The 72,089-nt window shown below is 41.6% G+C and overlaps 1 long non-coding RNA gene across 1 annotated transcript; it reads left to right on the plus strand.

Annotated features, from left to right (window-relative positions):
• Positions 1-6,568: 6,568 nt before the first annotated feature.
• On the plus strand, positions 6,569-50,422 carry LOC140457789 (uncharacterized). Its single transcript, XR_011953360.1, has 3 exons — positions 6,569-6,633; positions 31,704-31,844; positions 50,093-50,422. It is a non-coding gene; the product is annotated as an uncharacterized lncRNA (long non-coding RNA).
• The last annotated feature ends 21,667 nt before the right edge of the window (positions 50,423-72,089 follow it).

Raw genomic sequence — 72,089 nt, forward strand, 5'->3', positions numbered from 1 at the left:
AGTGGCAAAATACTGTGACACAGGGTGATTTAGGAATCACAACAAGTTAGCATTCAGGTTCAGCAGGTAATAGGGAAGGAAATGGAATGTTGGTCCTTATTTCAATGAGTATAAAGAATAGGGAGAGCTTGCTAAAACTATACAAGGAACTAATCAGACCATAGGTGGAATACTGTGAACAGTTTCGGTCCACTTACCTAAGGAAAGGTATTCTGACATTGGAGGCAGTCCAGAGAATATTCACTGGGATTATCACTGGCATGGAGGGATTGCCTTGTGAGATGGGGTTGAGTAGAAACATAGAAAATAGCAGCCTCAACAGCTTTCTAGTGCAAAAAGTTCCATAGGTTCACTACTCTCTGGATGAAGAAATATCTCCTCATCTCAGTCCTAAATGGTCTAGCCATTCCCTTGGACTGTGATACTTGGCCCTGGCCTACCAGTCATCAGGATCATCCTTCCTGTGTTTATCCTGTCCAGACCTGTTAGAATTCTCTAGATTGGGCACAAACTCATTGGAGTTTAGAAGGTGAGTGAAATACATTGAAGTGTAGCTGTGAAGACGTTACATTTCCTTATGGGAGAATCTCGGGCTCTCAAAGGGCGTAATCTCAAACTAAGGAGTGAATCATTTAAAACAGAGATGAGTAGGATTTCTTTCTCTCAGAAGGGAATGAATTTGCAGAATTCTTGACAGCAGAGGACTATCGAGTTGGTTAATTGTGTTTATTCCAGGCTGATATTGACAGATTTCTAATCATTATAGGAAGCGAGGGTTATGGAGATAAGACAATAAAATTGAACTGTTAATATCAGATTAACCTTGTTCTTATTGAATGGTGGAGTGACTTTGATGGGCTGAATGGCCTAAGATCTTACAGTCTGCTGCAGCTTCCTCCATGCAAGTTTACTGAAGCCACAGGAAAAGTGCTGAAAATCTGACATGGAACAAGATTTGCACTGCGGAGATTTTCTGCCATTCCTCCATGTATTGGATAATAAAGTTTACTATTTAAAAATATAACAACTCACCAACTACTACTTTCATTGAAAAGTTTTACAAGTTTCTTATGATATAAAAGTAATCACGGTGTTTAATTTGCCAGATCCTTGGATAACTTTCTAGGAAAGATAACCTTCAATATTCTGGAGCCAGTTAACTCATGCCACATGTCAAATCTGAAGACCCATTTTGAACTCAAAATGTTACCTTTTTTTTCTCCCCACAGATGCTGCCAGTCCTGTTGAGCTTCACCAGCAGTTTCTTATTTTAGATCTTCAACAACTCCAACATATTGCTTTGATTCAATGACCCTGACCTGCTTCACCAGGAGCTTTACCTACTTTATATTAATTAAAACCTGTTTCACAGTGTTTACAGTTCACTTGGTTCTCAGTAATCTGAATCTTCTTCAAAGTCCTCTCATTCTACTTCACAATGATTTCAACCTGCCTCACATGTGTTTTGGTCTGATTCAGTGATCCTGATTTTCTGCACATTCTGTCACGAAACAGAAATTGCTGGAGAAACTCAGCAGGTCCAGTGGCATCAGTGGAGAGAAAGCAGAGTCAATATTTTGAGTCCAGTGGCCCTTCATCAGAACACTCCCCTCACCTCATCCCATTCTGTCCCCTGACATTCCACTGTGGGTACTGGGCCTGTAAAACCAACAAAAATAACTGCAGGGCATTGCTGAATACCCCAATATCATCATCCTGCAAGTTACCATTGACCATAAACTGAACTGGATCAGCCAAAAAAATGCTGTGCCTGCAGAACAGGTTAGAGACCAGAAAATTCAAGTGAAGCATAACTCATCTTTTTTATTGCTCAAAGTCTGTTTACCATTTACAAGGAATGAGGAGTCTAATAAGATGCTCTACACTTGCCTGCAGAAGTGAAGCTCAAATGATGCTCTAGAAGCATTTGAAATTCAACAGTTCAAGAAGGCAGCTCTCCAATCACCTTCAGAAAACAGCTAGGGATGGGTAACAAATGCTGGCCAGGCAGCAACATTCCTGTGCTCTGAGTGAATAAAAGCATAAGAAGCTTGACACCATCTAGAGCAAAGCAGCTGGCTCATTTGGCACCCAATTAATGCTCTCTACCACTGATGCACAGTTGCAGCAGTGTGTACAAACAAGATGCACTGCAGTAACTCACCAAAGCTCCTTAGACAGGACCTTCCAAACCCACCATGAGGGTGGCAGGTACGTGGGAATCCTGTTACTACAAGTTGCCCTCCAAGTCACTCATTGTCTTGACTTGGAACCATATCATCATTCCTTCATTGGCATGTGTTTAAAATCCTGAAACTTCCTCACTCACAGGAATGTTGGTGTACTGACAAAGGACTGCAGCAGTTCAAGAAGATAATTCACCCTGACTTTCACAAAGGCAATTGGGAATGGGCAATAAATACTAGCCTAGCTAACAATTCTCACATCCCATGAATGAATTTAAAAAGAATCCCAACTTTGCTTTTTCTTAGCCAGAGAAATAATAGCCCCTGACATAATAATCTTAACTCCATTTTTAACGTCAACCAGCCCTTTCACTCACAAAGTAGGTCCTCCAATTCAATTTCTCTACTGCACTTTCATGTTGCATTACTTTCCACTGGACATAGAACCAAACACTCTTCACCTGCTTCAGATGCTGATCTCTGACAAATTGCAAGTTGACTACTATTTCACTGTGCATAAACCTTTATATTAAAAAAACAGGAAATAAATTCAGGCAATTAGGAAAGGACCAAATAGTAAAAGAATACAAACATGGTGAAAGGGGAATGGTCATCCTCTCAGAAAGAAAAGAATTAAACAATGTGAGGAAACAAAATCAGGGATACAACGGCAACTGCAGGAAATATGAACATTTGAAAAATTAATGTAGTTGCTGAAACGTGTTAAAGCAGCAACGTTATCAATTTAGAAGTTTGCATGTATATTCAGCAGAATGAAATTGCATCAGGAATATAAATATTGGCATAACTGCTGCAGGGCATTAGGAGTTATGAACATGAATGAAAGCCTCATGTCAGGCAACAATCAACAAAATCCTTCTTATGTGTAACACCACAGTCACAGCAGGTGATAAGTGTGTCAATCACTCCTATCTGATGCGCAGACAAGAAGTTAAAGACAAGGAATAAACAATTTGTCAACTCATGATGCTTGTATCCCATAATCTTTGTCTACACACATTTTTTTGTGTATCAAGATAAACTTTCTTATCGCTATCTTCCAATGTTTGAAATTTGACACTTTGTATAAAGATGCTGGATTCACTGAGGCAGGGAACTGAAGGCTCTTGAAAACATTTGAGATCATCTGAATAGTATGCAAGAAAAACTATGACCCTAAAGGTTTTGGCTGATTCATTGCAAGTTTTGAAACATGTTTAGAACTGTTAAAACTCTGCACTTTCACTGAGATTCAAATTTAAGGTAATTGCATGGAAGGGTTTAACTGGAGTGTAGAAGATTTTACACATTTTACAGCTATATCAGCAACCACGGTGTTGTTAGAACCCAAACTTACAATAAGTTTGACCTTATTAAAACACGAATATAGGAGAAATAAATTACCCTGAACATACTTTTAATTTCAGCTCCTGTTTTCGTTTCGGGAGAAAATGTAGCTGTCGGGCATGTAGGTTTAAAACACAAGCCCAAACACACCTTGTCATAACTTGCAAACTGTATCATATCTGTGGTTTTATTCATGTACAGATACATAAGTAAGAAAATGAAGAATTACATTTTTTTATGAAAACTCGCCCCAAGACAATTACCAAATGCCTATTCTCACAAATTACACAATCAAACTGCTGCAAAACAATTTAAAGCACTGAAAAGATTGCACACACTAGTTGATCCCCCATGGAGTTTCTCATGGACATAAAATCAGAGAAGGTTCCATTACAAGGATACTATCCTCCCTGCCTGATTTTTCACATGACTGTACCTCATTGAAGCAATACGCCCAGGCACAGCAACAGGGAAGTCAGTTACTCTCTCCCTGTTAATTGATGAATTTTGTCTTCACTTGCCCACCACTCCCCCCATCCCTCCCCCCATTCCTTTATCTTCTATTCTTTCTCTCTATGTGGCTCTTATATACTTTTCCTTGTTCTGACAAAGGCCTGCTTCTGAAAAGTTAACCCATCTGTTCTCAACACATTTGCTGTCTGACTAGCTTTTGGAGTGCTGCTTCCAAATAAACAGAGTACTTCCAAATAAACCTGCTGGACTATAAGCTGGTGTTGTGTGATTTTTAACTTGGTCCACCCCAGTCCAACACCAGCAGCTCCTCATCATGGCTACCTTCTAAGCTGATGATATGGAGGAGCTGGTGCTATAAATTCTGTGTCTTATGATTTTATTCTCCACAACTACCTGATGAAGGAGCAGCGCTCCAAAGGCTAGCACTTCCAAATAAACCTGTTGGACTATAACCTGGGGTTGTGTGACTCTTAACTTCCTAAATTGATGGAATTGTGTCAATGTTGGGTGTATGGTACTCCTGCTGTTGACAAACCTTTCAGTTAGAGACCAGGGGGCCTCAAGTCATTCCTAGCCACCATTTAGCATTAGAACCGGGGGAGTTTGGATTCTTACTTACCATGCGCTTTAACAGGGTGGCTGGCAGTATAGGCAGGTATCGTGCCCACCTGAGACCATTAGATTAGTCTCTGGCCTTATATACATCTAGACAAGCAACTTGAGGGAAGCTGAGGGATCACTGGACCTGGTAGACGTTTGTGAAATCATGAGGGGCACAGATAGGATAAATAGACAAAGGCTTTTCCCTGGGGTGAGGAGCCCAGAACTAGAGGGCATAGGTTTAAGGTGAGAAGGGAAAGATTTGAAAGGGCCCTCAGGGGCAACTTTTTCATGCAGAAGGTGGTGAACATATGGAATGAGCTGCCAATGGATATGGTGGAGGCTGGTACAACCACAACATTTAAAAGGCATCTGGATGGGTACATGAATAGGAAGGGTTTAGAGGGAAATGATCCAGATGCTGGCAAGTGGAATTAGAGTAATTTATGATATCTGGTCAGCATAGACGAGTTGGACTGAAGGGTCTGTTTCCGTGCTGTACATCTCAATGAATCTATGACTCCTTCCAGACCAAGTCATCCTTTTGGGACCTGGAGATAGTCACCAAGCAATGGGGTGAGTGTTGGATATGGAGCCAGGGAAATGAGTTACCCATAGCAACAGTGGCTCCTAATTTCACCAAAACTGTTTTTTTTTAATTCAGTTAGCCTCTTCTCTTATTCCCTGTTGGGATTCACAAAATAGAGTACCTGCCTGAAACCTCCACAAATTTGGAGGAGCACCTGGTCAATGGCCGCTATTCCTGTGTGGCTCCAGCAACAAGACAAAGAAAAATGTATCATTATTTATCATGTTTAAAATGGGGACAAGTCGAGAGTGGAGTGCTGGAAAAGTACAGCAGGCCAGGCAGCATCTGAGGAGCAGGAGAATCGACGTCTCTGGCATAAGCCCTTCATCAGTCAAGCAGCCCAAAGTGCTATGCAGGAGCTTCAGCGAACAAACATATGTGACATCAAGCCACATGAAAAAATTAGGACTGTCAGCAAGATAGGTTTAAGCCAATAAGAAGCAGAGTGAGGTAGAAAGAAGGGATGGTTTAGGTAGAGAATTCCAGAGTCTAGGACCGATACAACAAAAGCCATGGCTGTTTGTAGTAGTGTGATTAAAGTGAGGGATGGCCATGAAGTTAAAATTGAAGCAGTGGAGAAATTTTGATTGATATTAGACCTGGAGATTGTGACAGTGATAGAGAGAGTGGAGAGGCCATGGACAAACTTGACAACAAGAATAGGAACGTTAAAATCGGGGTACTGTCAGGTAAGCCAGTGAGCTGTTTGGTTATCTGATCCAAACGAAACATAAGTGCAATGTCTATTGTGTGTTCTAGCCATTTAAACCCTGGCCTCATCCAGTGCAGATTTTGCTGTCACTAAGTTTAGGCTTTGCCAACTTGAATCTAGCTGTCTGGATGTTGTATATGGAAAAACATCCCTCTGAGGAGACAGAGCAGACTACCTGCAAACAAGAAATATACACAGAGTCAGTTGACTTAAAAATTGCTAAATATGGTGAGAGTATTCCTCACATTTCAGGCACACGGTTGACGAAAGAAAATAAGTGATATTTCTTAGCCAAAAAAGGATAGCTATGTTTTCTGGCATTGTGTGATTGTATTCGTCAACTAATCGTGTAAAGACACTCTGTGGTGACTGTTAAAGTGTAGCAAAACTCACAAATCACATCTCAAACCATATACATTTCAACGTTATGATGATTACTTGCAATAAAATGCTGCTGCAGTTAAAACAAAAGAACCTTGGATCCAACAATATCTTTTTAAAACTATTTTACTTTTCCATGCCAGAGTTATCTTCAGGCTGATGTAATGCAGTACTGCTTCCTCCAGCCATTCTGCTTTGTAAGTGATTAGACACGTGCAATTCATCACTGGAACAAAAGAATGGAGAGCTCCTTCAAACAATCTATTCACTGGATAACCATTTCACACCTGAAAATGAATAGCGATAGACAGAGCAGCTGTTTAACTTGATACCTATATACACAGGTGTGATTTTCACTTTGTTCTGTCAATCATTGCTGGGAGAGGGGGGCTGGTGGAGATTGTGGGGGGAGGGGAAAGCTTGCTGAGGCCAACAAACAGGACACACCAGCTGGAAAACACATGGCCTTTTGATAGAAAATCAAAATGTGTTACATAAAGGAAGCTGGCGTAAAAAAAGAGTTTCTCTCGGCAAGCTTTGGAAAAAACAGTTGAGGAAAATCTAAAGCACTCAGGTTTAGACTTGATAATTTGCAGATGCCTGTGACAGCGTATGAGTAGGGAAAGAACTGTATTAGTAGAGTAATTAAAATAACACGGGTTAATTAAGAATAATCTATAGAAGTGTTCAAACCAGAAGATTTCATTCAATATCCTAAATTGGCTGGAAAGCAATCAATGCATTTTGTGGCAATTATTATTGATATCATGTAGATTTTTTTAATATTGTGCCAAGCCACTGCTGCCTTTTCCTTACTGACTCAGTCTATTTCAAGTAAAACTTGCCAGTACCTGCTAATAAGTCACCATGAGGAGCCACCAACAATGGCTTACATTTATATATAAAATAAAAATTGAAGATGCTGTAAAGAAACAAATCAGAGGTCTTTTTTTTAATTCACTCATGGGATGTGGGTGTCACTGGTTTACTGCCCGTCCCTAGTTGCTCCTTGAGAAGGTGGGGGTGAGCTGCATTCTTGAAGTGCTGCAGCCCACCTGCTGTGGGTTGACGCATAATGCCCTTCAGGAGGGAATTCCAGGATTTGAACCAAGCAACACTGAGTAAACAGTGGTATATTTCCAAGTCAGCATTGTGAGTGGTTTGGAAGGGAACTTGCAAGGGGGGGGGGGGTGGTGTTTCCATGTCCTTATCCTTCACAATGAGAGTGAGCATGCATTTGGAAGATACTGTCTAAACACCTTTGGTGAATTTCTGAAGTGTTGAAGGAGTGATATTGCAAAAGCTTGTGATTTCAAATAAACCTGTAGGCTACAACCTGGTGTCACGTGACTTCTGAATTTCTGCAGTGCACCTTGTAGATAGTATGAGCTTTGGTGGTGGAGGGAGTGGATGCTTGTGGATATGATGCCTATCAAGCTGGTTGCTTTGTCCTGAATGGTGTCAAGCTTCTTGAATGTTTGTTTAAAAGTTTATCTTGTGGGAGCAGCACCTCCATTTTCACAGCATCAGCTGGAGCAGTGCGAGTGAGGACCAAGGAGCTGCTGGGAAGGTAAACTAATCAGACACGGGACTGCTGTGCAAGTGAGGTAATATATTTGGGCAGTTTCTTTACCCGAAAGACTACTTAGGTGTGTCAACTACCCATCCTCATCCTCTAACCAAAGAAAAAGGCTCTGAGCACCGATTTGGTATGGTTATGAGTTTTTAAAAATATATATAGTCTGTTTTGGAATTCAGAACAGTGGGAATGGATGGTAGACAGTTGAATGCTCTTCCTGTAGAATGTGAGAGGTAAGGGTCACCATTGGTGTCCTCATTGACTTAATCTGCAGCAAATGCACCCAGCTCTAGTTTCTTAGAAACCGTGTTAGGGAACTGGAGCTGGATATGGATGAACTTTGGATCATTCGGGAGGCTGAGGGGGTAATTGAGAGGAGTTACAGGGAGGTAATCACACCTCAGGTACATGAAAAAGGTAGATGGGTTACAGTCAGGGGACGGAAGGGGAATAGACAGACAGTGCAGGGATACCCTGTGGCTGTTCCCCTCAATAACAAGTATACCATTTTCTATACTGTTGTGGGGGGGCAACTTACCAGGGGAAAGCCATGGGGTACAGAGTCTACCCATGTTGCTCAGAAGGGAAGGGGGAGAGGAGCAGAGCATTAGTCATTGGGGACTCCATAGTTAGGGGGAAAGATAGGAGATTCTGTGGGAAAGAGAGAGACTCACGGTTTGTGTGTTGTCTCCCACGTGTCAGGGTCTGTGATGTCTCGGATCATGTTTTCAGGATCCTTAAGGGGGAGATGGAGCAGCCCCAAGTCGCTGTCCACATAGGTACTAACGACATAGGTAGGAAGAGAGATGGGGATATAAGGCAGAAATGCAGGGAGCTAGGGTGGAAACTTAGAACAAGCAGAGTTGTTATCTCTGGTTTGTTACCTATGCCACATGCTAGTGAGGTGAGGAATAGGAAGGGAGAGCAGTTGAACACATGGCTACAGGGATGGTGCAAGAGGAAGGGAATCAGATTCCTGGATAATTGTGACTCATTCTCGGGTTAATGGGACCTCTACAAACAGGACAGTCTACACCAATATCCTGGGCGTGGTGGAGGGGATGGAATTTGTTAATGCTCTTTGGGAGGGTTTTAACTAATTCAGCAGAGGGATGGGAACCTGAATTGTAGCTCCAGTGTACAGGAGGTTGAGAGTAGTGTTGTCCCTGCTCTACCCATATCTTGAAATGGCCATAACATCAAAGTCCCAGGTACCAGATCATGCTGCTAGTTCACCCACTTTATTCCAGATGCCCTGGCATTGAAGTAGACACACTTCAAACCACCTTCATGCTTGCTGATACATTCCTGCAACCTTGAAACCTTATTTATAATTGAATTGATGTTATGGTCATTTCAAGACATGGCTAGAGCAGGGACAGGAATGGTTATTGCAGGTTCTTGGGTTTAGATTTCAGTAAGATCAAGGAAGGTGGTAAAAGAGGGGGAGGTGTGGCATTGTTAGTCAAGGACAGTATTATGGTGGCTTGATGAGAACTCAGCCACTGAGGCAGTATGAGCTGAGGTTAGAAACAGGAAAGGAGAGGTCACCCTTTTGGGAGTTTTCTATCGGGCTCTGAATAGTTCCAGAGATGTAAAGGGAAGGATTGCAAAGGTGATTCTGGATAGGAGCAAAAGTAACATGGTAGTTGTTAAGGGAAACTTTCATTTTCCAAATATTGACTGGAAACGTTGTAGTTCGAGTACGTTAAATGTTTCAGTTTTTGTCCAATGTATGCAGGAGGGTTTTCCCACACAGTACAGAACAACCTTGATTATCCGAACATCGATTATCTGAATTTCAGATGATCTGAACAAGATCTCAAGATCCCGCAAATGCTTCTTTTGGTCACGATCAGATGAGTTATCCAAGCAATCAGTTATCCGAACAAAATACTCCCCACCCATTTCGTTCAGATAATCAAGGTTGTTCTGTATGTGGATAGGCCAAAAAGAGGAAAATTTATTTTGGATTTGGTACTGGGTAATGAACCAGTCCAGGTGTTAGATTTGGAGGTAGGTGAGCACTTTGGTGATAGTGACCACAAATTGGTTACGTTTATTTTAGCAATGGAAAGGGACAGGTATATACCACAGGGCAAGAGTTATAGCTGGGGGAGAGGCAATTATGAGGAAATTAGGCAAGATTTAGGATGCATAGGATGGGAAAGGAAACTGCACTGTGGAGCACTGTTCATGTAATAGCTAAAGTGTGTCCTTGATAATATGTCAAGCAGGGAGAAAGTGGTCAAGAGCAGAAATCATGGTCTACAAAAGAGGTTGAATCTTTTGTCAAGAGGAAGAAAGAGGCTTGTGTAAAGATGAGACGTGAAGGCTCAGCTAGGGTGCTTGAGAGTTACAAGTTAGCCAGCAATGACCTAAAGAGAGAGTTAAGAAGAGCCAGGAGGGGACATGAGAAGTCTTTAACAGGCAGGGTCAAGGAAAATCCTAAAGCTTTCTATAGCTATATCAGGCATAAAAGAATGACGAGAGTAAGATTCAGGCCAGTCAAAGACAGTAGTGGGAAGTTTTGCATGGAATCCGAAGAGATAGGAGAGGCTCAAAATGAATATTTTTCATCAGTATTCACACTGGAAAAAGACAATGTTGTCAAAGAGAATTTTGAAATACAGGCTATTGGACTAGACGGGATCGAGGTACATAAGGAGGAGATGTTCGCAATACTGGAAAGTGTGAAAATAGATAAGTCCCCTGGGCTGGGTAAATTTATCCTAGAATTCTCTGGGAAGCCAGGGAGGAGATTGCAGAGCCTTTGTCATCATTGTTTACAGAAATAGGGCCAGAAGCTTGGAGGATAGCAAATGTTATCCCCTTGTTCAAGAAGGGTAGTAGAGACAACCCTGGTAATTATAGACAAGTGAGCCTTACTTTGGTTGTGGGCCAAGGTTATAAGAGACAGGATTTATAATCGTCTAGAAAGGAATAAGTTGATTAGGCTTAGTCAACACGGTTTTGTGAAGAGTAGGTCATGCCTCACAAACCTTATTGAGTTCTTTGAGAAGGTGACCAAATAGCTGGATGAGGGTAAAGTGGTTGATGTGGTAGATATGGATTTCAGTAAAGTGTTTGATAAGGTTCCCCATGGTAGGCTATCACAGAAAATACAGAGGCATGAGATTGAGGGTGACTTCGCGGTTTGGATCAGTAATTGGCTAGCTGAAAGAAGACAGAGGGTGGTGGTTAATGGGAAATGTTCATCCTGGAGTTCAGTTATTTGTGGTGTACTGCAAGGATCTGTTTTGGGTCCACTGTTGTATGTCATTTTTATAAGGATGGATTAGTAAATTTGCGGATGACACTAAGGTCGGTGGAGTTGTAGGTAGTGACGAAGGATGTTGTAGGTTACAGAGGGACATAGATAAGCTGCAGAGCTGGACTGAGAAGTGGCAAATTGAGTTTAATGTGGAAAAGTGTGAGGTGATTCAATTTGGAAGGAGTAACAGGAATGCAGAGTGCTGGGTGAATGAGAAGATTCTTGGTAGTGTAGACGAGCAGAGAGATCTCGGTGTCCATGTACATAGATCCCTGAAAGTTGGCACCCAGGTTGATAGGGTTGTTAAGAAGGTGTACATTGTGTTAGCTTTTATTGGTAGAGGCATTGAATTTTGGAGCCATCAGATCATGCTGCAGCTGTACAAACTCTGGTGCAGCCGCACTTGGAGTATTGTGTATAGTTCTGGTCACGGCATTATAGGAAGAAGAATGGGGAAGCATTGGAAAAAGGTTCAGAGGATATGTACCAGGATGTTGCCTAGTATGGAGGGAAGGTCTTATGAGGAAAGGCTGAGGGATCTGAGGCTGTTTTTGTTAGATAGAAGAAGGTTAGGAGGTAACTTAATAGAGACATAAAAGATGATCAGAAAATTAGATCAGTAACAGTGAGAGCCTTTTTCCTTGAATGGCGATGTCTAGCACCAGGTGACATAGCTTTAAATTGAGGGGTGATAGATATAGGACAGATGTCAGAGGTAGGTTCTTTACTCAGAGAGTAGTAAGGGCATGAAACGCCCTGCCTGCAATAGTAATAGACTCTTCAGTTTTAAGTGCATTTAAATGGTCATTGGATAAACATAAGGATGATAATAGAATAGTGTAGGTTAGATGGGCTTCAGATTCATTTCATAGGTCAGCACAACATTGAGGACCAAAGGGCCTGTACTGAGCTGTCATGTTCTATGTTCTCTATGTTCTATGTTTGTGGAACTGCACCAATCCAGGGGTGTATTCCTTCACACTCCTGACTTATACCTTGTAGATAGTTGTAGGCTTAGGTGAGTCAGGACATGAGTTACTCACTGCAGGATTCCTAACCTCCGACCGAGTCTGGTAGCCATTATGTTAATGTGGAGAGTCCAGTTGAAATTCTGGTCAATGGTAACCCCAGGGATATTGATGTCAGGGGATTCAGTGATGATAACACCACTGAAGTCAAGGATGGTGGTTAGATTGCCTCTTATTGGAGATAGCTATTGCCTGGCATCCCGTATGGCGGGGATATTACTTTCCACTTGTCAGCTCAAGCCTCGATATTCTCCACATCATGTGGCATTTAAGCATGGACTGCTTCATTATCTGAGGAATTGCAAATGGTGCTGCACATAATCAGCAAACATCCCCACTTCTAACCTTATGATAAAGGATAGGTCATTGATGAAGTAGCTGAAAATGGTTGGGCCAAGGACACTCCCCTGAGGAATGACTGCAGAGGGGTCCTGGAGCTGAGCTGATTGACATCCAACAACCACAAACAGGTATGACTGCAACTAATGAAGAAGTTATCCCTGATACCCATTGATTCCATTTTTACTGAGGCTCCTTGATGCCACTTTTGGTAATGGGCAGCTTTGATGTCAAGGGCTGTTATTCTCATGTCCACTCTGGAACTCAGCTCATTTGTCCTATGTTTGAACCAAGGCTATAATGAGATCAGGATCTGAGTGACCCCATTGGAGCACAAACTGACATCGCTTGGCAGGTTATTGCTGAGCAGGTGCTGCTTAATAGCACTGTTGATGACACCTTCCATCACTCTACTGACAATCGAGAGTAGAATGATGGTGTTATATTTGGCTAGGTTGGATTTATCCTGCTTTTTGTGTAAAGAACATGCCAGGGAAAATTTCCACATTGTCGGGTAGATGCCAGTGTTGTAACAGCACTGGAACAGCTTGGCTAGGGGAGCGACAAGTTCTGGAGCACAAGTCTTCACTACTATATCCAGAATATTGTCAGGGCTAGACTCTTTGCACTATCACTCTTACCTATATATGGGCTACTGCATCTGAAACCAGCAGAGTGGTGAGGATGAAGGCAACTATTCCTTGATATCATATAGAGTGAATTGAATTGCTTGAAGACTGGCATCTTTGAGACTGGGAATCACTGGAGGAGGCTGAGATGGATCATCCATTCAGCACTTCTGGCTGAAGATTGTTGCAAATGCTTCAACCGTACATTTTGCACTTACGTGTTGGGTTCTTCCATCATCAAGGATGGAGATATTTGTGGAGCCTCCGTCTCCAGTGAATTACTTAATTGTCCGCTGTTATTCATGACGGGATGTGGCAGAACTGCAGAGCTTAGATCTGATCCATTGGTCATGGGATCACTTAGCTCTGTCAATCACTTGCTGCTTATGGTGTTTGGCATGTAAGTGGTCCTGTTTAGTAAATTCGTCAAGTTGACATCTCATTTTTAGGCAGGCCTGGTGCTGCCCCAGCATGCCTTTCTGCATTCTCCACTGAACCAGAGTCGATTCCCTGGCTTGATGGTTATGGTTGCGTGGGGGATATGCTGGGCCATGACATTGCAGATTGTGCTGGAGTACAATTCTGCTGCCTCAGGGATGCCCAGTCTTGAGTTGCTATATCTGTTTGAAGTCTATCCCATTTGGCATAGAGATAATGCTGCATAACATGATGGAAGGTATTCTCAATGTGAAGGAAGGACTTTATCTCCACAAGGACTGTGTGGTGGTCACTCTTACCTATACATGGGCTACTGCATCTGAAACCAGCAGAGTGGTGAGGATGAAGGCAAGTATGTTTATCCCTCATACTGGTTCCCTCATGTTGGTTCTCTCACCAACTGCCACAGACCCAGTTGAGCAGCTATGTACTTTAGGACCCGACCAGCTTGATCAATAGTACTGCTGTCAAGGCACTCTTGGTGGTACACATAGAAATCCTCCAGAGTATAATTTGTGTCCTTACCACCCTCAGTGCTTCCTCCAAGTGTCGTTCAAAATGAGGATAACTGATTCACCAGCCTAGAGAGGATGGTGTGTGTTAATCAGCAGGAAGTTTTCTTGCTTGTGTTTAACCTGAAGTCATGACACTTCATGGGGTCCGAAGTCAATGTTGAGGACTCCCAGGGTAACTCCTTCCTGACTTTATACCACTGTGCCACCACCTCTGCTGGGAGTGTCCTGCTGGTGAGACAGGACATATCTAGGCTTGGTGTTAGTGGTGTCTGGGACATTGACTGTAAGATATCCCACAGTAAGTGTGACAATATCAGCTTGTTATTTGATTAGTCTGTGAGGTAGCTCTCCTAATTTTGGCACCAGCCCCCAGATGTTAATAAGAAGGACTTTGCAGAGTTAACAGGGCTGTTTCTGCCGTTGCCTTTTCCAGTCTCTAGGTCGATGCCAGGTGGCCTGTCCAGTTTCATCTCTTTGCTGAACTTCATAGCAATTGATACAATTGAGTGGCTTGTTGGGACATTTCAGAGGGCAGTTGAGAGTCAACCACATGGTTGTGGGTCTGGAGTTACGTGTAGTCCAAACTAGATGAGAATGGTAGATTTCCTTCCTTGAAGGATGCCAGTGAGCTACCTTATGTTAAACTCATTGTGCCTTGCACTGTCATCAATGCTGTGTGCAGTTCTGGTTGACACAGGGTCGGAAGATTGTGATCGGAGTAGAGCAGATGCCGGAGAGATTCATCAAGATTTGCCTGAGCCGGAGTGTCTCAGATGTGAAGACGGTGCAAATGGACTGTGGTTATTTCCCTTAGAGCAGAGAGGGCTGAGAGGGGGAGTCTGTGGGATTATGGTGTACAAGTTCTAAGGTGTGTAGACAGGATAGATTGGGAGGAATATTTTCCCTTAGTATAGAGGTCAATAGCTATCTGTTAAGGAGCAGGAGGTCTAAATGTGGTTTGAGAAGAATTATTTTCACCCTGAAGGTAACTGGAACTCACTGCCTGTAAGGCTGGTGAAGGTGGGAATCATTAAAAATATTAACAAGTGTTTAGAAGAACACTTGAAACACCATAGCAGTAAGACTATGGGCCATTACTGGAAAATTAGATTAGAATAAGTAGATGATTGATGACCCAGAGCAGAAACAAAGGCCTGTTTTATGCTGTAAAAACACTCTTTATGACTCTATCCCTTTTGGCCTTCTTGTCTTCCTCCTTATCACAGACATTCTCATTTGTTCTTTCCTCTTCTTGTTTTTTTCTTTGTCTCAGTATTTGCCTAAAACCTACTACATATCTTCTTTTTTTTTAGTTCTGATGCAAGGTCATCACCGTGAAACACTAACCACGTTTCTTGTCCATAGGTACGGTCTGATTTACTGCGTATTTCCTGCATTCTAGTTTTTATTTCAGATTTCCAATACACACAGATTTTGGATATTGCACCTTGAAAGTTCCCTCTTGCGTCGCATGACATCCTGAGCTGCTTCATAGAAATTAAGTTCAATGAAATATGACATTGAGCACATGAGAAGATATTAGAATAGCTAGCCAATAAGGTAGACTTTAAGGACCATCAGAAATAAGAAAAGAGATGCAAAATTTTAAGGAAAGGTTTAGAAGAAAACACCAGAGGTAAAGTGCACAACTGTTCTGATGAAGTCATCAACCTGAAACATTAACTTTACTTCTCTCCATGGATGATGCATGATTTGCTGAGTGTTTTCAGCATATTCTGATTCTTACTTCATATATCCAACATCCGCAGAACTTTGTTTTTGTAAAGGCACAACTACAAGGATGAAGCAAAGGGAATTGAAGACGCACAAGAGGCCAGGAACATACAGGAGCGCAAAGATGGTTGAGGAATTGGAAGACATTACAGTGGTATAAGGGATGAGGCCAGAGACAGATTTATAAACAAAGATGGAATTTTAAATCAGATCTAAATTTTAGTTTACTCACCTCCCCCTCAGTACCAGTGTCATCTAAGATAACATAACCAGTGCACTTTTTTTTTTCTTTTGACATTTCCAGCAAATATAAAGTTTATTGCAACTTTAATTAAGGAATTAAGTAAATGTAAGACAAGCTGCGTGCATTTTTTCCATGTGCAGAATCCTTTCAGTAATCATCATCAGCTTGCCTCAGCATTAGTCTGGTTTATGTAATGTTTTTGTCTGGCCAACCCACTACATATAACAGAGCACTTACTGTGGCTGTTCCTTATAAAGAGCAAACTTGATAGCTGAACTGTTTTGGCAAAAACCGGTGACTTTTAATAGTCACATATTCAAAGTTTAATCAGTGGAGAATTGTTGGCAGGCAATGTTCTTGTTGTATTTACAAAATGTAGCCAGTGCTACCAGCAGCTCTGACTCCAGGAGCAGAACTATATGATGCTGATCCCATGGGATGAGATGTTAAATGAGGGGGTCATAAAATTGCTCACTGCCTCCCTGTCCTTGTCCGCCCTGCTTTTATTTAACCGGCTATGAGCAACGCATCAAGCAGCTCACCACAGACCAATTGACGCCCTGAAGTGGCAAATTGATATCCAATTTAAAACCTCCTTCTGCTTCTGTTGAGATTGCACCATCAGGGAGGGGAACAGGCATCAAGTACCCAAGGCACAGGTAAAACCTGACAGACAAGTGAGTGAACAATGTGGTACCGGGTTAAGGGAGTATCTGCCTTTTTTTCAGGAACCTAGTACCAATTTTAGACCCCAAGGTACTTTATCCCCTTTTCAATTCCCCTCTATCCCCACCCTTGCTCTGTAGATACCAGCCTACAAACCCATTTCTTCAGCATGTCATCCTGTTGCCAGTGACACCCCAGGATTGTCTTCAGCTTTATCAGCATCCTAAGCAGCTCCCAGTTGTGTTGCTGGGACATATGTACCACCCAGATGCCTGCGTGGTTGGCAGCACTTGGAGATAGAACCTCCTCTTGGAATGGGAAGGAAGGCGGTCAGGTGCCAAATAATGGTCCAGGGTCTATTAAACAGCTGCAGGGCAATTCAGCCAAAAGCGGAGGCAGACTCACCACTCTATCTCAGTGTCACGAGTATAAAGTATAGTTCTAAAAATTGATGTGCAATGTGGAAAGACTGGAGTTCTTTTTTACTTTTCTGTACTTTTGATTTTTGACTAAAATGGGAAAAGGGTGGTTTTCAAAGTCAGGGACTGGGGAAGGGATTGCTGCACTTTTAAAAGGCAAATTGCCTGATTCTCATTGCAAGAGTTGTTTACACAGAAACATTGAAAGTGGGAGCAGGAGTAGGCCATTCGACCCTTTGAGCCTGCTCTGCCATTCAATACAATCATGGCTGATCATCCAAGTCATTATCCTGCCCCTCCTTTCTCCCTATACCTTTTCATTGCTTCCACCCTAAGAACTATATCTAACTGTTTCTTGAAAACATTCTGTGTTTTGACTTCAACCACTTTTTATGGCAGAGAATTCCACAAGCTCACCACTCTCCAGGTGAAGATATTTCTCCTTATCTCAGACCTCAATGGCCTACCCTGTATCTGGGTGCTCCTCAACCAGATGAACTGGGAAATCCACTACCTGCTGAAGACCATAGGTGCAGCATTCCAGTCTGATGACCCAGACCTATACAGAAAATCCAGATGTGACCTCCGCAAGGCCATCAGAGATGCCAAGAGGCAGTACTGGACCAGGTTAGAGGTCTAAACCAGCCATATGGACACCAACTACATGTGGCAAGGCCTAAACAACATAAGGGATATAAAAATGAAGCAAGACAGCAGACAAAGACACATCCCTCCCCGATGTGCTCCTTGCTTTCTTTGCTCAGCTGCCCTGACAGCCCTGGAGCCACCTGTTCCCTCCATCACTGCTGTAGATGTCTGCTCAGTCTTCCTAAGAGCCAACCTAAGGAAAGCAAGGGGCCTCAATGGACTCCTCAGCCGAGCACTTAGATCCTTGAGGACCAGCTGGCGGAGGTATTCACTGACTCTTCAACTTCTCCTTCCTACAAGCTGACGTCCCCAACTGCTTCAAGAAGACCACTATCATCCCTGTACCTAAGAAAGCACTTGCAACGTTCCTTATTGACTACCGCCCAGTGGCTCTGACCTCCATTATCATGAATTTCTTTAAGAGCTGGTCATGGCCCACATCAATTCCAAATCAATGCCTCAATCCCCTACAATTTGCCTCCTGACGTAACACGTTCACAGTGGATACCATGTCCCCAGCTCTGCAGTCATCCCTGGAACATCTGGACAACAAGGACACCGATATCAGACTCCTGCTTATCGACTACAGCTCTGCCTTCAACTCCATTATCCCCTCCAGACAGATTACAAAACTCCATGATCTTGGTCTCAGCTCCACCCTCTGCAACTAGATCCTCAGCTTTCTGACCCATACACCATAATCAGTGAAGACAGACAACTGCATCTCCTCCACAATAACACTCAATTCTGGAGCCCCCAGTGCTCCATTCTCAGCCCCCTACTGTACTCACTGTAACACCCCATGACTGCATTGTCAAATTCCAAATGATCACCATCTACAAACTTGCTGACAACACCACTGTGATAGGATGGATAGTAAACAATGATGAGTCAGTATACAAAAAGCAATTAGAAAGCTTGGTGATGTGATGCAAAGATAACAATCTCTCTCTCAACATTGGCAAAATTCAAAAAATGATCATTGACATCAGAAAGAAAAGAGGTGAATACACCCCATCGACATCAACAGAGCAGAAAGTGAGAGGGTGGAGAGGGTCAATTTCCTCGTAGTGATAATAACCGACAACTTGCCCTGGACCTCCTCTGTGGATGTGATGGTCAAGAAGGTGCAATAACTCCTCTTCATCCTCAGGTGGCTCATGAAATTTGACATGTCCATCAGGAGAAAGTGAGGACTGCAGATACTGGAGGTCAGAGTCGAGAAGTGTGGCACTGGAAAAGCATAGCAGGTCAGGTAGCATCTGAGGAGCAGGAGAGTTGATGTTTCGGACATAATCCCTTCAACAGGAATTCCTGATTGAGGGTTTAGGCCCAAAACATGGACTCTCCTGGACCCCAGATGCTGCCTGAACTGCTATGCTTTTCCAGCACCACACTTTTCAACCATGTCCAGAAGAACCCTCACTAACCTTTACAGATGCACCATTGAAAGCATACTGGGTGCATAATGGCATAGTACGCCAACTGCTCTTCCCAGGACCTTAAGAAACTACAAAAGGTTGTGTGCACAGCTCAGCCCATTATGGAGTCCATCCATGGACTCTATTTACACGACTCGCTGTCACAGAAAGGCTACCAACATCATCAAAGACCCTCCCACCCTGGTAATGATGTCTTACAACTTCTTCCATCAGAACAGAAACCTGATCTCACAAACACACACACACACACAGTTCCTTCCCAGTCGAAGAATGGATTCTTTAACTTGAAATAATGTTGATCATTTTACCATTGATCTTGCCTCACGCACATGTGCTGTATAATGTGTATGCCTCTCTCTGACCAAGTCTTCTTCACTCTATGATCTGTAAGTCCTTGCTTATTATGATCTGCCTGTACTGTTCACAAACAACGCTTTTCACTGTACTGAGGTACATGTGACAATAAATCAAATCAATCAATCAATCTTAGACCGTGAGCCCTGTTTCTGGAATCCCTGGTCATTGGGATCATTTTTTCTCTACTTACCCTGTCTAGTCCAGTTGAATTTTATAGGTTTCTATGAGTTTCACCTGCATTCTTCTAAAGTCCAGTGAATACAGTCTGAACTGATCCAATCTCTCTTTGTGCATCTATCCAGAAAACCCAGAAACAATCTGATAAACCTTTGTTGCACTCCACCACAGCCAGAATATCCTTCCTCAGATAAGAAGACCAAAACTGCATGCAATACTCTAGATATGGTCTCATCAAGGCCCTATAATTTACAATGCTTCCCTTCTCTTGTGCTTGAATCTACTCACAATGAAAGCCAACATACCATTTGCATTCTTCACTATCTGCTGCACCTGCATGCTTACTTTCAGTGACTGGCATGCAAGGACACTCAGGTCTCATTGCACTTCCATAATATACTTCATCTGCCATGGATTTGCACAATTATTAAATCATCCAAATCACACTGAAGCATCTCTGCATCTTCTTCTAACTTCACCCTCCCACCCAGTATTGTGCTGTCTGCAAACATGGAGATATTACACTTAGTTCCATTATCTAAATCATTAACATATGTTGTGAATATTTGGGGTCTGAGCACTGTGGTATCCCACGAGTCACTGCATACATTCAAAAAAAGACTTGTTTAATTCTACATTTATTTTCCCCTGATTGGAAACAAAGCTGTTCAAGCTGGAGGAAGTCTAGTTGCAAATGTACTAGAGCCAAGAGTGTGTACAAATGGAGCTTTGGCCAGCAACAATTAGCTGGTTGGTCTATGGACTCATAACCTGTTATTGGTGATGAATGCCTTCTGCATGCCAACACATATGCAATTGTCTCCCAGGTAGCTGAACAGCTTGTGAGTGTGAGTGTTTGGTGAAAGGCTGTCAGATCTCTGAAAGTGAAATGTTTGCCCTCCTCTGCAGTAGAAACAAAATCTCAAGTCTGAAGTTCCCCACATCAATTGTATTAAGCTGCATTTTTTTTAAGCCAGTAAGTCAGAAACTTTATAAGTGTGAATCAACTGCCCTCTGTTTCCTGTCAAAGCACTTGCAGCAGGGAAATCAAAGTCCTGACAAGCCAAAAGAATCACCTCAATGAACCCTGTGAACGGGGGACCATTGAACTAAATCATAGAATCACAGAACTGTTGTGGTACAGAAGGAGGTCATTCAGTACAGTCTGCCTGCATCAACTTTATTATCCAGTGCCAATCTCGTGCCTATTCCTCAGCTCCCTGCACACCATTACTATCCAAATAATCGACCACTGTCCCTCTTGAATGCTTCAGTTGAACTCACATCCACCACACCTCCAGGCAGTGCATTCCATACACTGATTACACACTGTGTGAAAAAGTTTTTCTCAGATTACCCTTGCAAATTACTTTAAATCTATGCCCTCTCATTCTTGTTTTTTTACCAGCTGAAACAACTCACCCTCTCTACTCTGTTGAGCCTGATCATGATTAGAAAACCTCAATCAGATCTATTATCAGCATTCTTCTCTCCAGGGGGCACAGTTCCAACTTCTTCAGTCAATCCTGATAACTGAAGCTTTTCCTGCCGAGAACTATTCTAGTAAATCACTTCTACACTCTCTCCAATGCAATCACATCTTTCCTATAATATGGCACCCAGAACTGTATATCATTCCCCATCTGAGGTCTAATAAACTCAACATCATCTCTCTGCTTTTATACTCAATGCTTCTATTAATAAAGTTGAGGACACTGTATGTTTTATTTACTGCTCTCTCCACTTGCCCTGTCACCTTCATGATCTGTGCACATTTACACCAAGGCCCTTCTGCTCCAGCACCCATTTAGAATGTTACCCTCTATTTATATTGATTTCTTCTCAGCAAAATATATCACCTCACACTCTAGATATTTTCCATTTAACCCAATCCCCAGTAGCATATCTGGATCTTTGGGTTACCAGTCCAACAACAATACCACTAGACCATCGCCAACTACTTTTCCATCCATAACACCCACTGGGTGTGTGTGTGTGTGTGTGTGTGTGTGTGTGTGTGTGTTTGTGTAATGACGTTATAAGAGAGTTCGAGACTTAGCATGCTAATTGTTCATTACTGTTTACCTCTAATTAGAGTCTATTTATTTGTAATAAATAGTAATCCTTGTTAAGCACAAAAACGGTCCATGCCTTCTGTCAACCTGAGTCCAAAAGACAGGCTAAATTGGGGAAATTTGTGTACTTTGATATAATGTTTAACTTTTGTGATGACTCTGGAAATAGCATGGCTTGATTTCCAGAATGCTCACTTCATGAGGATTAACATTGTAGGTAAATAATATGGTGCAATTATCTTCATCAATGTAGAAGCAACAACAACATTTTTTCATTCACATGGCACTTTCAATGTTGTAACATTCCTACAGGGGATTAGTACATAATGTCTGACATTATTTCAAGAGGCAATTTGTCTCCATTTCAAGATGGCATGGTATACATTCTGCTGTAATGCACTTCCATAGCTTCTCTTTCTAGAATTTCCTTTGCTAATTACAGAGCTATTCAGAAGTTCAAGGTTTAATATTGGAAGGTGAAAAGAATGAAGCCTTACATTTATATAGCAGCTTCTATAACCTTAGGATGTTCCAAAGTGCTTTACAGTGAATTAAGCGTAAGTAATTCTACTGGATATAGACTTGCTCGCTGAGCTGGGAGGTTCATTACCAGGCGTTTTGTCACCCTACTATTTATATAAACATATAAATAGAAAGCAGGAATCATGTACACTGCTTCGCCTGAGGCCCATTGAAGATGTTACCTAGTAGGGTGACGAAATGTCTGGAAATGAACCTCCCAGCTCAGAGAGCAAACCTACATCCAGAACTTCAGCCTGAGCTATGAGTAATTCAACTATAAAGTGTGTTTTGTTAATGCAAATTCACTGTAACCTGATTGACAAGTCAGGGATGCTGTTTCTAAAGCACAAACTTTTAAAATGTGCATTGGCTGTAACGCGATTACATTACCAACACTTTAAGCGCTGTTTCTGACACACAATTTTTCTATAATGTGGGGTTGCACAAAGGACACAACCATCTCACGATAGAAGAACTACCTGTATCTTTGAAGTGACTATTATAATGTAGGAAACACCATAGCCAATTTGAAGACACAATATTCAACAAATAGAAATCAGGTAATGATATTCCATTATTACATTCATCTGAAAAGAATAACAGGGCCTCAATTGAATGTAGCATGTGACCCCCCCCACTCTCTCCCTACATTGTCCTCACCTTTGGTGGTCTGCATTTCCCTTAATGGGTTTGAACAAAAGAACTTAAGAACTAGGAACAGGAGGAGGCAATTTAGCCCCTTTTGATACGATCATGGTTGATCTTACTTTGGAATGTAAATTAATCAGTTGGAAACACGGGTGGCTAATAAATGTAGAAACGCCACAGGTGATTTGGTGATGGGGAGAACAAAGTGCTCAGTTGTGTGTAAGAGTATCTTTGGATCTATACAAAGCATACTATCCCCACTGCCTTTTAAGGAGCCATGGCTTCCAGTCCCACCTACTCCAGATCTTGTAATAAAATCTATGAACAGGTTGATTAGGAAATATATATACATACCTTCCTCCAGTGCAAAATCGTTAAAGGAAAGAAAGAGCATTTATTTTGTTCGAGTATGGATGACCTCAGAGTGTCCACTAGCACACTTGATACTTTTAGAGAGATGCGGATATGATGGATCTGGAGTGCCTTATTTTTCCCTAAAAAAACATTTTAGTTTATTCTCTTGCCTCTCTCCTGATCTTTGCCTCACTTTTGTTGTCATTTGTACTGCCTCTCATGGACTGCACTTGCAAATTATTTTTTTAAATCAGAAATATGAGTGATTTGGTGGTAGTAAAAAATTAAAATTAATGCCACATCTGAGGGCTGTTGTGGCACAGTGGCCCAAAGTGAATTGAGTTTTTTGGAGAACAGGCCTAACATGTTCTCTTCCCTTCTCTTACCAAACGCATCTCATTAATTCACAACATGTGTCAAATCTGATTTCCACCCCAGCTTACTGCATTTTGTTCTCAAAACAACTCACCATTCAGCAGATATTCTGGAGTTCACCAGCATTCTTTGCACTGACACTATTTTAAAAGCCGGTTGTGCACCCAGACAAGCATCTCCAGTCTGGAACGGCCCTGACTTTTGTTTCATATTGAAGAAGGCATTTGGTATGTTTTCCTTTATTGGTCAGAGCATTGAGTATAGGAGTTGGGAGGGCATGTTGCGGCTATTCAAAACTTTGAAACTTGTGGAATATTGTGTGCAGTTTGGTGTCATCTGCAAACTTACTAACTATACCTCCTATGTTCACATCCAAATCATTTATATAAATGATGAAAAATAGCGGACCCTGCACTGATCCTTGTAGCACTCCACTGGTCACAGGCCTCCAGTCTGAAAAGCAACCCTCCACCACTACTCTCTGTCTTCTACCTTTGACAGAGGGAAATCAGCAGTCCACTTTGCCGGCAGGGCCCAAAAGGTCCTGCTAAATAAGGTTGTGCCAGCATGGGACTTCCTCCTACCCTTAGGATGGCAGTGGAGATCATGATACAGTCCATTCCAATCTGGTCCAAATTTGCCACTCGGACTGAAGCAGATTCATCCATCTGGAGGAATGCCCAGCGCTGCAAGCAGAAGGCTAATATCCTTCTCCACGCTGCCAGGGTATACAACACAATCTTCGAGTCACAGAGTCATAGAGATGTATAGCACAGAGACAGACCCTTCAGTTCAACCCATCCATAACGACCAGATATCCTAACCTAATCTAGTTGCAATTGCCAGCAATTGGCCCATATCCCTCTGAATCCTTCCTATTCATATACCCATCCAGATGCTTTGTAATTGGACCAGCCTCCACCACTTCCTCTGACAGCTCATTCAATACACACACCACCTTCTGTGTGAAAAAGTTGCCCCTTTGGTCCCTTTTATATCTTTCCCCTCTCACCCTAAACCTATGCCTTCTAGTTCTGGACTCCCCATCCCAAGGAAAAGACCTTGTCTACTTATCCTTTCCATGTGCCTCGTGATGTTTTAAACCTCAATAAGGTCACCCCTCAGCCTCCGACGCTCCAGGGAAAACAGCCCTACCATATTCAGCCTCTTCCTATAGTTCAAATCCTCCAACCCTAGCAACATCCTTGGAAATCTTTTCTGAATCTTTTCAAGTATCACAACATCCTTCCGATAGGAAGGAGACCTGAACTACACACAATATTCCACAAGTTCCAAAGTTTTGAATAGCCGCAACATGCCCTCCCAACTCCTATACTCAATGCTCTGACCAATAAAGGAAAACATACCAAATGCCTTCTTCAATATTCTATCTACCTGTGACTACTTTCAAGTAGACATGAACCAGCCCTCCAAGGTCTCTTTATTCAGGAACACTTTCCAGGTCCTTACCATTAAGTGTATATGTCTTGCTCTGATTTGCTTTCCAAAAGTGCAGCACCTTGCATTTATCTAAATTAATCTCCATCTGCCACTCCTCAGCCCACTGGCCCATCTGAGCAAGATCCCATTGTGCTCTGAGGTAACCTTCTTCACTTGATTACACCTTCAACTTTGGTGTCATCTGCAAACTTACTAACTATACCTCCTATGTTCACATCCAAATCATTTATATAAATGATGAAAAATAGCGGACCCTGCACTGATCCTTGTAGCACTCCACTGGTCACAGGCCTCCAGTCAAAAAAGCAACCCTCCACCACTACCCTCTGTCTTCTACCTTTGAACCAGTTCTGTATCCAAATGACTGATTGATACGTCTCACCCATCCTGTCTCTGTTGCTCCACCCCCATAGTGTCAAAGAGTCATAGAGATGTCCAGCACAGAAACAGCGCCCACATCTCATCAAGTCTCACACTTTACCATTCTCAGTCCTGCCTGCAGCACTTTCACTCAACTACTGTCACCCAACCAAATTCCTGACACCATTAACCCAGTATACCCTCTCTGTTACAGAGCTTGGGGCATTACCTCACCTGCACCAATAGTAAAAGGTGTGCTACCACATTTATTTCCCATAATACCTGCTTCTCTCTCATTCTATGTAGAAAACAGTCAGCAATAGGACAGGAAAACTCTGGTGTGTGGTGGGCTGCCCAACATTCATTTCTTCATCATTTATGAAGAGAGGATTCTGACTCTGACTACTTAATCAGGGTCTAAATTGGCATCGGAGGCTACTTTTGACTTATTGTGCAGGAGCCCCTGAGAAAGGCCCTTTTCCCTTGACAAAAATGAAACCTACTGATAACCATGGCAAACCTCTTAGCGTTATGTCTGCACTAAGTGACATAGCAGGGCAGCAGTAATATCTCCAGTGGAGGGGCAAAGGACAAAACAAAAAGGCCATTGGCCCATCAAGACGGCACCAACTTTCTGAAGAGCATCGCACTCAGACCCCCAACCTATCCCATAACCCCACATTCACCTAACCTGCACATCTTTGGACTGTGGGAGGAAACCAAACAATTGGCAGAAACCCACACAGATACAAGGAGAATTCCATAAAGACAGTTATCAAGCCTGGAATTGAACCCAAATCCCAGTGCTGTGAGGCAGCAGTGTTCTCACAATTTAACCTGTCAAGAATCCCATATGAACTCACCTCTCCTTCTAACCTCCAGTGAGTACAGTCCCAATCTGTTTAGCGTTTGCTCATAAGACATTCCCTCCACACCAGAGATCAACCGAGTGAACCTTCTCCAAACTACCTCCAATGAAATGATGCATTTGCTTAAATAAGGGGACCAAAACTGTTCACAGTCTTCCAGATGATCTCGAAGATTCAGGTTTCAGAAATGAATGGTTCCAACACCCCAATGGCAAAAGGAATCAGGTTTTAATTTGGAGTTGCACCTAGCATGTAAATAAAATGACATAAAAACATCATTTATGATGGAACTATTCTGAACTAATTGCGAAATAACCTTGGGCTCAAGAAGTTTTGCATAAAAGCAGACTGCTCAGCCCAGATTCATTTCATGCAACTCATTCAAATACCACGATAACCTCTTTTCCGGCATTATAGTTGCAGGTAATCAAGAACCAAAGGTGAGAATTCCAGAATACACAAAATAGCTTCCTGGGGCACCTCAAAGTAGTGCCTGCTGTGTGGCAGTCAATTACTCAAAAATTAATTTTCTGAAAACCCTGCAAGTTTGATCCAATTTATTTGTTTATCACTTTGCAACTGGTCTCTAAATAAGGCATTGATGCTTCCTGAAGTCCAAAGGTATTTTAAAAAGTAGTGCTGATAATTATGGAACAAATTAGAAATACGATGGAATGTCTTGCATCATGTAGCACATGCAGACCACCCCACAAATCTGTCAGTGATTCTGTATTAATTAGACACAATGTAAGAAATCCCATGCATTTCATCAAAATTATAGGGAAAGGGGCAATGACATGTTGAATCTAATAGAATTAAAAATAAATTAGAAAATGTGAGGCTGCATTAAACCACAAGTAATGTATATAATTTACAAATTTAAAACATTAACAAAGTTTTGAATATGTTGTTTGAACAGAAACGCAGATACAAATCAATAATATTATAGCGTGAGATCTCACTGTGTCAAATTAGAAACAGCTGTAATAATGTAGATGGATGAAGCACTCTCAACTATTTAAACAAAAGTATTAACTCATTGAAAATAAATAGGTTAATGCAGTTGGTAAAATGACCGATAATGGAATTTGTCTGTGAAAGAAAGAAAAACCTTGCCTTTTATGGGCCCCAGATTGCTTCTAAGCTAATTAATTATTTTAAAAATTCAGACACATTTAGGGAAATTGCCAAATTACAGATTGTATGTCCCAGAAACAGATCTGATATAAAAGACTAGACAGTTTGTTTCAATGCTATTGGTTGATGGATAATTATTCTTTGAGTAGTGTCAGGGATCTTCCTGAGAGGGTTGACAATGGTTTGATGTCTCATCTGAAAAACAGCACCTCTGTATTGCACAGAGTGATAACCTGGCTTATGTACTCACATTGTTGAAGTGAGGATTGAATCCTGAAGTTACTGACTCACAGCACTGAGGCAAGGCAACTAACCAGGCAATGTAATTTCAAACTTTTGATATAGGTTATTAACCTTTTCTTGTGCATTAACAACAAGGATAACCCTGATTGCTTGAAGAGTGAAGTAAAAACTGTCCTGTAAAGTCCTGGTAATAATTGAGAGTGAATCTAGCATTTTAGATGTTATAAAAATTATGTGCTCTATGCAAATACTAAGTTTCTGCTTTTCAACAACATTGTTTATATGCTACCTGATCACTCCACTCAAAACGCTAAGCAGCACTATTATTGCCTCCAAATTGAACTTCGTCAGTGCTTGCCTAACTATCCTCTTGAGCCATACACCACACAAACTTCAATTCATCCAAAGCCCTATACTAAGCATACTGTCTGATACTAAGATCCAGATTTTTGCTACTAAAACAGAGTTGGGAAGAATGCAATCTGCCTTGGTCAAAAGTAGGTAAAAATAATGACTGCAGATGCTGGAAACCAGATTCTGGATTAGTGGGGGTTGGAAAAGCACAGCAGTTCAGGCAGCATCCGAGGAGCAGTAAAATCAACGTTTCAGGCAAAAGCCCTTCATCAGGAATACAAGCAGAGAGCCTGAAGGGTGGAGAGATAAGTGAAAGGAGGGTGGCGGTGGGGAGAAAGTAGCATAGAGTACAGTAGGTGAGTGGGGGAGGGGATGAAGGTGATAGGTCGGGGGGGAGGATGGAGTGGATAGATGGAAAAGAAGATAGGCAGGTGGGACAGGTCATGGGGACAGTGCTGAGCTGGAAGTTTGAAACTGGGGTGAGGTGGAGGAAGGGGAAATGAGGAAACTGTTGAAGTGCACATTGATGCCCTGGGGTTGAAGTGTTCCGAGGCGGAAGATGAGGCATTCTTCCTCCAGGCGTCTGGTGGTGAGGGAGTGGCGGTGAAGAAGGCCCAGGACCTCCATGTCCTCAGCAGAGTGGGAGGGGGAGTTGAAATGTTGGGCCACGGGGCGGTGTGGTTGACTGGTGCGGGTGTCCCGGAGATGTTCCCTAAAGCGCTCTGCTAGGAGGCGTCCAGTCTACCCAATGTAGAGGAGACTGCATCGGGAGCAACGGATACATTAAATGATATTGGTGGATGTGCAGATAAAACTTTGATGGATGTGGAAGGCTCCGTTAAGGCCTTGGATTGGAGGTGAGGGAGGTGGTATGGGCGCAGGTTTTGCAATTTCTGCAGTGGCAGGGGAAGGTGCCAGGATGGGAGGGTGGGTTGTAGGGGGGTGTGGACCTGACCAGGTAGTCACGGAGGGAACGGTCTTTGCAGAAGGCGGAAAGGGGTGGGGAGGGAAATATATCCTGGTGGTGCGGTCTGTTTGGAGGTGGCGGAAATAATTTGGTTTATGCGAAGGTTGGTAGGGTGGAAGGTGAGCACCAGGGGCGTTCTGTCCTTGTTACGGTTGGAGGGGTGGGGTCTGAGGGCAGAGGTGCGGGATGTGGACGAGATGTGTTGGAGGGCATCTTTAACCACTTGGTCTAAAGTAGTATGCCCCAACTTTGGGTCGTGGTCCACAGTGAGGTTGTGGCATGGGATTTAGTAGTGACAACCTCAGAGCCAGCAATAGCAGCTGTGACTTTGTCCTGATTTCTGACAGCTCCAAGAGTTCTTTAAAATCTGTAAATTTGTTTTGATGGCACAATGGATTGTTTAGTGAAGCCCAATGTGCTGCTGCTGCAAAATAGCCTTTAAGTATGTATATATTTATTCTTGGAGAAACCCTGCCTTTCTATCAATAGTTCCCATGCTCAATTTGTTTCCCCACCACTCACACCTCTGTATCTTGTTCAATGACTTTTGATCCTCAAATTGTTTCTCATGGGTCCCACAAAGTCTGAAACATTATAATGGGGATGCACCAACTGTTTAGGAGTATTAGGATCTCATCTCCTACATCTCTCATCCCATTTCCATTCTACCTTTAGGTCAACTTATGACCTCTCTGTGTCAACAAGTACTTATATTGTATCTCCAAGCCACCTATATCCTATCGTATGCCACCTCCAAGTCACCTTGGGTGAAATTAGGTAGATTCTTGTGAGGCAAAATAATCAAAAGGTTAATGGGGACAGAGGGACTTTTGTACTCGCAAACAGAACAGCCATGACCCTATTGATTGGAGGAGTTGTGCTGAAGGGCCAAATGACCTACCTTGGCCCATATGTTTCTATGTTTGCTGTTTTATGATAGTTAGACATATCCATCCTTCAAGAGCATTTGTCAACATCTGAGCCCCACCTATCATTTGTTGAGGTGTCCAGAGTTAAGCAAACTCTGGGAAAATCCAGCCTTAAGTCCCTTCTGTCATCACTATTCTCATTCACCTTTGTTCAATCTTGCAATCGATTGTGTCCAAATTACTTGTTTATCCACTGCATCGCCTCATCCCAGCTTATTATACAACTTTTCCATTCTACACCTAAGTTATATTCGATAGTTGTTCAACACTGGTTTCTTGTGCATTGCTTCTCTTGTCATTTCACAATTTGTAACAGAAGCTTGTTTCTGAGATCTTTCCCTAAGGCATTCTGCCGATAATTTTTATTTTCACCTATTAATGTCTTCTCAAAATCCATTTCTTGAATGATATTTCATTGTTCCAAGTTGTCCAAATGGAACCAGAAAGGAGCAATCAATGCTGGCCTAACTAGCAATGTCCATAACACATGAGTGAATAAAATGAAAAATCTCTTCTTCTTTTACCATTACTGCTTATTGCTATGTAGCCTTTGTGAAGTCCACTCGAGCATTCATTGCATTAAAGTCAATCAACAAAACATAAGTTGTTCTCACGATGTTATCTTTTACTTGAACTTTTCTTAAAAACAATTTAGATCCAGACAATTGAGTAGATTTGGGAGCATCATTTTCATAGAAGAGTCATATTAGACTCAAAATATTAACTCTGTTCCTCTCTCCACAGATGCTGCTACAACTACTGAGGTTCTCCAACACTTTCTGTTTTATTTCTGATCTCCAGTCCCTATAGTAGAATTGTAGATAGAGTAATACAGCATGGAAACAGGCTCTTTGGCCCAAACTGGTCCATGCTGACCACGGTGCCCTCTCAGCTAGTTCCAATTGACAGCATTCGGTCTATATCCCTCTAAACCCCTTGCCTTTATTTTAGAGTGGGTTAGATCGTTTTAATATTTCTCAATGACAAATCACCAAAATAATATGATTTGAATCATATCCATTTGCAATTATAGCATGTGGAAAGACCATGCCTTTTTATTTTTATGTTTTTTTTAAATGGGAAAAAAAACTGTTTTAAAAATCAGGATTGCTGCATGGTTTGAAAGAAAATAACATGATCCTCATTGAGAACATAGCGTTTGCACATTTTATTTTTTATTCATTCATGGGTTTGTAGACATCAGTGGATGGGCCTGCATTTGTTGTCTATCCCTAATTACCCAGTTGGTATGGGTCTGGAGTCACACCTGGGCTAGAAGTTTCCTTCTCTGAAGAATATTAGTGAATGAGATGGAGTTTTCCCCCAACAATCAGTAACTGTTTCATGTTTATTTGTCAATTCCAGATTTTTTTTATTGATTTCAAATTTCACCATCTGCTATGGTGCTATATATTCCCAGAATATTACCTGGTTTTTAGTTTAATAGTCTAGTGATAGTACCACTAGACTATTGTCTCCTCCTCCTCCTCCTCCAGATGAACAGGAGCTGAGGAATTTTATACAAATTGAGTTTTAGTTGGCCACAAGAAGCTGACTGATAACAGCTCACTAGTCCACAAACCAATGACAACCATCTTCTCGCTGTCAATAATTGAATGATTGGTTCTTAGGTAACTGAAGAACCTGGGACTATGAACAAGATATGGAGAAGCTGTCAGGTCTCCACCAGCCCAGGAGATCTCTGTTTGCTGCCGAAAGAAAATCACGTTAAGCCTGAAGAAAACCAATTCATCCAACGTTCAGCAGTTGCTGTAAGTTGTGATTTTAGTTAATTAGTCAGAGATCTTTTATAAATGAAGAAACCACCCTCTGCCTATTGCAAGCCACTGGGGAAGGTGGACTCTGAAACATCATTCTAACCAGTATAAGAATCATAAAAATTGTCTCAGCAAACCTTATAAACAGTAAACACGGTTTCCCTGTATATGTGTGCAAAGGGGACTTTTTAAGGTTATTAAAGTTTTAATTGATAGTTATAAGCCAATGGCTCATAACTGTTTATCTGTAGCTAGAGTCTGATTATTTGCAATAAAAAGTAATTCTTCTCAAGCGCAGAAACCTTTTCCATGTTTACTGTTAACAGGAGTTTAAAAATCAGGCAAATTGGGGGAATCTCTGCTTTTCTTTGGCCACTTTAAGTATTGGATGTTTCTGGGAATAGAGAGACTTCAATTCCATCATGCTAACCCAGTGAGGTATAACATAAGTGACTCCATACACTCTTGTGTTTGCATCATCCTTAATTTCAGTTTAAATCATTCTAATCTCCAAATTGAATGCCCCAAAATCCAAGATTGAAAAAGCTACCTGAGGCAACAGACCCTCAAGCTGTGTTGATCACTTGTGCTAACACGTTCATGTCAAAAAGCTTGGATGTATTGATGTATTCATCTCATAGGCTCAGTGAAGTTAGGATGTGCGATGACTTTATGAAATATATATGGGAATGCACAAATTCATAAAGAATATATGTAAGTGTATATCCAACTGTACAAGAGTCTCATGAAATATTTATGGGAAGGTGCATTTAATTGCAAAATGGCTTTACAAATAGATTTGTGAATGTACACCTGTAATGCAATACTTATAGGATATATGTGTAAATGTATTTTCTTCAGGTTTTCCCCTAGAAAACAGCAGTAGCTCTGAAACAAAACACTAATATATGTTGGGCTTTTAACAATTTTATTGAGAGTCCAAGATGATAGATCGTTGAAGATTGGATTTATTGGTAAGCATTGAGGAAAGCATGTAAACTAATGTACCTGTATCTTGTCAAAACAATTGTCTTCATTCTTTGAAGACTGAAGTTATATTTCTACACAAAACAAAAATGTAACAAATTTAATATCACACATTCAAATAATACAAAAAAAACAACAAATATTTTATGGTCAGTAAATTCATTTCCTTTATTTTTCATTTTATTTATCTGCTGCTTTAGATTTCAGTTGGGGCTGAAGGGCCTGTACTGCGCTGTAATGTTCCATCTCCTTGTCCTAAGCATCAATCCAACCAAAAATATTTCTGCAGCTGTTAGATAATGAAAAGGATAATTCTGAACACTTGAAAGGATTTTCAATAAATTCAAAGAATGAAAGTAAACATTGTAGCAATCACCCTTGGCTAAAAGTATATACAATAAATTGTTATTACTGTTTTTGGGTTGAATAAACAGTCCACATTAGAAGCTCAATGCAATCCATTCTTGGCTGGCTTAGATTAACTGGCTTGACCTGATTTGTGTTCAATTCCCTCCTCCATCTCTCTGCTAATTTAAGCTTCTTTCCTGTGTTTCCACCTCATTTGAAACAATTAAAATTAAATCTAAATCCTTTCAAACTGAAATCAAAGGAAGTCTTTTCTTGGCCTAATTACACGGAACAAGGTTTGTGATCTTTGTTTGTGTGGGGGAGTGATCTATATAGACAGTATTTTTTTTCTACTAATGCCAATATTTTTAAAGTGCTTGAATGATATTGATTGTAGAGGTTTAATTGTTGATTTCAGAAATAGTGGGAATTCTGTGTCTCTGAATGCTAAAAATGGAAGTCATGCTTTCTTGATTCTGCTGCAGTTGCCATCTTGGACAGGAAAACCCTATAAAGAACTACCAAGCCAGCAACATGTAATATGATCCCATTTGCAAATTTTTGCTATTAATGTGAGATGTTTTTCTTCTAATCAAAGATCATCCACAAAGGCAAAGGTAACACCTATTAACTATTTTCTTAAATCAGCTTCTCCTCCACTCAAAACTCCAATAAACATGTTCTGAGCTTATGGACTTTATTGTTATGAAGATCACGATCATCTGATCTGCAGCCTCTGTTGCTTCCATCTCTTTCCTGAGCCCAGCAAGCCCAACTTCCTCTAATAATCTTGCTGTGCTATTTTTAAAATACCCATATTGCTTTAAGAACCCCGATATACTAATGAGCCAAGGACCAATAAATAGCCACATGACAAACCTCCTTTGCAGTTGAGCAAAGGCAGACTATAAGGAAGATGCATTCATAGTTATCTGTGATTGTAAGTTGCCATTGGTGCTGTTTACTTGACGTGTATGAGAACTTCAAGTAAACAAAATTCACATAACTTTATCTGTGCTACTTACCAAGAATGCAATCCTTTCATAACCTGGAATGGACATCTTTCTTTAATTTGTTATCATTCCCTCCCTTAACTCAAAGAGACCCACGTCTTGCTCTCTAGATCTTACTCATACTAAGTTATTATCCACTCAATTTCCCTCTGGCTCCTATATTAACTGAGATTATTAACGACTTCCTCTCCTGTGGATCTTTCACCATCTACTTTAAAACTGCAACCCTCATCAGTCTTCTCAAAAACAAACCTTTAGTCCCTCTCCTTACAAACTACTCATCCATATCAAACCTCCCTTTCCCCTCCAAAGTCTGTGAATGCATTTTCATTTCCCAAACCATTCTTTCTTTAGGTCTGCATACAGAATCCCAACAGTATAGAAGCAGGCCATTCAGCCCATCAGGACCACAGCAACTGTCCAAAGAGCATCCCACACAGACCCACTCCACCTACCCTACAACCCCATACTTACCATAGCTTATCCACCTAAGCTACATATCCCTGGACATTATGACCAATTTAGCTTGGCCAATCCATTTAACCTGCACATCTTTGGACTGTGGGAGAAAACTGGAGCATCCGGAGGAAACCCACGCAGACGCGGGGAGAATGTGCAAACTCCACACAGTCACCAGAGACTTGAATCAGACCGAGTTCCCTGGCGCTGTGAGGCAGCAATGCGAACTACTGAGTCACTGTGCCGTCCCAACTTCCTGTTTGAATCACTCCAAGTAACTTCTGTAACTGCCTGGCTTCATTCATACTTATCTTGCTGTAGGCACATAATCACATGTAATATGTCTCTTCTCACTTCCAAACTGTTATATCTAGTGTTTTCCAAAGATTTATCTTTACTCTTTTTCTTGGTGTTCTGCATCCAAGCAAAATCATCCAAAATTGTGGAATCGTTTTCCACATGCGTGTTGACAATATCCAATTCCGTCTCTCTTCCAGCATTCTAACTCAACAAACATTCAGTACTAAATGAGGAGAAATTTCCTCTCAATTAAATTCTGAAAAGACAGAAGTTATTTCTTTGCCTCAATCATGAGTTCCATTGCCTAGCCACCAACACTATCCCTAATCCTGGTAAAAGATTAGACCCTGAAAGAGGGTCACAGTATCTGAAATGTTAACTCTGCTTTCTCTCCACAATTGATGCCAGATCTGCTGAGTTTCTTCAGCAATTTCTGCTTTGTTTCAGATTTCCAGCATCTCCACTTCTTTGTTCTATTCTAAAGATTGAACCAGACTATTCATAACCATAGTGCTATATATGATCCTTAGATAAGCTTCTTGGCACACAATCTCCATATTTAAGGCATTCTATTTCCATCTTCATAGCATCGCCTTACTATCCTTCCCTCAGTTTATGTGCTGTTGAAATACTCGACCATGTCTTTGTTAACTCTAGATTTTGTTGTTCTAATGTAATTCTGTCAAGTCTCACTTTTCTACCCTCCACAAAATTGAGTTTACACCAAACTCTGATACCCACATCCAAACTCATACTAGCTCCTGCCCACCAATGTGTTACTATGTTGGCTATCAAATAGACAATGCTTCAATTTTAAAATTTTCATCCTTGCTTTTAAACTGCCCATCCTTATATCAGTAATTTCTTTCAACAATAAGAACCCTAAATGTCCGCAAACACTGCAAATTCTAACCTATTTATGCTTCTTAATTTTAATTGCTACATCATTAGCTGCCATGCCTTCAACTTTCTAGCCTCTAAGTTTTGACATTCCTCCCAATATTTTTCCTCTGTGGTCCTCTCCCTCCTTTTAGCCACTGTTTAAAGCTCATCACCTGGCCTAAGACTTTATGCCTTTAGGTGGCATGGTCTTTACTTTTGTTCCATAAAACTTCTATAAAGCATTTTGAAACAAATCCTTATAGTAAAGGTATAATCCAGAGGAAAGGCAGCCTCAACAACTTAATATGAAGACTGATGGTCAATAATGAATTGTTTCAGTTCCAATGATGGGCTAAAAACTGTTGTCTTTTAATTCATAAAAGCATCTCAACAACAATTCGTTGAGATGCTTTTATGAAATAAAAGACAACAATTTTTTAGCCCATCATTGGAACTGAAACAATTCATTATTGACCATCAGTCTTCATATTAAGTTGTTGAGGCTGCCTTTCCTCTGGATTAGTACAGTGACATGATTAAACATTTAAAATATGTGCTTCACAAAAAGGGAATCAATAAAGAGAAACAATATCAGTACAGCTCCATAACTTTAAGAAGGTTTAATGTTTTAAAGTTGGTATATAAATGCAAGTTATTCTTATCCTAAACCAAGTTTTAATTTTATCATTTAATAGGTGATGAAAAGCTATTTCAATGCACAAAATCAGAACAGCTACTATTAGTATTACAATTTCTAGATATACAGAGATTTCAAAGCAGGGCTCAACTTTCTTAAAATACCTGCATAACCCTTTTGCTATGAAAAACATATGCATGAGTTAGAAAATACATTGAAGCATGAACATTTAACTTGAGCATGAAATTGCAAGAATGAAAATTGAAGCAAATAATTACTTCTATTCAAGATATGTGATATTTATATACATATTTAACAATATTCATTATATTTGTTCACAAATTTGTTCACAAAGCTACAGAACAGAAAGATTTGAGCATCCTCATCCATGAATCACAAAAAGCTAGCATACCCCAAGTTCAACATGTAAAAGAGGAGGCAAATTAAATGTTGTCCTTTATGTCAAAGGGAATGGAGTATAAAAGGAGGAAGGCTTTGCTAAAACTGAAATTATTCAACTGGAATACTGAGAAGAATTTTGGGCCTCTTATCAAAGGAAAGATGTACTGAAATTGGAGGCAGTCCAGAGAAGATTCTCTTGGCTTATTCAGGTATGGAAGGATAGTCTTATGAGAGGTTGAGTAGAATAGGCCTGTACTCACTGGAATTTAGAAGAATGAGAGGCAACCTTATTGAAGCATCCAAGATTCTTGGGAACTTGATAGGGTAGATGCAGAAAGGTTGTTTCCCCTTCTGGGAGAACCTAGGACCGGAGGGCATAAGATCAGTAGGATAAACAGCTGGTTTGCAGAGTGATGCCAACACATGGGTTCAATTCCCACTATGGAGGAAGTTACCATTAGGGATTCTCCTCAACCTTTCCCCTTGCCTGAGGTGTGGTGACCCTCAGATTAAACCACCACCAGTTGTCTCTCTCTCTCTAATAAGAGAGCAACCCTATAGTACTATGGAAACTTTACCTTTATTAAAACCAGTCTATGATAAAATTCAAAAATATATTACCTATGCCAAATGAATCTCTACAATCAAATGTTACAACAGAGGAGGTAGGCCTGTGGCTATTATATATATCAGTATCACAACAAGATATTGTCAGCACTACAGTTTTGGACCAGCCAAAATGCCAGGATAGTTGAGAAACAATGTCTATTTGCCAATAATCTAAATTGGGCCAAGCCTAATCTAAGAGTGACAAAAATCTTGCCAAATGAGATTTATCCAGTTGGCTTGAGTGAAAGATCTTTAATAGAGTTGTGGCAAGTCTTCATGATGCCTGTACCAACCTGTGCCTGATAATTTTTGTATCACTGAAAAGACTTGTTGCAGCATTGGTATGATTCTGTGCTGTCAGAAATTTCCGGCTTTAATTCACTTCCTGTTCAGTGTTAATTCAGGGCTCAGTTCCAGATCTCGTTTTCAGCAGCAAGAGCTAGTCGATAGCAAGGCTTGCGCTGACAAGTGGCAAGTAACATTCACACCACAAAAATACCAGGCAATAATCAACTCCAATAAGAGACAATCTAACCACCACCACTTTGTATTCAATGGGGTTACCATCAATGAAACTCTCACTATCATCCTTGCAGTTACCATTGACCAGAAACTCAGCTAGACTCGCCACATAAACAGGGTGGTCAAAAGGGCAGGTCAGAGGCTAGAAATGCTGCAGTGTGTAACTCACTGACTCCCCAGACCTATCCACCATTTACAAAGCACAAGTCAAGAGGAATACTCCCCACTCGCCTGGATGGATACAGCTCCAACAACACTCAAGAGGCTCAACACCATCCAGGACAGAGCAGACAGTTGATTGACACCATATCCACAAGCATTCATTCCCTCCTCCACCGAAGCTCAGTGCAGTGTGTACTATCTAAAAGATGCACTGCAGAAATTTACCGAAGAACCTTAGACAGCTCCTTCCAAATCCATGACCACTTCTATCTTGAAGGACAAAGGCAGCAGATAAATGGGAGTACCACCATTTGCAAGCTGCCCTCCAAGCCGCTCACCATCCTGACTTGGAAATATATCACTTTTCCTTCACTGTCACTGGGTCCAAATTCCAGGAATTCTCTCTCAAAGGGCATTGTGGGTCAACTTATAGCATGTAGACTGTGTTGGTTCAAGAAAGCAATTCACCACCACCTTCTCAATGACAACTAGGGATGGGCAATAAATGCTAGCCATCCAGCAATACCCACATCCCACGAGTGAATAAAAATAAATTCAGGTAGAAGGTTAGGCACTGGGAAGGAAACAAGAATTAGTCATGTTTCCAGTAGCTCCTATTATAAAGTCTGTGGATATCAGAAGGGAAACAAAATTGAAGTTGGCTGCCTCGGTATCGTCCATGGCAAATTGATATCCAACACTTTCCACTGAGACTTTATGAGTGGCATTGCCCATTCTGGACAACAGCCCAAAAGATTGAACTATTGACAATTTGAATGTTTTTAAAGCTAGTTCAAATTTGCTTGGGCTAATAACTGGATGAGAATGCCTCCCCTGTGCTGATTCCATCATATAGATACTCTGATCAGGCTCATTCTACAAGATCATTCCCAGAAACCACACACATGCATGTTCAACATCAATGCTTACACCTGGCACACAAAAGCTGCTGCAGCTGTAGATCTTAAATGTATATGAGTCCAAAAATTCTATAATAAATACCAGAAGTAAGGTTTATATATCATCTTATTCCAGTCTATGGAATTATTCCAGAATCTGTTACTCACTGATACTCTGCTCCTTATATACAGCAGTCAAAATGCTGATCAAATGTTATTTGAATATGTATTAAGTCATAAGTATATTCCTGGATAGTTCATAAAAATAAAGAACAAGTTTTTTTTTCATGTTCCTCTATCAGAAACATTGTTATGAGATACCAGTTCCTGATACCACTGCTTCTAGTTACACTATATTGCTGACATTGAATATACAAAAAGATTGATTGTGGGACAATATTGAAAAAAAAATCCCTTCTAACCAATGACAACATTTTCTGGTACAAGCATGTGAAAGTACATATCTGAATGATATTCCATCAGAACAAAGTGCTCATTCCTGTTTGGGAGTCACGGAGTGCTAATTCCACTCAACCTTGCAAATTTCTGTGGTAGGAGCGAATGCTGTTGAAATCAAAGCAGCATTTGGCTTAGTGTGGCATCAAGAAACCCCAGAATGGCAATAAGATACAGGTAGAACTGAATGTAGTTCAAAGGATAAAGGGTAGTTGAAGGCCAATATTCTCTGCCTCAGCCTGAATTGCAGCACTTCTCAGGATAGTATCCAACGTCAAACTCTAAAATAACACAAAAAACTGCAAATGCTGGAGCAATTGCTGGAGAAATTCAGCAGATCTGGCAGCATCTGTAGACAGAAAACAGAGTTAATGCTTTGCCTCCACTGACTCTTTTTCAGAACTATGGTAATTAGTTAAAACTGGTATGTATGCTGAAAACAGGGCACTGAAGAGGAGGGGTGACTTTTTAACCTCCGGGCTTTGTCTTCACTTATCACTAACTACTTTACCAACCCCCAACCCTTGTCATAAAGTCATAGAGTTATAGAGATATTCAGCACAAAAACAGACTCTTTGGTCCAACTCGTCCATGGCTACCAGATATCCTAAACTAATCTAGTCCCATTTGCCAGCACGTGGCCCATATCCCTCTGAACCCTTCCTATTTATGGACACATCCAGATAGTTTTAAATACTGTAATTCTACCAGCCTTCACCACTTCCTCCGGCAGCTTATTCCATACATGCACCACTTTCTGTGTGAAAAGGTTGCCCCTTCCTTTTGCCCCTCTCACCCTAAACCTATGCCCTCTATTTCTAGACTACACCACCCTGGAGATATAGACCTTGTCTATTTACCCTATCCATGCCCCTCATGATGTTATAAACTTCTATAAGGTCATCCCTCAGCCTCCAATGCTCCAGGGAAAACAGCCCCATCCTACTTAGCCTCTTTCTATAGCTCAAACTCTCTAATCCTGGCAACATCCTTGTAAATTTTTTCTGAAACCTCTCATGTTTCACAACATCCTTCTGATAGAAGGGAGACCAGAACTACACACAATATTCCAAAAGTGACCTAACCAATGTCCTGCACACCTGCAACATGACCTCCCAACTCCTGTACTCAATACTCTGACCAATAAAGGAAAGCATACCAAACACCTTCTTCACTATCCTATCTACCTGTGACTCCACTTTCAAGAAGCTATGAACCTGCATTCCAAGATCTCATTGTTCAGCAATACTCCCTAAGACCTTACCATTAAGTGAATAGGTCCTGCTAAGATTTGCTTTTCCAAAATGCAGCACCTCACATTTATCTCAATTAAACTCCATCTGCCACTACTCAGACAACTGTCCCATCTGATCGAGATCACTTTGTAATCCTAGGTAACCATCTTCGCTGTCCACCACACCTCCAATTTTGGTGACATCTGCAAACTTACTAACTGTACCTCCTAAGCTCACATCCAAATCATTTATATAAATGACAAAAAGTAGTGGACCCAGCACCGATCCTTGTAGCACTCCACTGGTCACAGGCCTCCAGTCTGAAAAGCAACCTCCACCACCACCCTCTGTCTTCTACCTTTGAGCCAGTTCTGTATCCAAATGGTGAGTTCTCCTTTGGATCCTCCTTAACTAACCTTGCCAACCAGTCTCCCATGGGGAACCTTTTTGAATGCCTTACTGAAGTCCACATAGATCACGTCCACTGCTCTGCCCTCATCAATCTTCTTTGTTATTTCTTCAAAAAACTCAATCAAGTTTGTGAGACATGATTTCCCATGCTCAAAGCCATGTTATGATCCCTAATCAGTCCTTGCCTTTTGAAATACATGTACATCTTGTCCCTCAGGATTCTTTCCAACAACTTGCCCACCATCGAGGTCAGGCTCACTGGTCTATAGTTCCCTGGCTTGTCTTTACCGACCTTCTTAAACAATGGCACCACGTTTGCCAACCTCCAGTCTTCTGACACCTCACCTGTAACTGTTGATGATACAAATATCTCAGCAAGAGGCCCAGCCATCACTTCTCTAGCTTCCCACAAAGGTCTAGGGTACACCTGATCAGGTCCTGGCGATTTATCCACTTTTATGTATTTCAAGACATCCAGCACTTCCTCCTCTGTAATATGAACATTTTTCACGATGTCGCCATCTATTTCCCTACATTCTATATCTTCCATATCCTTTTCCATAGAAACACTGATGCAAAATACTCGTTTAGTGTCTCCCCATCTCTGCCACCTTGTCATATAAAGGCCATCTTGTGATCTTTGAGGGGCCCTATTCTGACCCTAGTTACCCTTTTGTCCTTAATGTATTTGTAAAAACCATTTGGATTTTCCTTAACTCTATTTGCCAAAGCTATCTCATGTCCCCTTTTTGCCCTCCTGATTTCCCTCTCAAATATACTCTTCCCAGGGAATGTCCATCTCCAACAAGAGGGAATCAAATTATTGAACTTAATGACAACTGCCTTCGAAGCAGGGATGTTAGCCATCAGCGTGTTTTGAGAAGATTTGTAGCACAGGTTGAGGTTGTAGGTGTAGGTTTGCTCGCTGAGCTGGAAAGTTCATTTTCAGACATTTTATCACACTACTAGGTAATATCATCAGTGAGCTCATGATGTTCCAGCTCAGCGAGCATACCTACATCCATGTTACCCACTGTTCCACAAGAAGTCAGTTCAATGGATAGATCTGCAACTAATTGGCAAGAAATTGATTCCATCCAAAGATTAAATGTCATGTGTGAAGCAGGTAAGAATGAAGAAATGCAACAATGAAAGCAGTTAGTCAGGTTCATCAGTTTATATGTAGAAACAATAAGTAATTTCAGTAGGGTGTATTCCTTTGATGCCACAGTATTGCACAAGGTACATTTCTAACTCATACAAAATTAAAAACTGATACAAGTTGACCTCAATAGCACTGAGATCTTGTTTGACAGGCGCATCAAGATGCAGTAATTATACAATATTGAGGTGCAAACAAAAGTAGTTTCTCAGCATTATGTTCCATACTCCAAACACACCTGAAAGTCACTTTCTCTGGCATTTCTGGTGATAATCTAGAACCATATTAAACCTCTTGCAACAGTTAATAAGGGGCTCATATCTGTTTTAAGGCCCATTGTAGAGACTAATCAGGACAAAAGCAGGCATTGATTAATTGGTCCGTAATGGACTAAGCAGCACTGAGGAATGACTGGAAGTCACTGCTGAGTAGGTGCATGTACTTAACATAGAGTTGGAAGGAACATTGGTGCCCTTGGCCAGTTAGTACCATGCAGATCACTGTTAGCCTGAATTTTACCCTTTTCTATTCCTTGAGACACTTTTCACAATGAGTTACTTCAGGGTGGCAACTGACCCACAATCATAGGAGCACCATAATTTCGAACAAAAACAGAAATTGTTGGAAAATCTCAGGTGTGGCAGTGACTATGAAGAGAAATCTAAGTTAACATTCTGGGCCCACTATCCCTTCTTCAGAACCCAAAATATGAACTCTGATTTCTCTCCTCAGATTCTGCCAGTCCTGCTGAGATTCTCCAGCAATTTCGGTTTTTGTTTCATATTTTCAGCATCTGGAATTACTTTGACCAAAATGTCAAGTTGCATTTGGAATTTTGACCGGAACTTGCAACAAATGTTAAGATGACATCAGAGGTTCGATTTCTGGTGATCTTTACGTAGCATCTCTCAGAAGCAAAGAGATGAGATTTGTGTGCCTCTTCATTCAAGGCAGAGTTAATCTTTATGACCATATTAAAAGCTGAAATTGAGATCAGTAACAATACATTTGATGGCCAAGTGAAAATAGTGCTTCGTCACCAATCACAGAACATAAACCCAAATTACATTTATAAATCAGCTTTCACTGTCCCAGTACATTCTAATGGGTGGGAAAATGATGGCCTAATGGTATTATCGCTGGACTGTTAATCCAGAGACCCAGGTAATGTTCCAGGTACCTGCATTCAAATCCTACCACTGCAGGTGGAAATTGAATTCAATAAAAATCTGGAAAGAGTCTAATGACGACCATGAAACCATTGTTGATTGTCAGGAAAAAATACCCTAAACGAAGGAAACTGTCATCCTTATCTGAGCTGGCCGACATATGATTCTCAACCCACAGCTATGTGGTTGATTTGTAACTGCCATCTGGGCAATTAGGGATGAGCAAAAAATGCTGATGTAGCCAGTGATGCTCTCATAGTGTAAGTTAACAAGAAAAAAAATTCCAAAGTATTTTACTGCCAGTTTTGATTTATATTTGAGGTACAACCACTGCTTCCAGGGAATCAACCAATTTTACACAAAATAAAAACCCACAAACACTCAGGAGGTAGATGAGCAGTAATGTTTTTTCGCTACTTTTGTGGAGGGAAATTCCAGTAATCTTCTTGAAATAGTGTCACAGAATCATGGTATACTGGGGCAGCATAGTGGCTCAGTGGTCAGCACTGCTGCCTCACAGTATCAGGAACCCAGGTTCAATTTTAGCCTTGGGCACGCATCTGTGTGGAGTTTGCACATTCTGCATGGGTCTCCTCCCACAGTCCAAAGATGTGCTGGTTAGGTGAATTGGCCATGCTAAATTGCCCATAGTGTTAGCTGCATTAGTTAGAAGGAAATGGGTCTGGGTCGGTTACTCTTTGGAGGGTCGGTGTGGACTTGTTGGGCTGATGGGCCTGTTTCCACACTGTAGGGGATCTAATCTTTATCAGCTACATATCGAAATACTATGAGAGGTCCGTTGAGACCTTTTTTTGACATCTGGAGCAACAAGCCTCATTTTCCATCTAAATGCTGAACATCAAGGAAAGATTCTAGTCTAGACAGTGGGATGTCTATGAAAAGGATTTTGCTTGTTGTCTGCCTCATTAATTGCACATCGCACCTCATGAGTATGAAGCCTCCTGTTCTTTCACTTGTTGCGAGGGATCAAGATGCTGAGAATTCAAGACATAAGAGTCAAAGCTGTGACTCTAGCTCACTGCTTGCTCTTTGGGACCGCCATCTGAGACACCCTGCAACAACAGCTCAAGGCACAATCCAGGCCATCAGATGCACTTACTGCTGCCACTGCCACAACTCCCATCCCTCCCAAAGCAATGGACACTGACATTCACCAACTGCCAGCCTCTCAGGATCCTCATGGCACATTTCCGATTCACATTTAAAATGGTCCTACACTTCACTGATGCATTTTGACACGCACCAGGAACTAACATTAGATTACTCACATTGTGGAAACAGGCCCACAAGCCCACACCGACCCACAACCCACCCAGACCCATTCCCCTATATTTACCCCTTCACCTAACACTACAATTTAGCACGGCCAATTCACCTAACCTACAGACTTTGTGGGAGGAAACCAGAGAACCCGGAGGAAACCCACACAGACATTGGGAGAATGTGCAAACTCCATACAGTCAGTCGCCTGAGATGGGAATTGAACCCGGATCTCTGGCGCTGTGAGGCAGCAGTGCTAACCACTGTGCCACCGTGCCACCCACAAAATGCAGCTACGAGAATAATTTGGCACCGTGACAGGTACCCAGCTCACAATTGTACCAGGCTGTATCTCAGGAATACTTGTTGGCTCACTCACCTACAGATTACACAAATGCTCATTGTTTATTTCATGTTTGCATAAATCCTAACCTTACCCCAACTACCAGGCTCATATTACTGGCCAGAGTATTGAGTACAGGAGTTGGGAGGTCATATTGCAGCTGTACGAGACATTAGTTAGTCCACTTTTGGAATATTGCATGCAAATCTGGTCTCCTTCTTATAGGAAAGATGTTGTGAAACTTGAAATGGTTCAGAAAAGATTTACAAGGCTGTTGCCAGGGTTGAAGGATTTGAGCGATAAGGAGATGTTGAATAGGCTGGGGCTGTTTTCCTGGAGCGTCAGAGGCTGAGGGGTGACCTTATAGAGGTTTATAAAATCATGAAGGACATGGATAGGATAAATCGACAAAGTCTCTTCCCAGGGGTGGGGGAGTCAGAACTAGAGGGCATAGGTTTAGCGTGAGAGAGGAAAGATATAAAAGAGACCTAAGGGGCAACATTTTCAAGCAGAGGGTGGTACTAGTATGGAATCAGCTGCCAGAGGAAGTGGTGGAGGCTTGTTCGATTGTAACATTTAAAAGGCATCTGGATGGGTATATGAATAGGAAGGGTTTGGAGGGATATGGGCGGGTGCTGACAGGTGGGATTAGATTGGATTGGGATTTCTGGTCAGCATGGACAAATTGGACCGAAGTGTCTGTTTCCATGCTGTACATCTCTATGACTCTTCCCGTTTAGCACAGACAGAAAACTAGGAAGTTTAGAAACTACAACAGTACAGCACAGGAATAGGCCCTTTGCCCTATCATGTCTATGCCAACCATGATGCCATTCTAAACTAATTCCATCTTCCTGCACATGCTCCATATTGCTATATTTCCTACCTGTTCATGTGTCTCTTAATAGCTCTTAAAAGTTGCTATTGTACTGCTTCTACCCCTTCCCTGGCAGTGCAGTTCAGGCATCGACCACCTTGGCTCGCACATCTCCTTTAAGCTTTCCCACTCTCATCTTACTCCTATCACCCCTAGTATTTGACAGTTCCATTCTAGGAAAAAGACTTTGACTATCCACCCTACGCATGCCGATCATAATTTTTTCTACTTCTATCAGGTCGCCTCCCAGCCTCCAATGCTCTATCTAAAACAATCCAAGTTTGTCCAATCTCTCCTTGTAGCTAATGCACTCCAGGCAACAACCGCCATCCTATCCAAAGGCTGAACATCCTTCCCACAGCGTGGCAACCAGAACTGCACACAATACTCCAAATGTGCCTAAGGTTTTATGCAGCTGCAACATGATTTGCCAACTTTTATACTCAATACTCCAAACAATAAAGGCAAGCATGCCGTATCTTTCTTTACCACCATAACAACTTGCTTTGCTTTTTTCAGGGACCTATGGTCATGTCATTTACTGCATACATTCCTCTTTCATTTGACCTCCCAAAATGCATCACCTCATACTTGTCCAGATTAAACTCCATCTGTTATTTTTCCACCCAACTATCTAATTGATTTATATATTGATGTATCATTTGACAACCTTCCTCACATTCCATAACTGCATCAATTTTCATGTTGTCTGTAAACTTACTGAACAGACCTCAAACATTTTCATCCAAAACATTTACATTTCTATTACAAACAACAGAGGTTCTCACACTGACCCTTGTGGAACATTGCTGGTCACAGGTCTGCAGTCAGTAAATCACCCATCCACAATTACCTTCTGTCTTCTACGACCAATCCAATTTTGTATCCAATTTACCAATTCACCATGAATCCCATGTGAATTTATCTTGTGGGCCAGCATACCATGAAGGACCTTATCAAATGCTTTCATAAAGTCCATGTAGACAACATCCACTGCCCTACCCTCATCAACTGTCTTTGTTGCTTCTCCAAAAAACTCAATCAAATTTGTGAGACAAGACCTCCTCCACACAAATCCATGCTGACTATCCTGACAAGCCTATTTGTTTGTAAATCCTTTTCCTAAGAATCTTCTCCATTAATTTCCCAACCACTAATGTAAGGTTTATTGGCCAATAGTTTCCTGGATTATGCCTGTCGCCCTTTTTAAACAAAGCAATAACATTTCTATTCTCCACTCTTTCGGGACATCACATATGGCTTAAGAGAATTAATAGATCTCTATCAAAGTCCCAGCAATCTCTTCCCTTGGCTTACTCAGGAATCCTAGGATTCATCCTATCAAGGGACTTACCAACTTCATGCTTTTCTTTCTTAATATTGACATGGCCTAGAATATCAACATATCCCTCTCTCATCTTATAATCATCTATATCCTCTTCTTGGTGAATACTGAAGTGAATATTCATTAAGAGCCTCACCCATTTCCTCTGGTTCTGTGCATTTCCCCAGCCACTCTCCTGTTTCTAATATATGTACAAAGTTCATTGGGATTTCCCTTAATTCTACTTGCCAAGGACATTTCATGGACTCTTTTAACCCTCCTAGTTCCTTGTTTAAGTTTTTTTCCTGCTTCCTTTATGTTCCTCAAAGGCCTTGCCTGATTTCAGCTTCCTAAACCTCATATATACTTTCTTTTCCTTTTTGACTAAACTTTAAATGCCTCTTGTCATCCAGAGGTCCTGAATTTTGCCATCCTTATCTTTCAATCTTACCTTTCAAGGAACACGATGGCCCTTACCTTTATTCAACTGGCCTCTAAAAGATTCCCACATGTCAGAGATAAAAATGGAAATTGATGGAAAAGCTCAGCAGATCTGGCAGCATCTGTGGAGAGAAAGCACAGTTAATGTTTCGGGTTGAGTCACCCTTCCTCAGAACTAATGTGGATGTCACATGTGGATTTATCTTGAAACTACTGCCCTCAATCTAACTTCTCCAATTCATGTCTACCATTGTCGTAATTAGCTTTCTACAATTTAGCACTATCGTTAAACCTATGGAATTATGATCACTGTTCCCAAAATGCACCTCTGCTGAAATTTTGATCACCTGGTGGGCTCAATCTCTAATACCAGGTGTATTACAGCCTGTTCCCTAGTCGGATAGTCTACACATTGTTTCAAGTGGAAGCACTTAACAAATTCTGCCCCTTTTAAGACCCTGGCATTAAGAAAGTCCCGGTCAAGTTTGGGGAAGTTAAACTCACACACTACAACAACCCTGTTGTTCTAACATCTATCCATGATCTCCTTATACACTTGTTCTTCTTTCTCCCACATGTTCATGGGAGGCCTACAGTACCTCCCCTCAACATTCAACAATACTACCATCACTGAAACTCAATCATCATCTTCATGGTTACTGTTCACTTAACTGACCATATAAATACAGTCTTGTGTAGACACAACTCCTGTCTCCCCAAAGCCTGTACGCCACTTACAAGACACCAGTCAGGAGTATGCTTTTCAGTAACTTTGGATGGTCCAAAGTACTTTATAGCCAATGATGTGTTTTTGAAGCAGGCATATGTCTGGAGTGTGATTTAATGCTTTTCACATAGCTGTATGTCAGCTGCTTCAAAAACTCTCAAGACACTCAATGCTATCAAGGATGTAGTGGCTACTTTTGTTTGTAACCCATCTACCACCTTAACAATACTCCTTACAGCATTAGTGTGTTAGCAGTGTATACCATGCAAGTGATGCACTGCAGCAAATTGCCAAGACTCCTTCAATGATACTTTCCAAACCTGCAACTTCCATCACTTAAAATGATAAGATCTGTGGCCACATACATTACATGGAAATTTTCCTCCGAGGTTTGCATCATTTTAATTTTGAACACGATTGCCTTTCTTTCAATATTGCTGAGTCAAAATCCTAGAACACCATCTTTTACAGCACTATAGATGTACAGCATTTTGTTTTCATGATTCAAGAAATCTGCTCAGAACCACTTTTTTCAGGAAAGTTACAGAGAAACAAAAAATGCTGATTTTTTTTTTCCAGTGACGTACATATCCAACAAACGAATGGAAGAAATGAACAAAAGAAGATGCTACAATTGTAAAAAACGTGCACTCTGACTGTGCCTCTAAAATACAGTGTTAAATACAGAGTTCATGTTTGTACCCCCATGTAAAAGAGGACTCTCATGTCAAGAAAACTGAGATCATTTCAGATCCTTTGATTTCATTGATCAAAGTGGACTTCTTTGGTCAGTCTTGTCATAACAGGAAGTTGTGAGCACTGTGGCATCATGTTACCCACAGATTTGGCATGATACAATGCAATGCTTGCTTGTGGTTACCAAAATTAAGTCACAACAAACTAGAAATGTTAAAATGCTGCCAAAAAGAAAATAATGAATGCATCCAGAAATCACATCTGGAAGTTTCAGAGAATCTATATTATTATTGTTCAATTTTGCTTCATTCTTTTCTCTGCTTTTCTATAATTAATTTGGTGTTTTAGTATTATATTTTCATGAATTCTTTTCAAATAATAAATATAAACTTCAGAATGCATACCACAGAAGCTTGGTGAAACAGAAAGCTGATGAACTAATAAATCTTATTCTTTGTGATGCCCTGAATGTTCACTACTCTGACACCTCAATAAGGAAAATTCCCAATCTTGCTGAATCCTCTAATGGAAAGCAGTACTAAAGGTGGAAAATAGTTGCACAAATGTTCATAATCTGCAACTGAGTCAGAACTTCATTTTACTATTCACTATGCTACTGGACTCAGAATCAAATATCATCAACAATATATATATAATATATATAATAAAATATTTTATGTAGAAAATTGTCCTTCATCACAAATATATAAAAAATGGGCATTGAAACAAAGGGGTGAATCTTAGCAATAGTTATAGTAATTTACTGTTAAAATGTGTTGATGAAAATACAGTAAAATGTGTATAAGTTGCCATAAGCCAGGGCCATTTTAATAACATCAGTTATAAAAGGAAATAAATCATACAAAGTTAGGACAACTTCATTTCTTATTCCATCTACAGCTTCTTCATTTCCTAAGTAGCTACAGGATGCTGCCACACTCTGCAGCTGCCAAAGCTGTCCCTGAGACCACAACATCAAGGAGGAAGCATGCCACCCCACTGCCACTGACCAGACCCAGAATGTCACCTCTGCCAAAGCTACCTCATCTCTGCTGATATTCCAGCCACCGCTATAGCCAGGAGTCTGTCCCCAACTCTTGACTGGTTTCATCTCAACTTCCAAGAACCGATTGACAGAGCAAATTAACTCCCTCGGACCAAGAGATCATTCACTGTGCCATCATTGCAGATACCACCAAAACATCAGAGGAAAATAACTGACCCCAATTCATTGACGTTCGAACAGTTGTTTGAGCCACAATCACTGAGGCCACGAGGAGTGGACACTGCTCAACAACTCCCTGCAACCTCTCTCCGCCACTGCAGCTGCAGAATTTGATTCAAAAGTTAAGTGAAGCAAATAAAATCTAAAACAAAAGGGGGATGCGGGAACAGACGGGCTGGGAGCCAGAACACCTCCTGCCATGCTGCATCCACCATCTTGTCATATCAATTTTGCTTTTTTTTTGGCTAAGTGTCACTTTCAACCATTATTCAGAAAGTTTTTTGCAGTGAGGCCAAGTGACTTTTCTCACAGTATGTTATGTCATTAAATACCAATCCCACCTCCATGCTCCATTTTGCCACACTATATCCCAGTTGAACTTTCCACTAACTGGCTATCCACTGATAGACCATCATGTATGGCACCCGTGACTTATTTAAAAGACCGTTGGCATTCCAAAGTTGCCCTGCTTGGTGAAATGGAAAATGGCATGGCAAATCTCTGAAAAGAATCTGGCGGTCCTAGTGAATGGGGTGGTGCAGACAAGGGGGATCTATCCCTGAAGGATTAGCAGAAGAGATGAAGATTTAAAAAAGACATGGGGGCAAATTTTTACATAGAGCATGGTTCGGCATGTGGAATGAACTTTGGGAGGAAGTGATGGATGTGGGTACAATTACAATGAGTAGGAAAGGTTTGGAGGGATATGGGCGTGTGGTATGGACTGGTTAGACCGAAGGGGTTGTTTCCATCCTATATGGCTCTATGACTCTATATCAGTCCGCGATCACCATCCAGGTCAGTCTCCATGTCTGAAGGGACTGTCAGCAGTGCCACAAGAATGCCAATGATCTTCTCCAGTTTTCAAAGCAAGTGTCACTGGTTTATCGCTGTTAGCTCATACATGCTCAACCAGTACTCCTGCACCAACCTCAAGCCAAGGCCCACTCTCACTTTTGCCTCTAACATCTTCCCTTACTCACTCTCAGAAACGACGCCCCCAAATTCCCAGATCACTAACTCTGTAAGTCCTCTGGACTGCCTCATAACCCAGAGCACCTCACTACTCTTCACATACCTGCATCTACAAACAGCCATGTCACCCAGGTTCATCTCCCTCAATCCATCTTTTTCTTTTCTTATAGGTGAAGATCCTCCCAGTTCTCCATTTCTGCCATGTCTGTCCGATGATACCACCTTCTGCAGGGAGGCTGTAGTCATGTCCACATTTTTCCTCAACTAAGAATTACCTGTTACCATGGATGGCAGCGTCTTCAGCTATGTCCTTCTACCCTCACCTCATACCTTCTCTCTCCCAACAACAATAGGGTTACCCTTGACGTCACTTTGCACCCCACCAGCCTCCACATCCAAAGGATCATAAACTATCACATCCGCCACCTCCAGCGAGATGCTACCACCAGACACATACTTCCTTCCACATCCTTGCCAGCACTCCTCAGAGACCATTCCCTCCAGGTATCCTTGTTGACTCTTTGCAATCTTGCACCTTATACATTTTTATCCCTCTTCCCACTTGGAGTCCTACATACCCTTACTCAGCTGGTATCCTATCCCTGGCACCTCACCTACTCGCCACCTGGCACCCGACACACTTCACACCCTACTTACCTGGCACCTATCCCCTCCTTATCTGACATTCTGTACCAAATCAGATAGCACCCATCTAGCTGGCATCCTATTCACCTGGCATACAAAATCCCCCAACCCAATTAGCACATTATGCTTCCAGTGCCCAAACATGATAATTATTTTATGGACTTACCATATGATAGCATGTGTCAAAATGGTTATCAGAACTTATAAACGTCAGAATATGGCTGCTCACCACTCCCCAGCAAGAATCTTATCTCAATTTCTGGAAGTCTTAGAAAAACTCTTAGTTTGCTCCCAAAATTGCGATCATTCAAATAGAATGGAGCAGAAAGAAAAGGAAGGTCTTGCTAAAACTATGCAAGGCATGAGTCAGACTGCACCTGTAATGCTGTGAACAATTTTGGTCTCATTATTAAAGGAAAGATATACTAGCATTGGCGGTAGTCCAGAGAATGTTCATTAGTATGGAGGGATTTCCTTATGCGGTGGCATTGAGTAGCTTGGGTTTAGGGTTCAGAAAAATGGGAGGAGATCTTTTTGAAACAGAAAAGATTCCTATGGGGCTTCACAGGGTAAATGTGCACAGGTTATGTGTCCTTCAGGGAGGATCTAAGTAAAGGGCATAAACTCAGAGTAAGGAGTCACCCTGTTAAGACAGAGCTGAAGAGGTTTGTTTTCCCCTCAGGTGAAAGATTTCTTTCAGGTGAATCAGTGAAATTCTTTGCCACAAAGAGCTCTAGAGGTTGGGTGGTACATTCAAGACTGTGGTAGACAGGTTTCTAATCATTAAGGGAATTAACAGTTGTGAAGGTAAAGCAGGAAAGTGGAGCTGAGGACCATCAGAACATTTGTGGGCGGCACGGTGGCACAGTGGTTAGCACTGCTGCCTCACAGCGCCAGAGACCCGGGTTCAATTCCCGCCTCAGGCGACTGACTGTGTGGAGTTTGCACATTCTCCCCGTGTCTGCGTGGGTTTCCTCCGGGTGCTCTGGTTTCCTCCCACAGTCCAAAGATGTGCAGGTCAGGTGAATTGGCCATGCTAAATTGCCCGTAGTGTTAGGTAAGGGGTAGATGTAGGGGTATGGGTGGGTTGCGCTTTGGTGGGGCGGTGTGGACTTGTTGGGCCGAAGGGCCTGTTTCCACACTGTAAGTAATCTAATCTAATCTAATCCATGTGTCAACGAATGATGAAGAGGATTTGATGGGCTGAATCGCTTACTGCTGCTCCTACAATGACTGGATTGATAATGTTGAGAAAGGCCTGTTTGACTTCTCATATGATTTTCCAGATTTCTTGCCATAGCCCACATCATTTAGATGTCTTTGAGATTCCGCCCAGTGACTCTGTGTGAGGACATTCTTCAAATATTAATATCTCCTCGAGTGCAACCACAACTCCCTAAATCAGCATGTGAACTTTTGATGTTCTCTTTATGATACTGGAGAAACCTATGTAGCCACTGGGTCTTGCCTCTGACTATCATTTTTCCATAACAGATTTTCTCCACATGTACAGGCCAATGGTTCAGTTTCTTTTAAGAGGAGACAACAAGTTGAAGCTTTTGTCTTGCCCTCATCAAAACTAGATGAAAAAATAAAAGCAGACATGGTTCAGTTTCTATCTACAGATAGATTTTCCTTGGACCATACCAATATTCAAGGTTCATATTTGTATCCTTTTGAATGACTATAGCCTGAAATCAGATGTGGATATGATGCAGGGGGTGGGCAAAGTACACTGCTCATCATTGTGCAAAGCTACATCAAATACTTTAGTGATATCAAGGGGATACAAGATTGCTGTATCTTTTGAAATAAAATTTGAATAAAGACTTTGGTATTCATCCTCTCCATGTTAAAGCACAGTTGTCGCTGTCCGTGCACAGATCCATTGAATGCATACCATAACATGAAGATAATTAAAACCACCATTTTTATTGACCACATCCATTCAAGCAATTCCTTTGTTGTTATAAATAAGTTTATCTTCACAGCCGAGACTTGATGGATGTTGATTCTGTAATTACTTCTATCCTCAAGTACTCGACTTTTCATAGTGAGAGCATCTATCTCTTAGATATATTTTTGAGCTAGAAATTCCTTAGGATGTCCATTTCTTTTTTTTTCAAAATACACTCTTCTACATTTTGACTTAAATGAACAGAACTTAAACATTCTTTGCCCTAGGCAGGACGTGCTCTGAAAGTTCATGTGGTTCTGCTGTTTGCAATCACAGCGTTCAAATTATGCATAATTCAGTTGCCGTAGTTCAGTCTGGGATCACACAAAGTCGAGCATAATTGTTGCCAATGAGAGGACCTCTAGTGTACCTTGGGACATTGAGCATGTGTTTGTAACACACCAAAAAGGAACCAGAATTAGTCGGAAATTACTTAAGTACACCCTACTGTTTCCTTCAAAGGCACGTATAAGCATAATGAATGATAAGAGGAACTTCTGTAAATGAGATCAGGTTTAGGGATATTTTAAGGTGAAATAATTTACTATAATGACATGGTATATTTGAAAATATCCAGTTAATTGGTCTTTTGTCAATAAATTTCCAGAGATATATTCCCATAAGGTTTATGTCTTTGAATAATATCTGGAAATAAAACAAGGAATTTCGTGTACCTGCTCACTTTTGGTAATACAGCACCAAATATATTCAACCATAAATAGAAATCTAAAGTACACCTCATTGTCAAACCATGTTGTCAGGATATTAATGCCTCGTAAGGTCTTCTTGCATAAGCAGAGGCTAACAGAATTTAATCTGAAAATGTAATGTTCTAATATTAAATGTACATTTGTTTACTGTTATTGAAAAAATGATGGCATTGACAGAAATGTCAGTGGAAATTATCCAATGAGGGTGAGAAGTAAACACAAATATTTACATTATGCTGAAAATCTAAACGCTTCTTGCCCAAGTCTTTCAAAAAGCATTCCAAGCACTTAATTAATAGAAGGCATTAGAAGTCCCTTGTTTCAACGGAATTCCAAAATTTCACGATCTTTTATGATCTATGTCATAAGGGGGCCAGTTGTATCATATTATCAGCAACAGGAGAAAGTTCAAGACTACCAATATCCTGGAAACCGATCCAAACAAAAATCCAGTTTTGAATAGATTAGATTACTTACAGTGTAGAAACAGCCCCTTCGGCCCAACAAGTCCACACTGACCCACCAAAACCCACCCATACCCCTAACCTAACACTACAGGCAATTTAGCATGGACAATTCACCTGACCTGCACATCTTTGGACTGTGGGAAGAAAATTGGAGCACCTAGAGGAAACCTACGCAGACATGGGGAAAATGTGCAAACTCCACACAGTCAGTCACCTGAGGCAGGAATTGAACGCCGGTCTCTGGTACTGTGAGGCAGCAGTGCTAACCACTGTGCCACCATGCCAGCCACAAAGAGTTCAACTGTAGTGAATCCATCAGGTTTACTTTAGAACAGCTGTTGTCTATGTAAGACCATCGAATTGGGATTTGAAATAACTGCACAGAGGCTGGTATTCCCTCACCAAGTCACCCTTTAGTTACATATGCACAGAACACTGCCTGTGGCCAGCCAGTTCTAAGTCAGTCTCCTGAACTGGGGAGATTTTAAATTTCCTATTTATATTTTTTTAGTTTTTTTTTACTCCCAACACTACCACCTAACTGCGGTGCTGCTTATATTTTCCCCACCACCCATGTGAGACACAGTGAAAGACAAAAGGTGTACAAATCTGTATTCAGTTTCCAGCTCCAGGAAGAAAGGAAACACCCAAGTGGCCAGTGACAAGCAATGCCCTTCTCGACAAAGGGCAATGCTGCGTGATCTAAATAAAAGTGAAGGGGAGGGCAGGGATTAAATCAAAATAGAGTTGGAGGGGGAAATAAAACACTCTGCTCCCTGGGGAGCCTACCTATCCCTGGACAGCTCAAACATATTGGTAGACACCGTGTGCTCCTTCTCCAGGGACACCAAGGCTCGAACATAACCACAGAAGAGGGGCTAGGGCATAATGACTCCATCCACAGCCCCACTGCCTGAACCTGTCTATGGCTAGTTTGGCCAGGCCCAGGAGCAGACCCACGAGGAGATCCTCTGACCTCCCCTGGCCCCTGTGCACTGGGTGCCCGAAGATCAGGAGTGTGGGACTGAAGTGCAACCAAAAGCAGAGCAGAAGGTTTTCCAGAAAACTAAACAGGGAGTGCAAATGTCCACACCCCATATGTACATTGTCCACGGACTCCACAGCATCACAAAACAAGCAGATGGGCTGGGAGTCCATGAACAACCACAACCTGCGGTTTCAGGGGGACCGCTACGTGCAGCACCCACCACCCTAGATCCCAGAGACAAAGAGAAAGACTCCTGCGTAGAGAGCCCTCCACTGGGGATCTCCACTGCTAGGAGGCGTGTCTGGGTGGTGGGTGAGGGAAAAGAGGTGGATGGTGTGCAGCAGCAGTCTGTACAGGGCTCGTCGTGTTACGTCCCTGAGAGGGACAAAACTAAAATTCCAGAGGTGGATTAGGTTGTGGAGCACAGGTTCCCGCGGGAAGTACGAGACCTTGGGGCCAATGTCAAATTCCATCAGGGCAGGGGTAAGTGCAGATGGGATATCTCCTGTTCATATTTTACTTTTTTGTTCAAAAAATCAATCCTCAATAAGAAAGGAATATGAATTAACAAGTGGGGTAAATAATTCAGCCAGTTCAGGAATCAGGTCATAGAGTCATAGAGATGTACAGCATGGAAACAGACCCTTCGGTCCAACCTGTCCATGCCGACCAGATATCCCAACCCGATCTAATCCCACCTGCCAGCAGCCGGCCCATATCCCTCCAAACCCTTCCTATTCATATAACCATCCAAATGCCTCTTAAATGTTGCAATTGTACCAGCCTCCACCACTTCCTCTGGCAGCTCATTCCATACATGTACCACCTCTGCGTGAAAAAGTTGCCCCTTAGGTCACTTTTATATCTTTCCCCTCTCACCCTAAACCTATGCCCTCCAGTTCTGGACTCCCCGACCACAGGGAAAAGACTTTGTCTACTTACCCTATCCATGCCCCTCATGATTTTATAAACCTCTATAAGGTCACCCCTCAGCCTCCGACGCTCCAGGGAAAACAGCCCCAGCCCATTCAGTCTCTCCCTATAGCTCAGATCCTCCAACCCTGGCAACATCCTTGTAAATCTTTTCTGAACCCTTTCAAGTTTCACAACATCTTTCCGATAAGAAGGAGATCAGAATTGCATGCAATATTCCAACAGTGGCCTAACCAATGTCCTATACAGCCGCAACATGACCTCCCAACTCCTGTACTCAATACTCTGACCAATAAAGGAAAGCATACCAAATGCCTTCCTCACTATCCTATCTACCTGTGACTCCACTTTCAAGGAGCTATGAACCTGCACTCCAAGGTCTCTTTGTTCAGCAATACTCCCGAGGACCTTACCATTAAGTGTATAAGTGCTGCTAGGATTTGCTTCCCAAAATACAGCACCTCGCATTTATCTGAATTAAACTCCATCTGCCACTTCTCAGCCCATTGGCCCATCTGGTCCAGATCCTGTTGTAATCTGAGATAACCTTCTTTGCTGTCCACTACACCTCCGATTTTGGTGTCATCTGCAAACTTACTAACTGTACCTCTTATGCTCGCATCCAAATCATTTATGTAAATGACAAAAAGTAGAGGACCCAGCACCGATCCTTGTGGCACTCCACTAGTCATAGGCCTCCAGTCTGAAAAACAACTCTCCACCACCACCCTCTGTCTTCTACCTTTGACAGTTCTGTATCCAAATGGCTAGTTCTCCCTGTATTCCATGAGATCTAACCTTGCTAATCAGTCTTCCATGGGGAACCTTGTCGAACGCCTTACTGAAGTCCATATAGATCACCTCTGCCCTCATCAATCTTCTTTGTTACTTCTTCAAAAAACTCAATCAAGTTTGTGAGACATGACTTCCCACGCACAAAGCCATGTTGACTATCCCGAATCAGTCCTTGCCTTTCCAAATACATGTACATCCTATCCCTCAGGGTTCCCTCCAACAACCTGCCCACCACCAAGGTCAGGCTCACCAGTCTATAGTTCCCTGGCTTGTCTTTACCGCCCTTCTTAAACAGTGGCACCATGTTTGCCAACCTCCAGTCTTCCGGCACCTCACCTGTGACTATCGATGATACAAATATCTCAGCAAGAGGCCCAACAATCACTTCTCTAGCTTCTCATAGAGTTCTCGGGTACACCTGATCAGGTCTTGGGGATTTATCTACCTTTAACCGTTTCAAGACATCCAGCACTTCCTCCTCTGTAATCTGGATATTTTGCAAGATGTCACCATTTATTTCCCTACAGTCTATATCTTCCATATCCTTTTCCACAGTAAATACTGATGCAAAATATTAATTTAGTATCTCCACCATTTTCTGTGGCTCCACAGAAAGGCCACCTTGCTGATCTTTGAGGGACCCTATTCTCTCCCTAGTTACCCTTTTGTCCTTAATATATTTGTGAAAACCCTTTGGATTCTCCTTAAATCTATTTTCCAAAGCTATCTCATGTCCTCGTTTTGCCCTCCTGATTTCCCTCTTCAGTATACTCCTACTTTCTTTATACTCTTCTAAGGATTCACTCGACTATCTGCCTATACCTGGTATATGCTTCCTTCTTTTTCTTATCTAAACCCTAAATTTCTTTAGTCATCCAGCATTCCCTATACCTACTAGCCTTCCCTTTCACCTTGACAGGAATATACTTTCTCTGGATTCTTGTTATCTCATTTCTGAAGGCTTCCCATTTTCCAACCGTCCCTTTACCTGTGAAAATTTGCTTCCAATCAGCTTTTGAAAGCTCTTGCCTAATACCGTCAAAATTGGCCTTTCTCCAATTTAGAACTTCAGCGTTTAGATCTGGTCTATCCTTTTCCATCACTATTTAAAAACGAATAGAATTATGGTTGATGGCCCCAAAGTACTTCCTCACTGACACCTCAGTCACCTGCCCTGCCTTATTTCCCAAGAGTAGATCAAGTTTTGCACCTTCTCTAGTAGGTACATCCACATACTGAATCAGAAAATTGTCTTGTACACACTTAAGAAATTCCTCTCTATCTAAACCTTTAACACTATGGCAGTCCCAGTCGATGTTTGGAAAGTTAAAATCCCCGGCCAGAACTACCCTATTATTCTTACAGATAGCTGAAATTTCCTTACAAGTTTGTCTCTCAATTTCCCTCTGACTAATGGGAGGTCTATAATTCAATCCCAATAAGGTGATCATCCCTTTCTTATTTCTCAGTTCTACCCAATTAACTTGCTTGGATGTATTTCCGGGAATATCCTCCCTCAGCATAGCTGTCAGGCTATCCTTTATCAAAAATGCCACTCCCCTTCCTCTCTTGCCTCCCTTTCTATCCTTCCTGTAGCATTTGTATCCTGGAACATTAAGCTGCCAGTCCTGCCCATCCCTGAGCCATGTTTCCGTAACTGCTTTGATGTCCCATTCCCATGTTCCTAACCATGCCCTGAGTTCATCTGCCTTCCCTGTTAGGCCCCTTGCATTGAAATAAATGCAGTTTAATTTATTAGTCCTACCTTGTTCCTGCCTGCCCTGACTGTTTGACTCACTTCTGTTCTCAGCTGTACCCGTCTCAGATCGTCCTCTTTCCTCACTATCTCCCTGGGTACCCCCCCCCCCCCCACCCCCCCACCTTATTAGTTTAAATCCTCCCAAGCAGTTCTAGCAAATTTCCCTGCCAGTATATTAGTCCCCGTCCAATTTAGGTGCAATCCATCCTTCTTGTACAGGTCATCGTCTATCCCAAAAGAGATTCCAATGATCCAAAAATGTGAATCATTCTCCAATACACCAGCTCCCCAGCCATGCATTCACCTGCTCTATCCTCCTATTCCTGCCCTCACTAGCTCGTAGCACTGGGAGTAATCCAGATATTAGTACCCTTGAGGACCTCCTTTTTAAATTTCTGTCTAACTCTCTGTAATCTCCCTTCAGAGTCTCAACCTTTTCCCTTCCAATGTCATTGGTTCCAATGTGGACAATGACCTCCTGCTGGTCCCTCTCCTCCGTGAGAACATTCTGCACCCTCTCTGAGACATCCTTGTTCCTGGCACCAGGGAAACGACACACCATTCTGCGTTTTCTCTGCTGACCACAGAAACATTTGTCTGTACCTCTGACTACAGAATCCCCTAACACAACTGATCTCTTGGAACCAGATGTACCCCTCGTTGTATTAGAGCCAGTCTCAATACCAGAAACTTGGCTGTTCATGCTACGTTCCCCTGAGAATCTATCACCCCCTACATTTTCCAAAACAGCATACCCCCGCCCCCCTGCACGCCCAAGTAAGCAGAAAGCAACAACAGCAGTAACACACTGACTATGACCAAGCCAGCACAGAGTCAGTCCCTTAAATTGAGGAGATTCTAAATCTCCTGGTTAATTTTTTTTCTTTTTTTCCTCAAAGGAAGGTCTTTTTTTACACTGACTGTGACCCAGCCAGCACAGAATCAGTCCACTTAATTGAAGAGACTCTGAATCTCCTGGTTATAGAATCTTGTTTATATTCTTTCTTCTTTTCTTGTGTGTGCAGGTGTGAGAAACAGTGGAAGACACAGGTGTACAAATCTTTATTCAATTTCCACTACCAGGAAGAAAGGAAACAGCAAGGTGGCCAGTGACAAGCAATGCCATTCTCATTAAAAGGGCAATGCTGCATGATCAAAAAGTGAAGGGGAGGGTAGGGATTAAATCAAAATAGAGTTAGAGTGGGAAATGAAGCCCTCCACTCCCTGCAATGCCCACCTATCCCTGAACAGCTCAAAGGAGTTGGTAGACACCACGTGCTCCTTCTCCAGGAACACCCGAGCTTGGACATAGCCATGGAAGAGGGGCAGGCAATCGGCCCTAACGACCCCCTCCACGGCCCACTGCCTGGATCTGTTTATGGCCAGTTTGGCCAGGCTCAGGAGCAGACCCACGAGGAGATCCTCTGACCTACCCTCCCACCGCCGCATATGGTGTCCAAAGATCAGGAGAGTGGGTCTGAAGTGCAACCAAAAACAGAGGAGAAGGTTCTCTGGAAAACTAAAAAGGGAGTGCAGCACCCACACCCCATATATACCTGGTCCATGGACTCCACAGCACCATAGAACAAGCAGTTGGGCTGGGAGTCCATGAACCACCGCAATCTGTGGTTGTAGGGGACTGCAGCGTGCAGCACCCTCCACCCCAGATCCCCGAGAGAAAGGGGGAGGACTCACACGTAGAGAACCCTCCACTGGGGATCGCCACCACCCGGTGTCAATTGGGCACACCAAGTCGTATCCAGGCGGTGGATGAGGGAGAAGAGGTGGACAGCTTGCAACAGCAGTCTGTACAGGGCTAGTTATGATATGTCCCTGAACGGGACAAAACTAAAATTCCGGAAGTGGCTCAGGTTGTGAGGCACAGGTTCCTGTGGGAAGTACGGGACCTTGGGGCCAAGGAAAAATCTGTCCAGGCAGGGTATCTCCTGTTTATATTTTTTTCTCTCTAAACTGAGGAGATCTAAATCTCCAGGTTATATTTTTTCCCTGACTTTTTTTTTTCTTTTACCCCCACATCACGGCCTAACTGCAGCAATGCTTATATTTCCCCTTGATATGTCTGTGCATGTGTGAGACACAGTGAAAGACAACAGGTGTACAAATCTTTATTCAATTTCCACCACCAGGAAGAAAGGAAACAGCAAGGTGGCCAGTGACAAATAGTGCCCTTCTCATCAAAGGGTAATGATGCGTGATCAAAAAAGTGAAGGAATAGTAGGGATTAAATCAAAATAGAGTTAGATGGGGAAATAAGATACTTCACTCCTTGTGGTGCCTACCCCTCCCTGAACAGATCTAGGGTGTTGGTAGACACAGCGTGCTCCTTCTCCAGGTTCGAACGTAACATACAAGAGGGGCAGGCAATTGACCATTACGACCCCTTCCATGACCCACTGCTTGGACCTGTTTATGTCCAGTTTTGCCAGGCCCAGGAGCATACCCAAGAGGAGGTCCTCTGACCTACCCTCCCTCCTCCGCACGGGGTGCCCAAAGATCAGGAGATTGGGACTGAAGTGCAACCAAAAACAGAGGAGGAGGTTTTTGAGAAAATCAAAAAGGGAGTATCTCCTGTTTATATTTTTTTTTTGTTTTTACTGCCCTTCAAACCACAGGGCAATGCTGTGTGATCAAAACAGTGAAGGGGAGGGTAGGGACTAAATCAAAATAGAGTTGGAGGGAGAAATGATGCACTCCACTCCCTGCGGCGCCCACCTCTCCCTGAACGACTCCAGGGTGTCGGTGGACACCGCGTGCTCCTTCTCCAAGGACACCCGGGCTCTAACGTAACCCCGGAAGAGGGGCAGGCAGTCGGCCCTAACGACCCCCTCCACGGCCCGCTGCCTGGACCTGTTGATGGCCAGTTTGGCCAGGCCCAGGAGCAGACCCACGAGGAGGTCCTCGGACCTGCCCTCCCTCCTCCGTACCGGGTGCCCGAAGATCAGGAGCGTGGGACTGAAGTGCAGCCAGAAACAGAGGAGAAGGTTTTTGAGAAAATCAAAAAGGGAGTATCTCCTGTTTATATTTTTTTTTTTTTTTTTAAAAGTGCACGAATCTTTATTCAGTTTCCACCACCAGGAAGATAGGAAAGACACCCGAGTGGCCAGTGACAAGCACTGCCCTTCAAACCACAGGGCAATGCTGTGTGATCAAAACAGTGAAGGGGAGGGTAGGGATCAAACCAAAATAGAGTTGGAGGGAGAAATGATGCACTCCACTCCCTGCGGCGCCCACCTCTCCCTGAACGACTCCAGGGTGTCGGTGGACACCGCGTGCTCCTTCTCCAAGGACACCCGGGCTCTAACGTAACCCCGGAAGAGGGGCAGGCAGTCGGCCCTAACGACCCCCTCCACGGCCCGCTGCCTGGACCTGTTGATGGCCAGTTTGGCCAGGCCCAGGAGCAGACCCACGAGGAGGTCTTCGGACCTGCCCTCCCTCCTCCGTACCGGGTGCCCGAAGATCAGGAGCGTGGGACTGAAGTGCAGCCAGAAACAGAGGAGAAGGTTTTTGAGAAAATCAAAAAGGGAGTATCTCCTGTTTATATTTTTTTTTTTTTTTTTTTTTTTTCTTTTTTTTTTTTTTCTCTTTTTTTTTTTTTTTTTCTTTTTTTTTTTCTTAGCACCCATCACAGTCCTCTTTTTTTCTTCTTTTCTTTTTTTTTTTTTTTTTTAAAATTAACCCCCACACTACCGCCTAAGTGCGGTAGTGCTTATTTTTTCCCCAGCACCCATGGTGTGTGTGTGCAGGTGTGAGACACAGTGAAAGACACAAAGTGTACGAATCTTTATTCAATTTCCACCACCAGGAAGATAGGAAAAACACCCGCGTGGCCAGTGACAAGCACTGCCCTTCAAACCACAGGGCAATGCTGTGTGATCAAAACAGTGAAGGGGAGGGTAGGGACTAAATCAAAATAGAGTTGGAGGGGGAAATGATGCACTCCACTCCCTGCGGCGCCCACCTCTCCCTGAACGACTCCAGGGTGTCGGTGGACACCGCGTGCTCCTTCTCCAAGGACACCCGGGCTCTAACGTAACCCCGGAAGAGGGGCAGGCAGTCGGCCCTAACGACCCCCTCCACGGCCCGCTGCCTGGACCTGTTGATGGCCAGTTTGGCCAGGCCCAGGAGCAGACCCACGAGGAGGTCTTCGGACCTGCCCTCCCTCCTCCGTACCGGGTGCCCGAAGATCAGGAGCGTGGGACTGAAGTGCAGCCAGAAACAGAGGAGAAGGTTTTTGAGAAAATCAAAAAGGGAGTATCTCCTGTTTATATTGATCAACCAGGGGTTTCCTGATTGGCCAGGTTAACATCCCCAATCAAGGATTTTGTTATCAACAAGATCCACCTGGTTCCAATCACTACAGGATTCCTCAACTTATTAAAAGTAATGTAAACTTTGTTTTTATTCATTTAGTTGGGCAGCACTGGCCCATCCCTATTACGATGGATCCAGAATCACATCAGATAAGGATGGGAAATTTCCTTCCTTCAACAGCATTATCAAACAAGACACGGTTTTTTTGAAAAACCACTGTTGGCATTAGACTAGTTTTTTTCCCAGTCCATATTTTTTATCATCTGTCATAGTGGGAGTTAAAGCTACACAAGGGTTCTGGACTATTACCCCAATATTACCACTACACCATCTGCTCTCCTTGTAAGTGGTTAACGTTTGAGTATTTGATCTCTGCCACATTCTTCTCTCCAACAAAAGGGAAAAGTAATCGTTTTTCAAAGTTTATCAACTTACACCATTGTCTGGGATATTATTATTCCAGGGATCTGCCTTTATAGGTCTTTGACAAGGGGAAAGGGTTCTGGTAATTCAATGTTTTAGAGGTGAAAACAAAATTTATTGACCCTTGTATGTGATGAGTTTGCAGAGTCAATAAGAAGAAGCAGTAAAATTGTCTGTAGTTACTTGAGTTTGGGGGAAACAAGATTATAATTCTCCTTCCTAATCCCTAAATAGTGATCAGTAATATGTGTGAAAGTATTTGATAAGTAGGGTTGTGGAAGATAGGATTGGATTTAGCTATAATGACTTGTGCAGTTGGATAATTGCCAGTATTCATAATCTGGTTTTATAGTTGCATTAATTAGCATTTGAGTAAGGCACTGTGGAGCTGACTTTGATGAGATTGACCACCAGGTGAGGGGAAAATTGGAATAAAACACAAAATATTTAGGTAAAATTACTCCATTATTTATTGAGTATCCCTGACTAGATTCTGCCCAGCATAAACTTGAGATCATCTAAACTTTGCTGCTCATATTCTAACTTGCACCAAACTCCAACCATCCTGTACTTAATGACTTTCACTAGCTCCCAATTTAACAGCACCTTGTTTTTAAATTCTCATCTTCGTCTTAGAGCCCTCCATGGCTTCACTGTCCAACGTCTCTGTAATCATTTTCAGCTTATGAATCCTTTGGGATATCTGCTTTCTTTTAATTCCAGAATCTTCAGCATTCCTCATTTTGGTTGTGCCACCAATTATTGGTGGCCATGCCCTCAGTTGCCTCAGACCCAACCTCTGAAATTCCTTCCTATATCTCTCTGACTCTCTGCTCTCTTTCTTTAAGACACTCCATAAAATCTTTGACCACGCTTTTGGTCATTTGTCCTGATGTCTGTTATTTGTATCAGATTTTTATTTACAATGCTCATGTGAAGTGCCTTGGAATGTTTTATTACTTTCAAGGTGTTTTATAAATAAAAGTTGTTATTAGAAGGTTCACCTTACGTTGATAAGCTGTTCAAGTTTCAAATCCATATTTACACCATTCAAACCCCTTGATAAATCATTTTGTTTGTCATTTTCTTTCTTTATTCTTCTTAAATGCTGTGAATCTAAATTGCTCTATTTGCCTTATTAAAAGATATAATTTCTAAGTGTTTTTGTTGCTTAAGGATTGGTACGATCGTTTGAAGTCACCACACTCTAATTAGCAGAATGATAAAAGATTACAATTATCTGTTCAAGGATACTAGGAAATGGTGATCTGATTGTTCTTCAAATATAAATCTTTCTTCAACTTCACAAATTTAATGCTTTTCACTGATCTCGGTATGGCTCCATGTGTTATAGTTGATTCTTTGCTGTAGCATCATTTATTCACATTTGATCTACTTTAGGATTGTTGCAATTACATCCTTCCAAAGCTGCAGCCAAACAGCTTGAGTTGAAATGCCTTTGTTTGCCGCAACCTCTTCAATCCTTTCCAGGTCATATGTGGAAAGGAAATGCACTAGCTCTCGAAGATTTGCACTTGGCAAACCCTGGATTCCTTGCTCCAGCCTGACCATGTTTTTGCAGACATTCTTTGTAGAGACAGAAAATAAAGTGGCAAATGGTGACCCCCATCTCTGAGACCACCCAGCTCCATCTCCCTAGACAGTGACCCCATACAGTTGTAAACAACAACGTTATTTAATTGGGGGAGGGGGAGAGAGAGAACCCCAATTCTATCATCAAGGAGAATCCACAAACATGCACTTCCAATGGACCTTACTGGACAGTGATGAGAAGAAGAAACTCAGACTGATTTTCCCATCCTAAACCCCTGACACCAACTGTAATAGACTTATGACTATCCTTGTTATGATTAATTGGCTCAGCACAGACCTGGAATCAAACCTGACACCTAAATGATAAAAATTGCTGGAGATATTCAGCAGATTTGCAGTGTGGGTGGAGACAAAGCAGAGTTAACGTCTTCAGTCCAGTGACCCCACTTCAGAATTGATAGTAGATCTTCACCATCTGCAGTTTTGTTTTATTAGTTAAATATTGATATGCCTCAGTTACTTTTTGGATGTTATCGCAACGTAATTAGGGCATCCCTAAAATTTAATTTCTTAATGCGATTTCACAAATGTATTTTTCAGTTTGCCCTTGTTTTCCATTGTATTGTTCTCATGATTCAAAGCCACTAAATAGCATAGCAGCTTTTATGCCACAGGTGTAGGCAATAACTATGAAAAATATTTTCCACAGGCGATTGACGCCAGCAGCTGCAGTGATTGAATCAACTTTTTACAAGTCCCTCAGTCCCAGAAACTTCCTGTTCCCACCATTACATTTTATTTTTCCCAATTTGAATTTCAAGCTCCCTGTCTCTTTGACCCCAAATAGTTTAAAGATTTAGCATTACTTCCAACTCATGAACAGAAGGATCGTCACTCTATGCAGAATGTAAAGTGTATATGCAGTGACTGAACTGTACAGATCTATATCATACCTGTCTGTAGCTTGAATGGCACTTCTGGAGTAGAGTCCTGAAACTCTCAACCTTTATCACATGTTGTTCAAAAATAGAAAGGTAAATCAAAAATGGAACTGGATATTTAAATGTATTAGGAGTAATATGCTGTGTTCTGGGGGCTGTAATGAGCATTTAACTCTTATCCAAATAACTGAAAAATGTTAGTGTGATTGTTACTTTTGAAGCTCAGAACTGGTGGCAACTCAATCCAGCCCAGCCTGGTTGATAGACAGAGGCTCCACATTATCTGAGCCTGTTTCAAACTACTAACTATTAGCTTTACTACTTTTATTTCAATGTTATTAGATTTGCCATTTTTATTTTAAGTATTATTAATTTATCAAGGACAATTAGGGATGGGCAGCAAATGTTGGCATCTCAAATGATGCTGCCATTCTATGTCAGACTTTTTTTAAAATAATAGCAACTATGAAACCATAAACTATTGAAGGGGAGCTGAATTTGTTCAGAATGTGAGTCGAAAAATGTGAAGCAGGAAAAGCATTGCAGGTCAGGCAGCATCCGAGGAGCAGGAGAGTCAATATTATGGGCATAAGCCTTTCATCAGGAATCAGAATGGGAGCATCGTTTGAAATGCCAACATTTGCTGCCCATCCCTAATTGTCCTTGAGAAATTAATAATATTTAAAATAAAAGTGATAAATCTAATAATGTGTAAATAAAAATAGTAAATCTGCCTGACCTGCTTTTTTAGTGCCACAATTTGTAACTGACTCTCCAGCATAGAACATAGAATGGTACAGCACAGTACAGGCCCTTTAGCCCACTATGTCATGCCGAGCATTTACTTTAATCTAGGATTAACCTAACCTACACACCTCTCAATTTACTGCCATCCATGTGCTTGTCCAGCAGTCGCTTACATGTCCCTAATGCCACTGGTTCTACTACACCCACCACTCTCTGCGTAAAGAAACTATCTCTGACATCTCCCCTGTACCTTCCTCCAATCACCTTAAAATTATGACCTCTCGTGACAGCCATTTCTGCCCTGGAGAAAAGTCTCTGGATACCTACTCTATCTACGCCTCTCATTACCTTGTACACCTCTATCAAGTCCTTCTCTCTAGTGTGAAAGGCCTGAGCTCACTCAACCTTTCTTCACAAGACAAGCCCTCCAATCCAGGCAGCATCCTGGTAAATCGTCTCTGCACCCTCTTTAAAGCATCTACATCCTTCCTATAATGAGTCTGCAATTCTACTTCTACCTATGTTAGTAAGAGATCTATCACTTATCCATGTGACTGAAATCATTAAAAATTATGAAATAACAACAGAAAATTCTACAGTTGCAAGGCAAATCAGCATCTAAAAGGAAAAAAGGACTAAACATTTAGGGAGAACATTGAATCAAAACTTGTAAATGTGTTCCTGAGTCAAGATCTGTATATATAATCTCAAAGCATGAACCTTACTTTTAAATTCATGACAAAAATGTGGCTACTTTATACTTTAAGAATTAAAAAGAATGAGACAATAAAACATGGTAACTTAAAATATTTAATACTAGATAGTGCGTGGTAATGCAGTTCAACACCCATGTTTGGGGAAACGACTATAGTCGTTGCAAAAGATAATATTTTACAAACCAAAGAGAAATATTCATTCAAATAGTTTTATATTACCGGGAGACACAATATATATTGCAGACAAAATTCAATCTGATTTTTATATATTAATAATAATTAGCTGCACAACATTTGTCCAAAACTTTTGTTCTTAAACTTTTGCAGCTGTTATATTATTCATGTGGAAAGAAACTTATACTTTATATGAAATAGCATCTTACACATGTTTAATAGCCAATGAGCTACTATTTTAGAGTAATTACTGCTCAAGTGTAGGTAGCTGCAGAAGAAAATTTGCACAAAAGATCTCAGAGATAATCAATAAGATTATTCACCTTTTTTGTAGATGTTAATCAATGGTAGGCAGAGCAGTGAGAAAATATTTTGACTCTTTTTCGAATAGTACTATTGGATTGTTTACATCTATCTGAGGGGCATCTAAGTACTTCATTTAATGACTCATTCAAAAGAGGGAAGCTTGATATTTTAGCATTTGCTTGGTACAGCACTAAAGTGTTAACTTAGATTCTGTGCTCAAGTCTCTGGAGTGAAACTCCAACCCAGAACATATTAATGCACAAATGAGAATGTTAATAAAGTAGATCACAACAAGTGTTTGGAAACTGAATTTTTAGTGCTGACACCATAAAAGAGTAAAGACTGTATATGTGGAGATGTATATAATGTATATATACTATTATATACAGATAAATACTGTATACAGAATGAAGGTATCAAGTGTGATGATTTTAGTTTTAGCCAAAACACAGATCTAAAATTGTCAGAATTTGGTCATTATTAGTCCTTCCCCAGTATTTTAGTGTTGATCCAGCTGCTGAAGAAATTATCCTACAAATTAAAAAATGTAGAATTAATAACAATTATTTCAGTATTGTCAAACTGTTTCTTGCAATTCAAGGTTTTGTGTTGTAACATTTTACCATGTCTATCATTCATGATTATAGCCTCTGACAGCACAGAAAAGGCCATTTGGTCCATCATGCATGTGCTGGCCATTTTGGAAAACTAATAGAAATATAGATGATAGGAGAAGGGGGAGACTATTTGGCCCTTCGAGCCCACTTCACCATTCATCATGATTATGGCTGATTGTCCAACCCAATATCCTAATCCTGCTTTCTTCCCATAACCTTTGATCCCATTTGCCCAAAGTGCTATATTTAGCTGCTTCTTGAATATCTTCAATGTTTTGGCATTGACTATTCCAAAGGATCACCGCTCTTTGGGTAGACAAATGCCTCCTCATCTCCATCTAGATGGTCTATCCCAAATCCTCAAACTGTGACCCCATGTTCTCGACATACCCACCATTGGAAACATCCTTCCTGCATCTTTCTTATGTCGTCCTGCTAGAAGTTTATAAGTCTCTGTGAGATCCACCCTCATTTGTCTGAACTCCAGCAAAAACAATCCAACCAGTCAACCTCTCCTCACACATCAGCCCAGCCCAGAATCAGCCTGGTAAACCTTTACTTCAAGAGCAATAGCATTCTTTTTCAGAGAAGGGCATACAATATTCTGGGTTTGGCTTCACCAACTATAACTGCAACAACACATTTCTGCTCCTACAAAATAAAACTTCTTATTGCAAAACTATGCAGCTTTCAGTTTTCTCTGTTTCCTGTCTTCTTTTCTTCTTCCTGGGGATTCTGCTTCACAGGTTACTGATTGATAAAGGTACCTTTAAGAGAGTTATTTTTTCAGGCAGTCCTTACAATTGGTAGCTTGGCAGTTCTCCTCTCAACTATTCAATTTTCTTCAGTCTTATACCCCAAAGCATCAGATTATGTTATTGGCTTTTAAGATTGTCAATATACTAAATTCAAACTGGATTGGAGTTTGGTATTTTTTGCAGTATAATTTAAAATGATTGGCCTGAATCAAATCTGTTTTGTCATTTCCAGGCAACCAGCTACCCTAGCTCCCCCAGTAGCTGGACCACATGTTACAGTGTATCTTATTGAGAACACTTGTTGCTGTCACTGCTAGCTTTTACTATCTTAAAGGTACAATACACCCACTTCTTCATAACAGCTCCTATACTCAAAACCTCTCACAATGAAGGCCCACATACCATATGGCTTGTTTATCGCCTGCTGCAACTACATGCTTATCTTAGATTTTAATTAATAGTAAGTAGACTAGTGAGCGAACACTACTCTTTTTCAAATAGTGTTATGGATTAAATAGTACTCCATAATCATCTGATGAACGAGCACCACTCTGAAAGCTGTACTTCCAAATAAACCTGTTGGACTATAACCTGGTGTTGTGTGATTTTTAACTTTGTACACCCCAGCACCTCTAAATCATGCTAAGTATTGCTTCCATCCAACTGAGGGACATCTAAATCCTTCATTTAACAACTCAATCAAAAGAGGGAAGCTTGATATTTTAGCACTTGCTTGATAATACACTAAAGTGTTAACTTAGATTCCGTGCTCAAGTCTCTGGAGTGGATCAATCAATTAATCTCTGCCACTCTCCTCACTCTATGATCACAATCATGCATAATCCTTTTCAGGTATATATCCAAAGCCTTTTTAAAAGTTACTGTTGAATCTGCTTCCACTAACATTTCCAGTAGTGCATTCCAGATCAGACCATTTCTCTGAGTCGAAACATTTCTCCTCACTTCCCCTCTGGCTTTTCACCAATTACCTTTCTAGCCATTTAAAACTGTTTCCCTTTATTTATTTTGTAAACTCTTCAAGATTTTGAACGTCTCAATTAAATCCTAGTCAACCCACCTCTCGCAGTTTATCTACAGAAATAACTGGAGTCCCTTACTCGTACTTCATCTTGACATATTGACTGTGGCACTGGCAGTCCTGGAGAATTCTAAAAGTGGCAACTCTTCAAATGTGAACCAAGATAGTGGGTATTATTGTGTTATATGACCAAGAGGATGGGTTGTTGATAGATTTGCTTGTATGGGAGTGGTCATATGTAGAGGTAGATAGTGTGTGAAAGATAACACAGCCCAGCCTAATCCAAACCTCAATTGCTGTCTGCACGTACACAATGCCCAGAAGAATCTTTAATAGTGGAAAGATTTCTATTGCGTAAGCTCTAAATCTAATGAGTGTACCTATACTAAGATTGAGTTAGACATATTGATTTCTATAAGCAAAACTCTTCTGTCTTGGAGGTGGCATGCTGGAGGGAATGGCTGATGAGAATCAACCATTTACTCTTGCTTCTGAATCCCCTATGTCATCACCTCGATCCCAAACAAAAATCACCGACCCTAACACCTCGCATAACTTTGTCCTGGGTCTTCCATGATCCTGGAATTTCAGGGTTGCTTTTCTGCCACCAGCAACAGCTTCCTCTGTGGCACTACTGAGTGCAAGAGCTTCTGGCCAGGCGCTCTTGTGGGGCAGGACCTCGGTCTCTGTGATATTGCCTGTGGCCTCACCGCTGCCTGATTGGTATATTGTTCAGGAGGCCTTTCCTGCAAAAGACAGTGTGGGTCTCTAACCAACAGTCCAGCTAGCTGATAACACTACTGCCACTTCAACAAGTTTCACCCCTTATTGCAGTA

Source organism: Chiloscyllium punctatum, chromosome 32 (genome assembly GCF_047496795.1).
Source record: "Chiloscyllium punctatum isolate Juve2018m chromosome 32, sChiPun1.3, whole genome shotgun sequence".
NCBI classification, from domain to species: Eukaryota; Metazoa; Chordata; class Chondrichthyes; order Orectolobiformes; family Hemiscylliidae; genus Chiloscyllium; species Chiloscyllium punctatum.